Source organism: Larimichthys crocea, chromosome VIII (genome assembly GCF_000972845.2).
Source record: "Larimichthys crocea isolate SSNF chromosome VIII, L_crocea_2.0, whole genome shotgun sequence".
In the NCBI taxonomy this organism is placed as follows: Eukaryota; Metazoa; Chordata; class Actinopteri; family Sciaenidae; genus Larimichthys; species Larimichthys crocea.
This window is the reverse complement of record NC_040018.1, coordinates 5,214,012-5,275,942: the sequence shown is the minus strand read 5'-3', so window position 1 is coordinate 5,275,942 and position 61,931 is coordinate 5,214,012. Positions and strand designations below refer to the sequence as shown.

Here is a 61,931-nt window from a genome sequence, read left to right as displayed (position 1 = left end):
ACACCTTTAAAAAAAAACGCCAGGCAAATGATCGAGACATCGCACATAGCCATTGTTTAGCAATTGGAGTATGGAGTGTGCCTGAAAGAGCGATGTGGTCCTGGTCTGCATGGCCAACCTCAAGCCTGCCTGAAGGAGGAGAGAGGAGAATACCGAGCGGGGCGGCGGCCAGTTTCGTAAGTTTTGGCACGAAATGGGAAACGTGTCTGTACAAATGACACACATGGCTAAAGCTAACATGCTAATGGTAACATGCTAATCTAAAATGGCTAATGGTAACATGCTTAATGTTAACATGCTAAGTTAACATGGCTAATGGTAAATGCTAATGTAATTGCTAAGCGGCAGCACAGTTAAGCGCGAGCCATAGGTTCCCGTCCCCTGCTGTAGTTGGTAGACATACAGCACAAATACTAAATTCAGGATTTTGGCAGTCTGTGTTAACTCTGTTAGAGTTTCCCAAAATGATGCCACAACAGAAAAACTCTTGAATAAATCTATTGTTAATCTCAAGTCAAGTCAAGTGGGTCATTTCAGCCATATACACAGTACACAGTGAAACGAGACACTAAGGACCAAGGTGCTATGTGACACATACAGTAGTTGTTATCACCATCCTCAATGATCTGCTCATTGTTTCCTATTTTATAACAACACTATGTATATATTACTTTCACAAAATAATCATTTGTGAGTTGCCGGACTAAAATTATTCAGTGTTTATTTTAATATTGCCGCAGGTTGATTTGTTTAACTACCATGAACAAATCATATTTTACAAGGTAATTATAAAAGCTAATTATAAGTCAGTAGGTAAATTCAACATAACTAACAAGAAACGAGAACATTTCTAAAGAAATTTTGAGTGTGCCTGACTCTGGCCCCGTCGCCCCCATACATTAGTACTGACACTGCTCAGTAAATTCAGTATTAATACAACAAGCAAAGTTTTTTTCCTTCCTTCCCTCCTTCCTTTTGTTGTTTTTTCCTTCCTTCCTTCCGTAATTTTGTTGTTTTTTCCTTACTTCCTTCCTTCCTTCCTTCGGTAATTTTTTTCCTTCCTTCCCTCCTTCCTTTCGTCGTTTTTTTCTTCCTTCCTGTCGTAGTTTTTTTCTTCCTTCCTTCCTTCCTTCCTTCCTTCCTTCGTCGTTTTTTCCTTCCTTCATTTTGTTGTTTTTTCCTTACTTCCTTCTTGTCTGTCGTTTTTTTCCTTCCTTACTTCCTTCCTTCCTTTCGTCGTTTCTTTCCTTCCTTCCCTTCTTCCCTTGTCGTTTTTTTCCTTCCTTCCTTTCTTCCCTTGTTTTTTTCCTTTCTTCCCTTGTTTTTTTTAATATTTTTAAATAAATAAAGAAGGTAACAGCATCATTACTGTCATTATCTATACATTCAGTTCAATAAGGCATTTCAATAAAATGACAAAAAATAGGATGTAAGCATCAGTCACCTTCCATTTTGGTTAAAGCAGGCATTTATTGAAGTCTCATTGATCCACAAATACCTGGAAAAACTGAAGAACCAAAGTCTGTTAAAGTATCTGTTGAAGTGAGTGAGACGACAAATTTTCCTACTGTACGTTTCTAGCAATAAATGATTTCTGTAGCTTGACATTTGTGGCCACAATCGCAGTTTTACAAATTTATTTTTTTTCTCTTCACTCACTGTAGCTCTTGAAAATTCTCGCAATACACACCCATTCATTTTTTTTTGCGTGGTTTTTGGTGATTTTTGGCAAAACTCTTAGAAAAGTCATAGCCATCGATTCCCGGCCGAGCCGGTCGTTTTGATACCCGTTTTGTGTATGTGCGACAAAAACTCTGGGAGGAGAAGCGAACTGGAAAAAACACGGAAGAAATGGAAGACGAAGAATAAGCCCGAGAGGTTTTAAAGAGTGTGCTCTTTCAGGCACACTCAATTAGATCGTCCATGCCTTCTTAAATAACTGGCAGAAGAGGTGGGGTGTAGATTAATTGAATTAACGCTTAGTTTTGTTACACACTTCATTCAAAGTTGACAGAAACAGAATCTCTTGGTCAGTCTTTCCACTGTTCCAACAATAACCAACTCTGGTTTCATCCAAATAGAGCATAAATGCACAGAGTCTGTGAAAATTATTCTGGCTCTACACTGTATTGCTGCCTCTATGATGCCCCTCTCAGTCCTCACCTACATTGGCCTCTTCTGTCCTGGCTATGTGTTCGTCGTCTCTAGTGTCAGAATCCAGTGGAACCGCCGAAAAATACTCTGGCTCTACACGGTGTTTTTCGAGGACAGATCATTAAATTGGCGAACCAAAGTAAAAACAACTGGCAATGAACCAATCACCCCAGTGGTAATTTGTTGTTATAGTGCACAGGGAATGTAGCAATACTTTATATTACTGTTACTGCTAAAAGTAATACTCTAACACATTACCATATCTGATAGAAGTCCTATTATGAAGATCTTCTGCCCTCTATTGACCAGAAGTCTATAAATGAAGCTTTAAAAGAAAAGTCTGCAGTGCTCAAGATCCAGGGCATGTCAACGAGAGAATTAAACTTTATCATCACTGTATCAACTTTTCATGAGCTATAAAACAGGCCTTGCTTGTGGCAGTTCATTCTTCAGGTAACAGTAGGTAAAGGGTTCACTCGTGTAGGCGAAGAGGTTGGAAAAAATGTCTCAACTCCAGTCTCTACCTGTGTGCTTACAGCTATCAAAACTCCACTCAAAGTAAAATCTTAGGTAATGGAAAAGCAACCTTGGTCATGAAATGGGCTGTGACGATCCTGTCAGCCTCATTGCTCCTGGCTAATCTATGGAGACTGACATCATAAACATTTCATGGGGAGGACATCTGTTGTCTCTCTTCCAAGGAGTTGTGAAACTGTCATGACAGCTGGTGTATGATGAAGTGTCAGTAAACACATTCGGGCTTTATACACCTGCTGATGTGCCTATTTTTTTAAGACTTTTGAAGTATGTTGAAAAAAAAAATAATGATTTTTAATATCTAACTTGCAGCTTCAGAGAGATTCACTTCTGTTGTTTCCTTGACATTTCTCTTTGACAGATGGAAATTTCTTTTCCACTGGACTTCTTTCATCACTCCTCACTGTTTTCCTCATTAGCATGTCTTCATTCCCTCAAATGCACTTTCCACTCTCTTTGCCAGCAACTGTTTTTCCCCTGTTGCCATTCAGCAGTCAGCACTCACTCTGGACTCTTAGCTGCAGCAGAGAAACAGGAACCAGTTGTAGATCTAACACTGATTAGAGCTGAACAAAGCAAATACATGCTTTCACAAAATAACATGGAAGGAATGGGTTAAAGGATCTCTGTCCATTATGCTCAGATGGGAGATCATCATCCATAGCTACGTCATATTTTTCAGCAGACAGGAACATCTGTACATAACACTGGGCTTGCGCTACTTTCTTGGGACTTCTTGGGAACTTGTATTGTTTTGAGGTTTGCAGCCAACATGCTGACTTTTCTCATAAGGAAAGTGCCCATGCCCACTCTTCTGAACCCCAAACTCTACTACCTCCTCCTAAATCTCTCTTTTTGTGCAACAGCTTGGCCACGTGGTAAGTAAAAGACATTTATTGCAGTTTTGATTGACTGTTGTTCGCACTATATGCAGTGCTGGAGGGTCTTTATATCACACAGCCTCTCCTTTGTGAAAGTCTTACAAACTTTAAACAAGAAATAAGAAAATTGACTAACTGTAAAGTTATTTCATGATGATGAGTCACTTCTGCAGCTGGGACTTCTCAATTCGGGCTCCAGACTCTATGTGCCTTGCGGAAATAAAAATAACATAACCTCTCCTGCCATGGCTGCTATAGAGCCTTTTCCTTTACCAATTTCTGTAGACATTGGGCAGAGTAGTGAGGATTTTACATTACATTAGCACAGAATACATTGATGGATGGAATTAAACATGTGATGATGAATTTGGCTGTATCTCCTTGTGAGCTACACCCTGAGTTCACTTCCAGCTGCTCTGCTGTTAGTTCATTGTGTTTGAGAAAACAATTACATAATACAGACTACGACCCTATTTCCAAAAAAAGTTGGGTCAGTGGTAACAGAAGGCTGGAAAAATTGTGAAACACCTGGTGGAACATCTGATATTTAATGAGGTTAACTGGCAACATGTTAGTAAGATGAATCAAAAGAAAATCCCAGAGAAGCTGAACCTTTATGGGGAAGTTTAATGTACAATTAAAAAGTATCTCGAGATTTCTTTGTCTACATTAAGATTCAGAGGATCCGAATAAATCTCTGTACACAAGGGACAAGTCCAAAGACCAAAAATACATACTGGATGACCATGATCTTCAGGCTATCAGACGGCACTGCATTGAAAACCAATATGATTCTTCCTAAAAACATTGTCTGTGAACACAGTAGGCTTTTTATTAATGCTGAACAATATATATACAGGTATTGGAACAACCAATGCTGCAAATGATGTCTTTTTTAGGGAATTATGAAACGTAAAATATGACCAAAGAGAAGCAGCTGAAACCAAGAAAGAATGGGAAGACATCCCGCTTTGAAGATTACAGCAAAATCTCTGCAGTTTCTAGTGTTGTAGAGCGTTACAAGTAGAGGATTCCACAAAGTGGTAAACATGAGACTGTCTCAAGTTTTGTTTAAACGTGTTGCTGGCATCAAATCCAAAATAGGACATATCATTTTTCAAAAGCAAACAAAACAAATTCAGTTTCAACATTTGATATGTTGTCTTTGTGCTATGTTTAATTAATTGTGGAGTTCCGATTTAAATTTAATACAGCATGTCAACTTTTGTACAAACAGGATTGTAATATATCTATACTCCTACTATATCTATATTCAAAATGGGGTTTATAAAAAAAACCCTGATATCTTCAGTGAGGTTTGGAACATATTTCAACCCGTCTCGGCATCCCATGCTGCATCAACATGCTGCATCACTTTGGGTCAAAGCGCTCAGGCAGCTTAAGGTCTCAGATTTGGCTCCCAAACAGTACACAGCCCATCTTGCGCTTGATAGCATCATCTGCCACAAAATCACCTGCCAAGACAGATTTCACACCTCAGCAGGTTGTCCAATCATCAAATGTTGTATGTGTGTTGTACAAGGAAGTATGATCTGCATCATCAGATAACAGGGAAATATGCTAGTGGGAAATATTTGCACCTTGGCCACTGCTCAGTACATTTCTATAACCACATGTAGAACCAGAAACGTACTGTAGGGCTAAATCAGTTGTACATTTTTCTATGGATAGAAATGCATAAATGTAAACTCCTTCACTGTAATCTTTTCTATTTTATCTTATCTACCTTCTTAAAGCCTTTAGAAAAGTCAGATGTTTCAATGGGTGTATATTAAGTTTGATACCATCGTCCTTTGTTTTGGTTCCACGCCTTTTTACAGAGGACGACTGCCCCAGCTCTCAGTGGAGTGTCATGTGTCGTCCATGTTGTGAGTACCAACTGATCCAGTGCCGCTGTCCCTCAAAAGGCTCCAGGGTAGGCTACACCGTTCCCTGCTGCCGCAATGCTCTTGATCAGTGTGACCCCTGTATCATTCACCCAGGTACGCTCTCATTGTCACTTTTAAATGTTCTTTTCTATCTGTACTAATCAGGTACAACCAGCTTATATTGTCTCACTGTCATTGTTACCTGCCTAGTTTTCAGCTGCTGCTCTCAGAGGAATAAAATAGTTCTGATCATGCTGATATTTATGATGATATACAGACACCAAGTCTTAGGATCAAGAAATGTTCAGTATATCCCGAGTCTTTGGTCAGTTGCGAAAGTTTTTGATTATTTTTATGTAACTTATTTATTTTTTTGTCCTTGCCAGGCTGCAGTCTGTTTGAGAACTGCAAAACGTGCCACAATGGAACATGGAAAGCCAATGACGACTTCTTTGTCAATGGAAAGTATTGTACAGAGTGTCGCCAAGGCTGGAGTGGTGGGGACTGTAAAAGTGAGTGAGAATGCAGCATTGCTGTAGGGTCTTATCTCAACACGGAATACAGGCTGAATATCCCATATCCCATTGCTAACATGGGAAATCATGGATCACACAGTGCAGAAGTACTCAGTTATAAAGAATAGAGCAGCCGCACTCCATCATGCCCAAGTACTGATGTCTTCTTATATACCATCTATACAACTCTTTGCTGAACGCTGGAGGGTTTTTACTCACTCCTCACCATTATCTAGTTCAGAATCACATGTAAGGCCTTAAATGCAACTGTGAGTCACTGTGTGACTGACATAGCTCTTAACAACTGACAATATGACTTCATGCATTATAAACCTTTTTTTTTAAATATATAAACACTGCTAGGAATGTTTTTAGTAATTGTAAGGTAAAGAAACATATTCCATCACGACAAATTCATCTCTTTAGTATCTATGCCTATGAGCAAATACACAATTTATGGAACAAAGGATTCACAGACTGCAGCATCTAAACATGTAATACAGCATAAGGACACTTGGTGGCGACAATGCTACAACAAATAACAATACTCTAGTTGTAGATCATGTTCACAAGATATTGAAATATTGATCAGATTTATGATCCCGTTTTTCTTTTCTTTTTTTTGAAACATTATTATAAGCTTTGTGCTCCAGCAGGTACCCTTCCCAAATAATTCCCAGATAATAATAAGAAAATCAAATGTGTACTGGTAAAGCCCCACTAACATGATGCTATTTATAGAGGAAAAGCAAACAAGTTTACCTGCTTGCCACTCCTGTTATTCACTCTCATTATATTTTTCCATTCTTTATTTTTTCCAAAGCCCGAGGGAAATTACCACTTGGATGCTATTCTGTCATTTACTGTCAGTTTGACACGCACAAGGGAAGGCATGGAGCCGTTCAGCCACTTCTGTTGTCCTACATAACCTGTTTAGAGTTTGAATACATCCAAGTGGACGCATTCAAATGAAATAATGCATGATTTTAATAATGCTTAGTATTGCACAGACGTGTTTTTGAATTCCAGTATCGAGAACTGACAGAAATCATTGAAATTGAAATGTGTTTTTTTGTTCCTCTGGAAACATGCCAGTGTGAACATCAGCATGATGTTTATTATCATTGTTTTTGAAGTGGCTGTTTGGATCTCATATTTTTTTGGGAGGGGGTGAAATTATTTGCCCTTTTACACATCAGTGGTCTAGTTTATAATGTTCAGTGCTACTGTGATAAACGTTACAAAACATTACTAAAGATTTGATGAGAATGTGAATTTGCAAAGTGAAAGTAATTACAGTTCTCTTGTGGGTAGCATGCGGAGGCGTCATTCAGAGGACTCAGGGTCACATAGCCCTGGAGAGTTACCCAACAAACGCCCGATGTGAGTGGACAGTGCAAGTGGAGAGGGGTAGGAAGATCGAGCTGAGGTGGGTCAATTATTTCAGAGCTTATAAACAGTTATGTCTAAAACACCATTTTTAAAATGACTGGTCTGATTTTGCGGATTATTTGATCTACACAGATGCTGCTTCTTTCACCTTGTGCTATGTTTGAGGCATCTGTGGCATCTCAAAACACACAACCAAAGAATTCAGCTGTATTTTATTCACTGCGGTTAACTTAGAATATCTGGAATTAGTCTCACTGGGTCAGTTCATGTTCTTGAAGCATACAGTTATGGACATTACAAGAAAATGCACGTAGCCAGAATGCTGGAAAATTGCCCACATACTGACTAAAAACTAGTGCAGAAATTACACTCTTTTGGCATCTGCCTCTATGTGCAAGAAGTGACAGAATGTCAAAAAAAAAATAACATACTACTATTATTAGCACAGCTGGCACAGCGTTGATGTTGAGGTGACAGCACAGAGGCTATTCTGCTCCCTGAAGAGAAATCTAGTCTAATGAATTGGATTGAAGAAAATCCATTAAATGCACCTTCTCTTGGGTTTCACTGCAGGTTTTCAGTGCTCAGTCTAGAGTCTGACCATAACTGTCGTTATGACTATGTCGAGGTGCGTGACGGCGACGGTCTGAGCTCCCCTGTGATTGGGCGGTTTTGTGGGGATCAGCTGCCTCCTCCAATAAAAAGCTCTGGGAACCTGTTGCACATCCTGTTCACCTCAGATGGCTACAACAACTTTGATGGATTTGTTCTTACCTATCAGGAGAGTTCAGGCAGGTATAACCATTGTTAGTAATGTGAATGCTGCTTACACATAAATACACACAATATGGATACAAGATAGACAAAATAAAATAAATACTCAAATACAAGTGCTGCACAGTAAATACTCCCATTTAAAAGCTTAACATTGATTTTTGCTGTGCCTGAGTCCAAAGCAGTATTATTGGAATATATTGCATTATGATGTATGGTGTTCCTCTTATTTTGTCTGCATTGTACAAGATGGAATCCAAAAAACTATTAATCTGATATTCTTATTCATGATACACTGTGTGTATTGACTTCAGATACATTTATCCTGAATGCATGATTTCCCTCTATTTTCCCTGTTTTTTTTTTCTTTGCATGCACCATATTTGACCCTGGACATTAATCTTTTATTCTGCTGGTGTGTGTGCAGCCTCCTATAGTGGGCAACGAAGTGAGACGGACAGTCGGTGACACACATTTGTCATCTCTCTCCATTTGCCCTCTTTGAAGCAAATTATGCATCTAACTTGCCTCCTATTTATCTAGTCTTTTCCCTCCCGGACATTAACTAGCAATATTTATATTCCTAGCAATATTTTAGTCAGAAATGGTTTGAGTATATAACTAATTATTTGAGAGAAGAAACGCTGCAAGATCTACCAAAGAGTTATTAGTATGCTCTACAATAAAAAACCTACAACTTGTGGGGTCCTCCAGGGCAGTGTCCTTGGGCCATTAATCTTTTTACTACATACATAAATGATTTAATAGTAGCCTGCTCATATGATTTATGTCTATTTTGTAATACTAATGCGATACGAAAGACAACATTTCAAACAAAAATATGGAAACTATATAGATTCAAGCTAGTAAAAACTGGACACCATTTGGGAAAGCTATCCTTTGTTGGCACTCAAGGAAGACTCAAGATCTTTAGTTAAGAGAATTTAATATCGGCTAAAGGAATACTTTTTAATACTGAGTAATTATTATAAATTAGTTTCAATAATTTGCTTTCATAACATCTAAAATACCAAGCTAAATTTGTCAGACCAAAGTCAGCTCAATTATTGGCTGCGCTTTAGTGCCAGTTTGACAGTGCTTCCACTTTCTGGCGCAGCAGTTCCCCACAACATATCAAAACCTCCCCACACACGTCTGAACTCTCTGGAAATCTCAGAAAAAAAAAAAAAAAAAAAAAACATAATTAGCAAAATTAAGTTAGGTCTAGAAAACTGTAAATTATGCACTCTCAATCTCATCAGGGGTTGCTATAATTATGCTGCACGGGGTAATTCATCTAGTGCTATTCCTTTTGAGGCAAAAATCTAATTTTACATACCACAATAGGACCACAGCAATCAATAGCACAAACAAAATAAGAGAATATCTCCACAGCCATCAAGAATCCAAGGTGTGCACCCCCAGGAGAACCGGTGAATGGATATTTGCAGCCTGTACGTGGCCCAGAGGGGGAGCTTGTTTCTGTAAACTACCGGTGCCATCCACCTTTCACACTGATCGGCTCCCAGCAGAGGATGTGTCTGACTAATGGCACATGGAGTGGTACAGTACCCACATGTGTGAAAGGTACATTTTCACCAGGTGGCTTCTGCTCCTCATTTTTGCTGTTTGTAAGCCATGTAATGCATTTATTGGAGGGTGAGGAGGGGGGGTGTTCCTTTTCTCTCTCAAGCAGATTCTCATATAGGCCAGACAAGCAGAGTCCGGTGTCCCCCTCCACCCAAACTGCTTAATGGTTACCACAGACCTGCTTCTAACACAGCTGGTGGTGCAAAGACCATTGAGTTTTTCTGCAAGAAGTCCTACATTCTGAGTGGAAACCACTTGAATACCTGCTTCACTAATGGATCCTGGAGTAGCAGGCCACCCAAGTGTGTGAGAGGTAGTTGGTTTGATAAACACATTAGGGCTGGGAACACAGCGTTATACACACAAAATAGCCCATTTTTCTACTGTATTACTGTAAGGACAGAACGAAATGTTTCAGGTAGTCTTGTTATATGCTTAGCTAACACCCCATTGGGAAATTTACATTTACATGTCCTTGCATGTGAAAAAAGTAAGCAAGTAGAGCACTGGGATGAATGTGTAGTACACAAGTTAGTTCATTGTAATAGTTTGTAGTTTGAGAGTTTGAGAGTGGTTCTTGTGCACTAATAGTCGCCTGCTTGATTTACTTCTACAGCATGTCGGGAGCCCAGAGTGTCTGACCTTGTGCGACAAAATGTTGTGAAGCCACACCTGATATCAAGGTAGCCACTAAGACACTGTTTCCAATGTTTGCCATTAAAAAATGGCAACAGTATTCCCACATGAAGTTATTTAAACGCAGATAAAACAAACTTCCTTTTGCTTTCCGCAGAGAGAACCCAAGACTCTCCTCCAGGTTCAACATGCACGATTTGCTGTCGGCTGGTTTCATCCCACTTAAGTTGGACAAACAGTCAAAAAAAGATGAGGAGGAGGACTCCTCCGCGGAGCTTCCACGTGGCTTTCACCAAGTCTACACGAGCATCGAGTACAAATGTGCCTCGGCGCTCTACCACAACACAGGAAGCTCCCGCCGCACCTGTATGAAGAGCGGCAGATGGAGTGGACGCCATGTTTCCTGCTCACCAGGTGAGAGAAGTAGCAATATATATATATATATCTTATCTCTATATATATATCATATATAATATATATAATATCTATATAATATATATTATATTATATATATATATATACAGATAACCGTTACTCAATTCTAATGCTAGCCATTGTTAGTAGATATTGATCTGTAGGTTAACTATTAGTAGTTTTCATGTGCCTTGAGTATATAAAGTTTATTTTGTTCTACCATCACCACAGTGGTGCTGTCCAGCAAAAAGTTTATTTTGTTCTACCATCACCACAGTGGTGCTGTCCAGCAAAAGTTACATAAGCCTACTTTGGGTTATTCTATCCATCAATGATCAGTTCAGTCAGCGAAACAAAAAAAAGTTCCCAGGAGTCCAAGATATCTCATGCTGAAAGGTTTATTGAAGCGTGGCCAAGGAGAATGGAGAATTTATCAATACACTTGTCATGGCATGAAGACGCTGTCCTCACTGGCTCGTGCATATGCCCTCAGCATAGTGCCACTACACTATATATATATCACTAAATGGTCATCATTCTACGAACAAGAAAATACGTTGCTCTGACATTGTTATCTGTTACCTGTAGAGGTTTCTAGCTGATGTGCCTATCTGCTGTGTCGAGGGAGTGAGCCAGCCCTATCCTCTGACCTCGGTTACCATAGTAATGATCAGATTGGCGCCGGCGTTCCAAAATGCAAAACCTACAGCTTCTGCGTCTCAAGGAGGGAAGTCAGTGTCCCCATAACAATTTAAGATTTAACAAAATCCCTACAGTGACCTCAATACATATGCTTGACCCTGTATAACCTCCCATATGAGGCTTGCTAGAATAGAAAACTCTTTCAATCAGTCAGCAGGCGCCTATCTGAGCATAAAGACAGGAAAGAATGAGAAACAGTCAGAGTTACGATGCCTAAAGCTTATCTTCAGTTCAATTTTTTTTAAATTTAGTTTTATTCAAGCAGCACCGAGTTATCTCATGACACAGATAGAGCAAGTTTAGACTGTATTCTTTATAATATTTACAGCGACTCAACAATTCTTCTCATCTAACTCTTTCCCAAAAGGTCAAATTAAAAGTCCTCCATCTTATTGTCTCCTCACACAGGTGTGTGTTTTTTACTTATTTTGCCTCATTAGTCTCAGAACTATGTGGTCACATGCAGTCTTGATTGATAGCTCTCTGACCCGTGTATTAGTTTTGTTGCACCTGTTTGGGATAATGTACAGCTATAATTCATATTGGATAGTGAAGTATGGTGTACTAGTTCAATTGCAGCATCGCTCCAAACAACCTAAACCTGAGAGGAAGTCTAATTATAGCCAGAAGAAGTAGAAACACCTGTGTCTGTGTGTTCAGGGCTTTACGTGTCTCTTTTTCTTTGCTTTACCTTGGATTTACCAAGTTTTTAAGCAATATTGTGCATATCTCTTTACTGCCAGTTTGTCATTGAATGACATATTTTAACACAATATCTCCTCCTCTGATTCTCACCTCCCCACAGTTTGTGGCAAACTGGATACCTTCAGCCTACACAACCTCACAGACACTCAGTGGCCGTGGCACGCAGCCATTTATATCCGCTCGCCTCCTGATCACACTGCCAGCACCCACGGGCCACATGGAGCAACCTTGTCTATCCAGCAGGGGGCCTCAGAGGAGTCCACATTCTGGTACCTGGCCTGCAGCGGCGCTCTGCTCACCCAGCGTAGCGTCCTGGTGGCAGCTCAGTGTGTGGTGGACAAGGACAAGCAGCAGACCCTTCACCCAGCACAAGTGAAGGTTGTCATAGGCGTGCAGACATCCACGGATCGGTTGAAAAGCCTGCACCACCTCAGGGTACAACACAGTCTAGTAGTCAGAGAAAATCCATCAAATGTTTTATATTGTTGCTTTTATGAGGGTTATTATGAGTTTGTTGATAACTGTAATCTTCTCCCATGCTAATGTTTTAAGTGTCCAAACCACAAAGTACCATGGAGTCATATAATTTTTAGCATCTCTATATTTGATATCTAGACTTCAAGACATTTAGATGCCAAGGTTAAAAGGCTGCCACCTGCAAATCACAAAATCCCCACGCTTATTAAAGTCTTGGAATAGTTTTACATCTTTTTTTTTATTTCCAGGTCAGGCCGTGTACGAAAGTTTCCCATGACTGCAAATTCTACCAAACAGCAGATGCAGTGATAAAGTATTGAGGAAGGACTCTTCATTAAATAGATATAATCTCTTGGATAGGTTTTTCTGCGTAAATGCTACAGGAAGAAATCCTTTGGCATTTAACTGTGCACTTAAAGCTTTACCGGGATACAACTATATTTGTTTTTGATTCAAAGCATTTTCATATTTCCATGCATATTATCTGATCTTGACAGATAGTCCAAAGCTTGGCAGATCTTAGTGAACAAAAATCAGGCTTCCTCAGGTATTCTAACTTCCATTTTTCAATTCAGTGCTTTTCTCTTTCTGCACCAACAGGTTTCAGACATTTCAGTCCATCCAAATTTCTACTCTGCTCCAGACTCCGACGTGGCTGTGCTCAAGCTGAAAGACAAGGCCAAGATTAGCGAGCGTGCATTGCCGGCGTGTCTACCCAAAGTGCAAGGAGGAGAGGTGACAGCACAGGAGGCTTACACCGCCAGGTGGATTTTACCAAACGATTACAGGCACCCGAACCGCCACACTCCCCTGAGCCAGACCAAACTTGTTCAGCTGGGTGATGCCGCGCAATGTGAAAGAGAATTTGCTCAAGGAGGAGCACGTACGCCGGTGATCAGTGACAATACACTGTGTGTCATTAGGAAACCATCCAGCCTCCAAAGCCCTTGTCTCAGTGTTGTTCCAGGCATCACAGCCGTGCCAGCTGTGTTTTCATCCACAAGTGGTGTCTTGTCGGGTCACGAAGAGAATGAGGAAGCCTCCAGGACAAGCTGGCAGCTTCTTGGTTTGGAGAGTTTCAGCTATATGGAAAAGAACTGCCACCAACAGACTTACACAGTTCAGACTAGGATAGCCAACTTTCGAGACTGGATAGAGAAAAACATGTAGATTTTTTTTCTTAATATCTCATGTAAAGCTGATTTTCAGCGACCTTAATAGTAAATAAATGTCACAGATGGTGGAAATGGTGGAGCAGGAGTATCTGTGTCAATATCATATGAGGTGAGAGTTGTTTTCCCGGCTCCGTACTGTATCTTTTATGTGTGCATGTTATTGTTCTGTATGTGGGCCACCTCCACTTCAAACAACTCAAAGTGAGCTGGCTATGATTCACACCCACGTACTCATGATCTTTGAGTGTTACATTATGTTGTTAGGTGCATTCATCAGAATTCAAGCGATGATGATAATGACTGCTCTTGATTAAATAAAGAAATCATCCAGATGCCATGTCGAGTCTGTGATGATGAACAAACCAACGGAAATCTGTGTTTTCTTAAATGTACTGATTATCTTCAGCTTGATCTAGTCATGCTTAAAACCAGAAATTATTTGACCATCAGCCATCAGCAGACATATTTCTATAGTTTTTTTGTTATTTTCTGCCATATTACTCATGCTTCATTTTGAGTCTGACCTGATTTTGTTGCATTTCTGTCCATGTCACTACAGTGTTTTGTACCCTTTATTTGAAAACTAGGTTTAAATTGCAGGAAATGTTCATATTTAATATGCTAAAGACTTAAAATTATTCATTCAAAAGCCAGTTTTGAATCCAAAAAAAAGTGCTTAAGAGCTGAGCTCCTGCCTCCACTCTACAGTTGCAATTCTGCATCCTGCTAAGTCACTGAATCTCTGCCAGCTCTAAGTCTATGACCTCTGACTGTCCTGGAGATAAACATTTTCCAAGACGTGGAAGTCATTATCCGCGCAGTGAGCCACATATATATGCGCCTCAAGTATCCATATGTTTATTGTCTGCAAAGTTGATTAAAAATGTGCATATTTTAATTTTCTGTTAAGAGGCACAACTATTCAAACATTCAAAATGCAATGAGCGATAACTTCCCTCATTTGCATGCATTGCCGAGCCGTGCATGTGCACAGTACAGCTTGCAAAGGACTGCATGTTCATCTGTCGCGGGTAAATATGCACAGGGCCTGTGTGTCTGTTGTGTGCTTTTGCATGTGCGTTTGTGTGTTTCTCTGCAGACTCTCCAACGTGTGCTGTCATTGAGAAACACACTGAGAGGATTTGCTAAACTTAGCTCTTACTCCTGAGACGCAGACACCCGCTGCACTCTCTGCGGCTTTATGCAGGACACCTTTTAAGCCTGGCCAATTAAACAATGAGTGGCTCAGTAGTCTGTCTCTGCAACTTGCAAACTGAAATGCCTGGGGGGGGGAGACGGTGATTGTATTTCTGCTACAAATGGCAAAATATAGAAGTCAAGACTAGAAAACACATTAGACTGCAGCCGTGAAACATTAGTGACATTCAAAAATCACAGAAAGAACCACATAAATGCAAAGACACGCAAATATTAATGCAATGCAAGTACAAATGCATTCACTTTTTTTTTTTTTTAACAATTTTTGCATTTGAGTTTGGGCCTTTTTGCACAAGCAGGGGTCTCCGTCTTACGTGGTGATGTCATGTTGCTAAAAAAAAGGGGTGAAAGTCTGCTAATGTATCACTCTTTAACCGAGAGAACACCCCACCCGCACCTGAGAGAAAGGTACTGACCTCTCATCTCAAATCCCCACCCCTGAGTCCATTACGCTCACTGTCTGCCCGCGTAGGGTGTTTGTTTAGGTTGCGTGGGTGGTGCAAGCATTCCTTTTTTAGAGTAGGAGAGGAGGAGGAACCTGCTGCAACATCTGTATGACATCTCTCCGGAAACTCTGCAAATATTAACGCCGCTTCGATTCTACGCACATCTGAAGTTAATTGACTTGATTAATTGAGTTGATTTACTCCAATCATGGAAGCACACATGTTTAGAGAAGACTTCAACAGGTGAGCACTTTTCATTTCTGTTTACATGGATAAATCACACCATGTTTTCCATTTGAGCATGCATTTAACTGGCGGAGAGGTTATTTATAATGTAAAGGAGATCAGTTGCGCCTGCATTACAAACAGGTTAACTCAAGGTGACCCGAGCTTCATCTTCTCTCATGTCATCCAGCATGTTGATGCTGATTGACACTCCTGGCACGGAAGACGGCTGCTAGGTTAGACGTATACTGAATAATATGCAGCTATTAGAATTGTTACTATGTTGTTAGTGCTGTGACCCAGTTCTAAGAATACCTGAATGCTGCTCTTGGTTGTATTCCCACTCCTCCTCCTGAGTGAATGGCTCATTGTAGGTCAACTCAGGATGCTGGCAAAATGCCTACCAGTGGAAAATAATCAGTGTACAAAGTCTTGAAATAATCAGGGTTGGTTGTTATTCACCTACAATGCTACAAAAAAAAAAAAACACATAAGCTTTGCATGGCTTTGCATCTGGGGACAGAAACAAGTCAACTCATGCATTTTATGGAAGATGCTCTTTTTTTCTTTTTTTTTTAAAGCATTGCAAAACTGTTGGCCCTGGGCCACATGTGCATCATTAGAGATACGACGTTCTGTGAGACTCACACCCAGCACACTCCTCAACTAGAGGAAAAAAAAAAAAAAGGCTACAAGAGGATGAAGTTCAAAAGAATAGCCCGGAGGGTTACACTGTAAATTTGGAGTAAAATTAACAAGATGGGTTGCACATCAGACGGTTTGCTACTTCTTATGCACGCTTGTTCAGGGAACGTGACTACAGACATAATCACATCATGTGACCGCAGTCATAATCGTCATCATCTTCTCGGAGATGCTCAAAGATGTACCGCTCTTTTCTGGGTCAATGGTACTGCTGCTTCCCGCTGCTTCAAGTTAAGCTATGCTAAACACTTTCCAGAAGAAGCCATACAATGGGAACTGATATCAGTCGTCTCACCTGATTCCCTCGGCTCTTCTTTTCTACATAGTATGAATAAAACAATACATTTTGCACATTTTAATGTGTGGCATAGTATACAGTGTACTCTTACAGATTGAGGGTTGAACTACACTTACTGCAGAGAGTCGGCGTCTCTGGAGAGCATCAGCATCAAAATGTTTTTTCCTGTCCTCGCTCTTTATTGTATTTTTTTATTTAGTTTTTTTTTGCTATCATAGACGAACTCCTCAAATAATCAAAATTGAATAAAACAAAGTGAGACAGCAAACATCCATCAGCAATAATATACGACTTGCAAAACACTTTTTTTTTTTTTTGAATTATCGAATATCAACAAAATTAGACGCCAGCCTTGTAAAATACTTTTTTTAAAAGGAAAAAGGGCCCCTTCTGCTCACTTGGGCATCAAAGAAACTTTCCAACATTTCATCAGCCAGAGGCCCTGAGGGCTGGCTGGAGGCCCTGAGGAGAAATATCCATGTTCCTTCAATAAAATGACGTGCTGCCCCTGTTAGGCATGATGTCCATAAAGAATCAAGAGCAATTACAAGAAACGTGTTTGAGTCTTGTAAGTCTTAGACTAAGGTTACGTACATAAACTTAAAATTTCAAAGGGGGGTGGTGGTGGTGCAATCATTTTCAGCTATAGATGCCCAGAATATTTTTTATGATTATTTTTAATATGACTTTATATTTCAGACTGTGTACCGTTCAAAAGTTCAAAGGTTCTATTTGTCATTTGACTTGTGTCTCATCCAGCAATAAAGCTGCGTGTTTTCATAAAAAAATAATGACGAGTTACAATCCGACTGAACAGTGCACACTTAAGAGTGATAGCACACTGCATCTCAGAGGTCCTGTCCTCATTGTGAAGTTGCCAGCTTCCCAAACTTTCCAAACTCTAAATAAAACCTAGGCTAAAACTTACATGTCTAGTTAACAAGATGAAACATGCAAACAAGATTTTGGAGGTGTTGAAAAGATGTTTCTCTTCTTTTCTGGGTCAATGGTAATCGGTTCCCACTGCTTCCAGCTAAGCCAGGCTAAACACTCTCCAGAACGAGCTTCTCAATGCACAGAGATTGAAAGTGATACCAGTCTTTCTCACCTATCTCCCAGCAGGTCGGCAAAGAAGCATATAATCCTAGCAGCATGATTAAACCTCAATTTGTCTAACTCTGCGTGAGGAAGTACACAAAAAGACTTTATGAAATGAGCGTTTCCTCCTCAGCTCCATCGTCACGTCGAGGGCATGATGGCAGAGCGAGTCGAGAGGTGCTCATCTGATCTGGAGTTTTTTAATTGTACATCTCCTGCATAAGTAAGAGCAGTTAACTCTCATAATCAGGAGCTGGTGTGGAGCCCTGGCTCAGTTCCAGCTGAAACCCTGCTCTTACAAGACAAGAAGATGTAATTAAAGTCTTCATTGAAACAGGATCATCAGCCGTGCATCATGCCTCTATGATGCAAAACAGGTTTGCTACTAACGCACACACTCACTGTGTAACCCACCCTGATACGAGCATCCTCCGTGTTGCATTTCTACATGCACATTTATATATTTGTTCCAACATATTATTGTTTAAACTTTCATTTACAATCTCCCTATTTTGTTGTTAAGTTGAATGTTTTTTTTCCCCCCTTGACTTATCCTCTTAGCTCAACATGAGAACTCCCATTTTTACAACTTCTTCCCAAAGAGAGCACTTGTGATTCACTGATTGCAAACACTCTCTCGGTTCATTAATAAGGCAGATATAGAGGACTGTATTTGGCAAATATGTGTTCAGGATTATTGTGCTGAAATTCTGAATTCATCTTTCGTGCAACTTTGATGATATCGTAGTGGCATCATTGTTGTTTACTTGAGAATCAGTTCATCAGATGGTATAAACAGCACCGGTCCTGGCCACATTTGCGCCCTGGGCATAGTTATAGTTCTGAGAAGTATCTTGAATGTTGATTTTTTTCTTTCTATCAGATTAAAAACACATGCAAAAGTCAAATAACCAACATTCCACATTTCATACTTAGTATATCTTTGTGATTAAGGCCAATTAATTATTTTGTTGTTAATAAAAACTGCACTAGGCTCCAACCGACACTTAAAGTGTTAAACATCTTAAAACAGTTTTACTGAAGACATTTGAAACTGAATGAAATTATGTTTTTTGATTTCAGTATTGTAATGACACCTCTGTGTGTGGGTTGACTCGGGTGTTTGACAATATCTAAATGGCTGCTAGTTAATCAAATTTTGTTCGACATAAATCATAGACGATTAATGAAAATGAATATAAAAGCTGAGCATAAATGTCGACTTCCATAATTGCCTGAATTGTGAGCGAAGTTATATTTTCAGTCTTCACAGATAACATCTATCTAGTTTTTGAATCTGTGTGTTTTTCTCCTACATGTGATAGAGATATTTAAACCTGTAGTGAAGCATATAATATTTAACTGATGTGAGAGCATGAAATCCCTGAAAGCGTTGACAGTTTGGCATATGGAACAATCAGAAAAGCCCATTAATCCTCATTGTTTCTGGCCCATTGAATTATCACCTCGGGTTGTCGGATCCTTAGACTAAATCTCTGTGCACTTAATGGACTTTCCACAGCCACAGCACGCACGTGTCTCTGTTATGTAACAGGGGTTGGAGCATGCTGGGAATTGTATTTCTTTTGTGTATTTACAGGATGTGGAAGGTGTAAACAGCTGTGAGGTACAGCGGGGGGGAAAAAACAGGTCTTTAGACGTTTTGATTGAGATAAATTGTATTTAAAATAAAAAGCCTTTTATTATATTTGGGACAATTTCATGGCGTATAGGTGTTGCTCAGTAACAGACAATATGCCCCTATGGGTTTGTTGGTTAGCTTAACTAAGATAAATGGCCTGTACATGTGAGAGTCGAGTTTCCTGTTACTGTACCAAAGGGGGCTATTCGAACATACTGAGACCGGTTGTTTAAAAGAAATTGGGCGAGGGCTGTAAAATATCAATATATTGTTTACATCAAGAAGGCATAGCAATACTAAATTCCAGCAGCTTCGGCTTCAGTGTAGTAATTGCTTTTTTAAACATTTCTTACTCTTTCTTGCCAGTGGCAGAAAAGGATTTTGGTCAGTGTGAATATTTACAGTATTTCCTCCGGTCTCTGTCTGGCAGTGCTTGGAGTCATTTACCTCCTCTACATCAGGTTTGATTGTTTTTTATTAATCTGGGATGGTTCACGCTCATACTATTGCTCACAATGGCCACTGATAGTGTGACTCTGACTGTAGGAACTGTCGAGTGTCAGGATGCTTCATCTACTTCCATTAGTACTGTGGTGTTGCATCATGTTCCAGGCATTTTTGTGCTTATGGGAGTTATGTTTCCGCTCTCTGAAAACTCAGTTGAACTTTTTATGTTTAAAAAGAGTTCCACCTGAATTGCTAAAGTATTATTGTCATACAATGCAACATTATGAATTAAGGAAAGAGGAAAGACAAACAATGAGCCCCAAATTTGACATTGTGTTCGCCAAAACCCCTGACAGACTCAACAAAAGGAGAATATTCACATTCACCAAATTGATATTTACTTCAGGGCCATTTTTTTTAAGGTGCCATTGAATTGTAAAGTGTTTTATATTTTCCACCCACTGTTCACTCAAAGATTTTTTATTTTCATTTGTTTTGTTCATTTAAAAGTAGCGGACAATCAAACATGCAGAAGAGTACAATTCAGTGATGATCACAACAACAGACGAGGAGAATATGACATACCTAAGTACATACATAAGTTTTTGATTGCCTTCTCTGTGAATGGATGTCATGTAAGCATGCAGGGCAGGACGACGTCCTTCAAACAGGTAAAAACAGGACACACACAAACCAGTAGGATGTTCTTATTGCATGTTGTTGTTAATATGGTTCATGCTTATCCTCCGATGTGTGGATGTGGAATAACAGTGGGTCATGGAGAGAGGTGTAAGTATTTCACAACAACCAAATGGTTTTACTCATTGCATTTGTTTTAAGTATTTCCGGTCCTTTATTTCATTCCTACCAGCGGGCAACAAAAGTCAGTTGAATTCCCAAATGAGTTGAGCAAGCACACACAATTTCCTTGTTGCATTTTTTCTGTTCTTCTAATTAATAGTAACAGTTAGCGGGTGGGCAGTTTTGTTGTGTGGAGATGTGTGCACCAATGTAAGGGAAAGGTTCACACAAACAATTTCAACAATGTTTGATCTGTAATTCAGGTTGTGACTTTTTTTTCCCTGTTTTGTTTTTTTTTTGTTCAAATTTTAAATTAATATATAATCAGATTGATCCACTACCGGGACCCACTTTGTTCTTTTTTTTTTTAGGATGTGTGGAAATATGTTGTAGGGTATCAGAGCTATAGACTTGTTCTCTAAGTGCGTCTGATCCATCTCAGTTTGTATGTGTGCTGGATTAGGATGGCTCAGGACAGATTAGTTAATTATAGACACCTGCTGTCTAAGCGTGGTGTGTGTTGTCAGGTGTTGCAGCATGAGGTCAACTTGGTGCTGAGGGGAGAAAAGGAGGAGCCAGGTGTGAAATTGCACGGACGAATGCTTTGCCATGTGCTCTTAGATTGTCTCTCCTCTCCCTGTCCAAGCTCTGAGAGCAGCTGGTTAATGGAAATCTTTACAAAGACTTCACAGATATAAAGTGCCATCTACTCAACACACTTGCACACAATAACTATGTAAACTGCAGGGATAATACACCTATTTCCTAAAGTAGATATATGATATTTTAGTAGCTGATTACCCTGCAATCAGACAGCTGGAATTCGACTGATTTTTTAAGCTTTTGATTCCCACGTTATGGTATACATTATTAATTTTAACTGTCAAAATGTTAAAAAATGGCTCCAATGTCATCACGTACACTTTAGTAATCATCGTCCACATAAAAAGCCAGTCACCCCAACAGATCATTAAAGCATAAACGCTGCCATGGCAACACCATCACAATGACTACATGCACAATGGCCATGTCACCTTGTGAAACTAAAAGAAGCCATGGCCACGCGCTCAGTGACTAAGCAGCACCAAACAGCTGCGTCTCTACAAATACTTCAAATCAAAGCCTAACTGGTTGCTGATGTTGCTATGCAGAGTTTGTGCTGCATGATTTTGGAAACAGTACACAAGATCTTGTGCAAAACAGCACAAGAAACATCCTGGGTAATGTTACTGGAAAACAACAAGCATACAAAAATCCTGAAAAGTTCATATTTGTTTTTAATTTGCCTTTATCCAAATTATCAAGTTATCTCAATTAGTCCAATGTTGGTACAAGCTGAGAAACAAAACTGATAGAAGCAGCGTGCATGCCAAAACCTTCATTAAAATCAATGTTGTGTGTAATAATTATGACAAAATCTTACCCAAGTATAAGCCATGATTGATGGCTGATTAGATACTCAAAAGTGTGTCAAGGAACCAGCTGCAATCAGCTTTTTCATTTTGCTCTCATAATCCATTTATCTTATTTTTGTGTGTTTAATTTGGCAGTTACTGTTTACAGTGAACACCACGCCTAATATAACTGACAACCTGACATTAGCCCTTAAACATTATGAGCAGATGAAATTTTTATTTTCATCTTACGGTGAAATTAAAGATGGAAGGGAATATATCTCTCAGAGCTCATCACCCGCAAACAGCAGCCTAGTTTATTATTTAAGACCATTGATCGTTTACTCTAACATGGTTCTCTTGATGTTCCTATTACATCAGGTGCAGACTGTGAAAAGTTTGATTGAGAAGAGACAATCGAAGACTCATCCAGCAACTTCTGTATTTGACTTCTCTTGCCCTAAGCTGGATATTTTGCATGTTGTTAAAGATATTTCTGCCCGTAACAAAATAGAATTGAAACTATTTCACACACAACACTATAATCAAGTCCACTAAAGATAATACCAGATTCTAGATAGTGTTGTCCCTTGCCTGCTTTCAATCATCAATAGTTCTTTCTTTCCTGGATGTGTTCCTGATTATTTTAAGACTGATGGTGTCCAGCCATTTCTCAAAAAACCTGGTTGTGTTCTGTCTGACCATAGCAATAATAGACTAATTTCTCAGCTTTCCTTTCTATCGAACATCCTAGAGAAAATTGCCTGAAATCAATTGTTGGAAGCCTTTATTGATAGTAATATTTTGGAGAGATTTTAATCAGGTTTTCAGACAGAAACACACCACAGAGTCTGCCCTTGTGAGAGTCATGAATGATATCTTGAAGGACGATTCAGGTGAATGCTCCATGTTGGTACTACCTGATGCTAGTGCCACTTTTGACACAGTGGATCATGGCATTATTTTTGACAGGTTAAGAACATGGGTTGGTATTTCTGGGGCTACCCTCCAGTGGTTCTCTCCATACTTTTCTAACAGAAAATCTGTTGTGTCTGTTGATAGCTTCACCTCCTCTTAAGCATTACCTATAAATGGCGTGCCACAGGGTTCCATTTTAGGACCTATTTTCTTTTCTTTTTAGGCTATTTACTCCCTTTGGGCCATATTATCATACAGGATCATATTTATTTCTTGCTATGCTGATGATACTCAGCTGTATTTTTCAAGCAAATCTGAATTACCATCCAAAGTTATCTTCCCTCCATAACTGTTAGTTTATGTAGTGCACTGATGGCCAGGTTCTGCCTGCTCTTTGCACTCTAGCTCGACATGTTGCTCCCACTGTTAAGACATTTGGAGTTATTTTAGATCAAAACCTCACTCTCATGTTCCCATCAGCTCACTTGTGTTGATTCCTCTTCAGAAATATTTCTAGACTGAGAGTTTGTATTGATTTTAATGACCTTAAAGGAATTATTCTTTGTATTTTTACCTTTCATTTAGATTTTTGTACTGCTGTATTAACATTCCTTTTTTAAGGCAATGAGCTACCTGGCTAAGCTTCTAAATTAGACCTCAGAAGCACATAACTTGAAATCCTCTGATAAGGCGCTCTTAAGGCCATTTTTTGCTGAAGACAAAGAATGACAGAGCTTTTACTGTTAGGGCTTCAACCCTTGGGGAACCGTTATCTGTTATGTATTTCATCTGTTGGTCCTGCCATGTTTCTACTGGAGTCTAGAACAGATAAACCAAACACTAGCTCTACATACAGTAGTGATGTTGTTGCTTCCACTCAAATCCAAACCACCATGGTTTCTCCTTCACACTATCACTTAATGCATTAAATTGTTCAGTAGAATCAACAAGCAGCGCACACCGTTGGTAGCGCACGATTTCACACTCTCGCCATCATGACACCAATCTGTGTTAGAAATTAATTATGGGCTGCAGCTACTGACAACGTCCCCAGTGATTGTGTTAAGCCAAGGTGTTTTAAAACTCCTGGCAACTTTTTTTTTGAAAGGCCTGTACAAAATAAAAGCTCTGCAAACGATGCACTTTGTGGCTCTTAGTAAGCATCTGTACTTAAATTCTGCAACTCAGCATGTGGATGCTTAAAGAATAATATAAATATGCATTGTTTTTTTTAATTTATGAAATCTACTACGCTGTTTGAAATGCCCCAACAGGATAAGCCCCAGTCAAAGAACTTAACTCTTACAACTCAACAATTTATTATTATTTTATTATTATTTTCACTCAGTCAGGACCTTCCCCAGAGACTTATGTCTTTGGACATCCAAAGCAATGTAAATCATTCCCTCTGGAAGAAGAAGTAAACAAAGAGCAACAAGGATTTCACTTCTTTGCTAATCTTAGCAGGTTGACTCCACCCTTCATGTCTGGGAGACTCCTGTCAGACCTCCAGGTTAGTCAGTTTACCTTTATGCACCTCCCTACAGCTGAATGAGCAGGCATCTGTGATTGTGGATATACATCTAATGCTGAGGAAGAAGTGATCTAAAGACTGTTTTTTTTTAAGGACTGAAGAGACCTTTCTGAAGGATAAAAGACTCGTTGGAGGTTCTGACTGGATTTACTAATGCATAAGCCATGAATTTGTTACTTTTTTCACTGATGCCGATGGCTGTGTAGTAGCTCTCCAAAAGTACACTTTCAATCCCAAGCAACTTAAAAAAAACAACAACCGGTAAGCATTATTAGTAGCATGAGTGATGTGGTAATGATTTATGAGATGAGTCATGAAAACAATGGCATTGAAGAGATGCCATCAGCATAATGTTAAATAGTTTCTGTTCAGATTTCCCTTGGAACTTCAAAGATGCATCACTGATGCTAAAATACCTCTATAACTGTGTATAATTATTCAGAAATAACTGCTGCAAGGGTAACCTCTATCTGTAGTAATCCTGTGGATGATTAATAGAGTTAATGTGATGTTTTTTTCAGATTATTCAGTTCTCTGTACAGTTCTGTCATTTTATTTTATTTTATTTTTTTGTGCCTTTTTAATGGTAAGAGCTGAAAACTGAAAAAGAATGGGGGTTATGTTTTACAAACATTTTCTTAATTGCCTATTCATAACGAGTTTTGGGCTTTGAATTACTTGTTCAATGCCTTTTGAAGTATTAAAAAGTTCACACCAAAGTTTGGTGTTCAAAGTAATCTCCTGCATAACAGTAGTCAGGCGGGTGATGGTGACACCTTGACTTTTCCTGGGAAGCCCCTTTTCCGTTGCATAACTCAATCACTTGTGCGCTGCAGGTGCTAATTTTATCCTCTTTAAAAGGCTTAAGTCTCATTAATGGTAGCAAGAGAGAATGTATCAGACAGCCCTGATGACTTGGCAGTTGTTCTGTCCTCACCTTGCATGTTCTCTGTCCCATTTCCATGTCTTGTGCAGAAAGTAATTCAAATATTGAACTACCAGACCCATTATTGAACACGAGAAGAAGGGTACATTATGTTTCCACACTGCCTATAATTAGGGCTTTATCTCCTCTCTGCACTGTGAATTAGATTTTTCACTTAATCCAAAACCTTTGCTGAGAGAAACTGTAGCATTTTTCTGCTGCGTTTGCTGACAGCATTAATATTCCCGGTGTTCAATTCATGAAGGTCGAGAGTGTCTAAATGACACGGGCATTTCAGTCTTACATAACCGTACACGTCGGTGCTCTACAGAGGATTTAAAGGCTGCACAGGGGAGAGATGATCTTTAAGTCAAAGAGGCTTTAAGCCAGACCACAACAAACCTGAGCTACTTGTTGCTTCAGTGATATGATGAAGCACTTAGATGAAGGAATGGGTGGTAGACGATCATTATCTAAAATTAACTTCATCTAGCAATGAAAACACCTGGATAATCGTTGAAAACACATCACTGACCACACAATATATATATATATATATATATATATTATTTTATTTTTTTTTTTTCAGAAATAATAATAAGAAATATCTCAGATTATCATAAATGACTTATGCAGGCGCTCAACAGAAGCAGCAGCACAGAGAAGGACATGAGTAACAGCTGGTGTTCTGTTTATTCATATGTGTAGAGTAAAAACTGGAATAATTTGTTTAAAATGCAGATTATAAACAGGCTCTTTATTGATTCTGCGCTAATTGTTCGGGAGTTTGTCGCTAATTATGAGGCCATCTGCAACCCCTTTTTTTTTTTTTTTGGAACAAATTTGCATGCACTAAGAATGCAGCGCATGCAGAATTAATTGTGTTTAATCATGTGTGAATGTGCCCCCATTAATTACTCAATGACACAATGAACACTTACATAGTAATATTGTGAATCTAATTAATATTACAAATCTTTCTAATCGCCTGAAATACATAGCAGTTGTTGCCCCCATTTCTCCCCAGTTTGGAATCACCAATACTGTCCTCTAGGGTACGGACAGACATGTGTTTCTTTCAGTGCTCTCACTACCCAACTAGCTACTGTATTGGGTATAGGGTATGCTGCATGGGAGGTTCACAGTATCCCCCAAGGTCCAACTTCATGTACATGCACCCTGAGCAATCAGTAGGAGATTATATCGCAGTGACAAGAACATGCAATAAACATTGCCAATTATGTATGCTGGAATACACAAACAAGCTGGGAGTGCTGGAATCAAGCCCAAGGAGATTATAGCAATGGGCAAAGGCATGTGGACTTTGTGGCCCCTATATATCTACATCCCACTCTTTTCTAATTTATGCATGTGACTTATAGAGGTTGTCTCAGCAACATGTGGCTATGCATAAACCTTACTATTTGTATCACAATAATGATGACATGCATCTATTAGCAGGTATAGCTCTTTGCAAACAAAAAAAAACCCAGTCCCAGTAATTAATACCAGATTTTCTTCTTTCTGTTGTTCTTTCAGTGCCAACAAAATGCAGAAGCAAGTGGAGGTCAGGATGGATGAGAGTCACCTGGAGCCCAGTGTGGACTTGAATGAGAGCGCATGCAGCACTCTTTGTGATAAAGTCATGAACAACATGGTTCTCACTCTCACGATCCTCGGTACGTTTTTGGTCCTGCCACTTGCATCCAAAAATCGATCTATTTTCTACTCTGCTCTTCCAGGGCTTTCCTAGCATGAATTTGACCACAAAAAAAAAAAAAAAGAAAAGCATGTTACACTCTGGATCTGTCAGCTGCACACACTACAGCACATTCAGGCAGACAGACACATCTTACGGGCAATTAACCTTGCCTGCATGTCTTTGGAAAAAAAAAAAACCTGGAACATCAGGAGAAAATCCATTGAAACATGAGCAAAACATTCAAACCTCAGTCAGGCAGGGCCCACTCTTTCAAATATATATTCCTGCTGAGAGGCAATAAAGCTCACCACTTAGCACGACGTGAAGCCGACACAATTCACAATGTACCATTTTAAACATAGAAAAAGGTTCACAGCTTCTTTCTTGATGATATAATGAAGTGTTTTAGAAAAGAGAAGGAGTTTTATGATATCCATTCTTTTGGTTCATATTCAATTTAAATAACACTGAAAATACTTTACAATAAAGAGAGGAGCAACTGTACTTGTATGTTTAATTTTAATGGACCACAGGCAAACTAAACAAAGAAACTGTGCTGCTTTCAACATTATAAATTTCAACCATGTTTTTCTATATCTATTGATGGATGTGAAGTAGTTGTGAAAACATTCGGACTGTTATATATTTTCTCAGTGTCATGAGTCATCCAGTAAAGTTTTTATTTATCCCACGTGTGCCCAATTATCACGGAATGTATAGTTGACACCATGGCACTGTAACATACAGATGACAGGTGATGATGTGTAATTAAGACAGCTAAACATGAGTTTATTTATCACAGATGTTGGTTCTTGCTCACCATTGGTATGTCGGGGCTCAGAGTCACCAGGCTTTGTGTTTGATTTGTGTTTTCCCGTCGGCTCAGGCGTGTTTCTGGGCTCCATCTCTGGAATGCTGCTGCGGCACATATCTCCTCTCCCTCCTGATGTTATTATGGTCATCGCCTTCCCTGGGGAGATCCTAATGAGGATGCTGAAGATGCTTATTTTGCCTCTTGTGGTTTCCAGTCTGGTCACAGGTGGGTGAGGTACAGTAGCTGCTTGCAAATGTTCTGCTCAATTTGCTGACAACTGTCCTGAAATGAGGTCACATTGGGCAACTTGTTGCTACGTGGAAGCAACAGGAGTGGGCGGGTTTTTTCAGACAATTGTGTTTAGACAAGCTCTGTGTGGAGGCCGGGTGGCACACAGACCCAAGTATACACATGTTCTTGTTTTTCCACATTCCAAACTATTGTTTGTGAAAACATAAGTCTCCTACTAGTTAAAAAAAATAAAACTAGGACCATAAAATTAATCAATATAGGCATAGTTATGTTAGGTTGCCTATATGGGAGATGTGTGAGCCTCAATTTGCAAACCTTCATACTTACACTTGAGCACATATGTGTGTCACACTGTTTATTACGGCAAAATGCAGTGTACTATAAGTACCCAGTGGTGTACTTAACATATAGAAAGTTGCATGTGGAATGCCGGACACTTCGCAATACCGCAGTATTTTGGCAGCCAAATGTTGGTGCTCAATTCCAGTTGCAAATCGGTGAAGAAGAAGCAATGAAATGTTGCAATTGTCATTTCCAATAAGTCCCCAATTGCCGTACTCAAAATAAGGACACTACACTGCTGAAATTAGCACACTACTCCAGTGAAGAAGTGTACTAGCTGAAGTATCCGAATTGAGACACAGCAATAGCTTTGGATACAGTCCCTAACTGTTAATCAGCAATTTTTTGATTAGAAAGTAGAAGCCTTCATGAATATAACGACATTATAACCTGAAGATAATATTAAATCCTAATCATTGCTTATAGCACAGTGTGCAGACATTTCTAATATTGTCTAAACTCAATTACCCTCAGTAAACAATTCACGCATTGAAGACTGCTGTTATTTATCATGTGCTATTCAGGGAAGTCAAGAGATCTAGTCTTTCCACAAGTCAACATATAAACAGTGCTACATTAATTTGCTGTCAGGCTGCATAATAAAAAACTGAATTCAAAAGATACGTTTAATTGTCTAACTAACTACAAATGTGCAATTAAGTTCTCTCAATTTGGAAGCAACTGGTGTGGAATTTATGGGTGCAGAGTTTGTTTTTCCAATATATTTGCACAATATGTCCTCATACTGTAGACAAAACAGTCACAATCACAACACCAGCACCTCTTATCTAAATGAACTAAGCCTTTTGTGTGGAGGCTTCACAGTTGAAATTCTGCAAGTTCTGACTGGAAGCAACTATTTGGAGAGAGGAACTGATCAACCTGATTGTAAAGTTATAGGAGAAATCAGATCTACTTTATAAAATAAATCTTGATGTTCAACACTTATATTTGTTTGCTGTCAAACATACTATGCCAACAGGACTAGCCGGTCTGGATGCCAAATCCAGTGGCCGCTTAGGCACCAGGGCCATGGTGTACTATATGTCAACGACGGTGATCGCAGCTGTCCTGGGAGTGGTGCTGGTGCTGATCATCCATCCCGGTAACCCCAAGCTGAGGGCTAATCTTGGACAGGGAAAGAAGAACGACGAGGTGTCCAGCCTTGATGCTTTCTTTGACCTCATCCGCAATCTTTTCCCAGAGAACTTGGTGCAGGCGTGCTTTCAGCAGGTAGGAGTCTTACAAAAGGTTTTTTAACCCAGAATAAAAAAATGATTCATATGTGGAAGGCGCCAACTGTTTGTTCTTTTCTTTTGCTTCTTTTCCAGATCCAAACAGTAGTTACCAAAGTACCTGTGCCCACTAACAGAACCAAAGCACCTCCACAGTTTACTATCAAAAGGTCACTTGAGTTCAAGGGTGGGATGAATGTCCTGGGTAGGTGAAAAGTTTGGAAACACACCCACTGCAGAACCAAAAAATAAATAACAGTTGTTGAAGAAAAACACAAGTCTTATTTTCAGTTACATAATGACTAGAAAACATACAACCACCAATGCTACACAGCCAGATTTATTAATAGAAAATCTCTGTCCTCTGCACCTGGATCTGTGTCAAAATATATGTAGTAACAGACCTATTAAGTTATGATATAAATGTGGCAGGTGTTTTTAAGTCCAGTGAGTTCATTACTTTATGAGAAAATTACTGTATCCATGCCAAGACTCATCACTTATTACCTCATGGTTCATTTTTGTGACATTCTGCCAATAGACAAACTAACAAACAAAGCCAAAAAAACATGAATGAATTAAAATGTAGTAGTACTTTTACATTCTAACACTTTTCCATCTTACTTTCAATGACTGATTAAGAGTGAGAGTGAACTGGGTATCGTTCTAGTATATTCAGTTTAATAGACAGGCTTATCCAAGACTAAATTAACATCACTGTATTCTTGCAGGTTTGATTGGATTCTTTGTTGCTTTTGGAGTTATAATGGGGAAAATGGGAGAAAAGGCCAAACTGATGGTGGAGTTTTTCAACGTCCTGAATGATATCGTCATGAGGCTTGTTGGCGCAATTATGTGGTAAGTGTTCCACATTTAGTTACATTGCCAAACCATTTCCCTGGCTTGTTCTCTTCATGAAAATGATATTGATTTAGAGGATCCCACAGCTAATATACTACATATTTATATATTGAAAATATTAGTAATATACCTGCTTTTACACATGTGTAAAAGTAATCCTGTGTACAAACATATCCCATGTCTATCTTCAGGTACTCCCCTCTTGGTATTGCCTGCCTCATCTGTGGAAAGATCATCTCCATTGCTGACTTGGAGGTGGTTGCGAGGCAGTTGGGGATGTATATGATCACTGTCATAGTTGGTCTCATCATCCATGGAGGCCTGTTCCTTCCACTGATATATTTTGTGATAGTAAAACAAAATCCCTACAAGTTCTTCATGGGAATATTCCAAGCTTGGGTCACGGCACTTGGAACAGCGTCCAGGTATGAGTGATTTCAGCCTTCGTTATTGTTTTTCTAGGATTATCTGATGCTGGTAAGCACAGTGTGACTGTATCTAATTTGGGTTTCCTCTCTGATATGCCGCATGTTGTTGTGAATACTTAGATTCCCCCTTTTCACTCCTTTGTAACTGTGAAGTACTCCCGCCAGCGATGTCTTCTCACTTTGCCTCAATGTGGGATATCTTTCCTTTTGTTTTATTAATGACATAGACACACTCTTTCTCCTCTTGACTTTGTGACCTTAGTTCTTTCATGCTCTCTCTCCTCCGCCATCTCGGAGTAACACTTATGAATTATTAGACAAAACACACAAAAGAGCCTCTGAGACACAGCTGCTGTTTTCTCTCTGAATTCAAACTAGTTTGTGTTTCTTTGGTGAAGTTAAACTCATCAAAGCCTTAGCCTACACTAGTCTATTTTAAGAAACATGTATGTTTTTGGGTTCAGCGTTTGCAAAGTGACTCACTCATTGCATGCTCACTGAATGCTATTTGTGACTCTAATAATAAAGCATTTCTACCTCTTTTATTTGCCGCAGTGCTGGTACCTTGCCCGTCACGTTCCGATGCTTAGAGGAGAACCTGGGCATCGACAAGAGAGTAACACGTTTTGTCCTCCCAGTGGGCGCCACCATCAACATGGACGGCACAGCGCTTTATGAGGCTGTGGCTGCCATCTTCATTGCTCAGATGAATGGCATTGAGCTCGACTGGGGCCAGATTGTTACTGTCAGGTGAGAACGCGGCTACAGTAAGATATCACAACACATTTGCAAGGTAACATTTTTGTAATAAAGAAGCCAAATTCTTCCCAACAGGGGTTTAAATCTGTCTGAGCAAAAGAATGACTGTCCTTATTTCAAATGAAATTTTTCCACATAAATCCAGTGAAACATGTTTTTAAAACTCAGGGATCTTTCTATTATTTTCAGAACTGAGAGGGTTTTTTATAATAGTACCATTGTGTATATGCCAATTAAAGTTACATTTTAGTTGTCTTGATTATATTTAGTAACTACAGCCTTGTACCCTAGTTTATCAGTAATTTCAAATATTTAATAGACATCATTCCATTGTTATTATTAATACAGTCACTGAATGTTAAAAGTGAATCGTGGCACTGTTATGTTGGAGCCTGTGGTCTGTCTACTGAGAGTTGAACTTTCCTCCTATTCAGTATGACGGCCACCCTGGCCAGTGTTGGAGCAGCCAGTATTCCCAGTGCTGGACTAGTGACCATGCTTCTGATCCTCACGGCTGTGGGGCTGCCCACTCAGGACATCAGCCTCCTGGTCGCTGTCGACTGGTTGCTGTAAGTTCAACATCAACACAAACGCTATCATTCAAAACATATAGAAACATTCCAACACAATTTATAGTTTAAACTTTACAATCTAACATTTTCATTGCTTATCTAAAGTTTGAATCTTCTCAAATCCCTAAAGGCCAAAATCTGCAGTGTTTGTAGGGTCACAATCTAACAAAATTGATATTTTCTTCCTAAAGAATGTCGCACTATCTTAGTCAGACTGGGAAATTAGAGAAAATTACAGACTTATCATGCTCACAAGATTTTTAATTGAATTGCAGATATTCATTGGAGCTTCAAAGCAGAACTCTGCCTACCTTCTTCATTGCCCTCCCAGGATGTACAACTCCAGCTTTCTATTGCTTTACACTCTTAATGATTTCATTTGCATTAACATTCAATCCAACACCCTTTCTCCTTTAACATCTTAAGATCATTTCACTTTCTAATGAGGCACATATGTATTTTATCTTTTTTTCTTTCTTTCCAGGGCAGCACACTGATACGCATAGTTTGTACACTGTAGAGCAGTAGTAGCCAAAGTCCCATGAAAACAGATGCTTGACTTTCATTTAAATCTACATGTTTTTGCTTGTGGATCTCATTATGAAGTGAGAAATGCATGTTCTCTAACATATGTTTTGGGGGTGTAAACATTTCTTGCTGTCTGGCTTTGATAACTTTACTGGAGATGTAGTGTTTTGCTTTGTTGATTCAGATACGTAACTTACAGAACTACAGTACATAATCCACTTCCGAAAAGATTTTTAAAAAGTGCTGGCACTTTCTTGCTTTGTTGGTAGCAAGGCATAAATTAGTCAACTGGGAATGAGTTGCTTGGCCTCTTGTTAACTAATAGATTGAAATGTATTGCAGATAAATATCAGTGAAATTCTCCTCCCCTGGATGTATATTGTCCTTCAATAAGGACATCCAAACCGGTGTTCCTTTAAATTTTTAAAAGAAAAGTGAAAACAAAGACACTTGTCCTGGCTCTTTGCTGTTCTCTTTTTCTTTCATGAATTGACTAAATTCCACTTTTCCTCTTCAACATGCAGGGATCGTTTCCGCACATCAGTCAACGTGGTTGGGGACTCCTATGGAGCCGGTATCGTGTACCATCTTTCCAAGGACGAGCTTGACTCCTACGACTCTACCCAGACCCGGATGGATGACTTCGAGATGGCAAAGACTCAATCCTTCTATGAAAATAACAGCAACCAGAACGTATACACTCACCACAACTCAATCTTGATAGACGACTGCAAGGTACATTTCACGTTAACGGACATAGAGACTTGTATGTAGAGAATCCTTCCCCCGCTCTGTGTTTGTGTTTGTCTTTTGTTTCTTTTCCATGTGACTTCTCATACTGGTGTATGTGTGTCTATGTGGATAGTATCTGACATAATTTAATTGAAGAAAAAGGTTTGTTTTTTTAAAAGTTGCTCTAAAAACTATTCATTTATTCACCTGTTAATGTGATTATGAAAAAGCAGTTTTTGTGATACCAGTTCATAAAAATCAAAGTTTGTTTTTTATATTATCCTTTTTGTTTTTTTATCATCCTCAAAAACTCTGTTTTACTCTCATGAAATCCAAATGAAAGTGTTACTTTTTAAGCACCAACCATTCCTAATGCGTTGTTCTGTACCCAATTATATTTGACTTGTATTTTGTTGTGGTATGTCTTGATTTTATTAAGAACACTGTTTTTTTCTTTGCTCTACTGAATTGGACATGTATTTGTGGCAGGCCTGACCAAATTATAATTTTTAATCATTGGCCATCTTTGCAAAGAGTTTTTTTAGCTGGTGGTATACATAAAGACTGCTGTTTCACCATGTTTCATCCAAAGTGATGCATATATTTATGAAATGCCTATCAAAGATAATTTCCTTTCAATATTGTAGTTAGCTTTCTAAACAAACGAGCGCTACATAGTTTATTTTTTGAAATATCAACAAAATTCTACTTTATAAGTTATAAAGTAGAATTTTGTTGATATTTCATTGTCTGTGTAATGCAACTTTGTATCTGATGCTAAAGTTGCATTCTGGTTATTCTAGCATTGTAATTCGGTTGGGCAGAGAATCCATAAAATACATGGCCAACTTTGAAAAACTATAAATATCCTTGTTTTGATGTAATCATGCAACTGGCAAACCACAATGACGTGCAAACAGCATCACTGTATCAGTGTATAAGATGACATGTATTTCAATGTTGGGGAACCATACATTAACTGTGCCCCAAGGTCAATGGTTTCTCTGCTCCCAACTGTTGACATTTTGTAAATGATGGTGCCTTGGCCCCATAGTTAGATGTTCTTGATAATTACTTACAGGTCACGATGGGCACAAATGGCAAGACTGCAGCGTTCTCTCTTGTTGAGGAGGAACCATGGAAATGCGACTAAAGCAGATCCAGATGCTGCTGCGCCTTACCCTAAGTTCCAACAGCTTTTATTTTCTGCTTACACAACACAACAAAAAAGAACAAAAAAAATCACATACAAAAAGAAGATTTAAAAAAAAAAAGAGAGCGTTAGCAGAGTCAACGTACCGCAAGAACAAACATTCGGCCAATCCTTCAGTTACCCATCCGGGTATCTTCTGGAACTACAGATGGCTCAACAACTTGCATTAGATCTTGCATTTGCACTAACTAGACACAAACTGTAAATAACTGGTGCATTTTATTCACTTTGTACAGAAAAATAAATCATTTGGTTGACAACACTCAGGGCCTTACTTGGTACTGCTGCAAGCTTCCTGTTCTGTTAACTTCCGCAACATCTCATTCTTCTTTTGTATTGAAGCATTTTCTTTGTAACTAAAAGGGCAGAGAAATGATGGTTGGATGATGGCCTTGCCAGTTAAATCTTATAAAAGAACCAAGTGAGAGATGATAGGAATGTTGGAAATCAACTCAGAACATATGAAGGAAATCAGTCATCGGAATTGGCCAGGTATTTCTGAATGGTAGTCCCTATCAGTGGCATGCTCTGTCTTCTTATGAAATGTCTGTAACCACCAAAGGTTCTAAATAATGCAAACTGGATTGATGAAAACGAAACATTAACTCAATGAAACAGTGCTGTTCGTGGTATTATGATCTAAGTACGAGATGGTTAAACAGTCATTACCTTTGACTGCTTGACTTATAGGATTACACCCTGATGTCACACACATGGTTCGAGCCTAAGAAGCAAAGCTTAGGACTTAAGAGCAGCGCATGTGCCATCTAAATGTGGCAACAAACAGTACAGGATGTGTTGCAGAGAGCCGTAAAGCAGAAAATAGAGTAAGTGAAGGGTGCCCTCCCAGTTATTTCTTTATTATTTTTTTTGTATGTTCTCTATGAGTTAAGCATTGTTCGTAGTCAAAAAGTATGCCTGTGTACTGGAATTTATGTGTGTCATGCGTGTTTCTGAGAGCAAGAGAGGAAGATTAACAAAGAAAAAGAAAAGTTGGTGGTTCAACTGGAGAGTTGAACTCTCAGCAGGCCAGCGATTGCTCTGTCTTTTATTTCAAACTGTTTATATCTTTGCTATATGACAACCTTGCCTTGATGATGTCAACTGCAGAGTGCAGTCGGTGTGATGACAAACACATTTCAGGATAAAAGTTTAAACTATAGAATATTGGGACTCACATTTTAGAAGAGGAAGTAAAGTAAGGTATTATTTCCACCTACTTGCTTTACTATGCTCAGAACGGGGACGGCTGGGCCTTCCTCACAAGTCATTACTTAATTACTATGCAGCTTTAGATGTAGTTTCAACACAGTAAATTTAAACATAAATAACAGTGTTAATTAGCAAGGGTAATGTCTGTTTAGCAAGTGCACACTAAATTCTGCCACCAGCTCTCACATAAATTTAAAGCTGTAACAACAAGGTCATTGGATTTAGGTGGAATATGTGCATGTTCAACACTGTGTAGCATCTCTGTTCAAACCTGGGAAACAGGATTATTTATTTCTCTTTTCATATAAGCAACGGCTTATATATTCATGTTTAAAGTGCCTCCTTGCACTTTGTGTATATACTCTCTTTAGATAAAGTGTATAAATCAAATGTATAGAATTTGACATTTTATGTAATCTGTCAGAATTGTTTTTGCTATGCTTAAGGTTTCTATAAAGACTATAACTATATATATGTAACAATGCTAGCACAATGTTAATGTTCATTTTATGGGCCACTAGATGTCTCAATAGGTTGTGAATTTAGAGTTATTTACTTCCAAACAATGGATTACATTTATTTGGTTTTAGGAGAAACTACAGAGCTTCAAACTGTCAGAGAAGAAAGCCCAATATTTTTCACTTGTTTAATGAGTGGATGCTATTTAAGGGTAATGAGCACATTAAAGGAACAGTGTGTAGGATTTAGGCATTGAGTGTTGTAGTTGCTGATTGCAACCCCTTTGCCTTGCCTGTCACATGGAAAAACTACATTGGCCCAATGCGGAGGGCCCTATCTAAAGCCAGTATTGAGTTTGTACATTCTGGGCTAGGTGGGAGTTCGACATGGCGGACTCACAGGAAGAGGAATAGAGTGAATTGAAATTGAAATTGAAATAGTGCATTGAATTTTGGACATATTCTGTAAATAGATGCCACAGAATTTTACACACTGGACCTTTAAGGCATTTCTTATGTGCGTTGAATAATTGTGCTGGCAGCTACAGTACGTCTACATGAGGCCTCGGCGAACCATCTAGTGTTTGGCTCAAGCACGGCCTTCCGTCAAAATGGAAGAGGGTCTTCCACAGTCATTATCAACATTCCCTGATTTATGTCAAAAATCGATCATCTATTTATTCATTACATCATTTTTCCATCTATTTTGTTTGTTATTGGGCCTTGATCTACATACGCATAAGTTTTTAGTCAGCTGGCCACGTGTAGCAAGTGTTTTCTATGAGCATGTGAAATTGTACAATCTCTAGATGATAAAACTTCTATTTTCTATCTTTCTTTTTGATTCTATGCACATATTGGTCCAAGAATGTGTTCAACATTTTTCTTGCGTCTGACATTCTTTGTAATGCAAAACTTCTTTTGACTTTGACTAAATGCAAGCAGAGACGCGAGGACTGAATGCACTTGTACTAAATAAAGTCTTAACAGTGCACGAAGATATTTGTCAGGCAAATGGACTTAATGTGTGTAAATGTTTTAATACTGTGTAAATATGAATGCAAACAAATAAATGTTTATTGATGAGCTGCCGTTGTGTTTATTTCTGAGACAAGGGCAGATGTGATACAGCATGAGCATTCAGTAAGTGCATGTTGAAAGCAGATGAAGTGCAGTGTAGGTCGCCAAGAGAAGCTGATGAGTTAATGGGCTGTGCCCTGTTTACTACAGAGCAGAGAAAAAACACCTTAATATAAGTTACAATCCACGACACCGTCTTCAACAATATTATTTACAAAAAGATTTAAAATAACATCATAATAAAGGTATACATTTTCACTAGCGCAGACATTTTTGTGTCCACAACAAAATGTGTGAGTTAAAAAAGGACATTAATTATTTACAAAAAAAACAGGAAGTAAAACACTGTAAAGAGTTTTCAACTGTGTTTGAAATAAACGGTATTTGTGTATCTTACCCAACAGTTAATAACAGTGTTGATATGGCAATAAATACATCAACCAAATATTGCTGTACTTTTCAAAGTAAAGATATGACAGGAGTTTTTGAAAATCAGAAATGAAAAACCAGGCCATGCTTCTCATTCAGACTTGGCCCAGAGCTGTGAAAGTTCACAGAAACCTTTAGCTCAACAGCCACCGATAGTTTTGTTCCTCTGATGAAATTCATCTGCTTCAAACAGTCGTGTGGTTCAATGGAGAGTCTCAAGCCTCCCAGAGGATCTGTTTCCGAACCTCAGTGTGATGAGTAGCTCTCTGAAAGCTCCTCCAGGGGGATGACTGTGTACTCTGCTGCCTTTCCGTTCTCCCTCGGACTGTCTTTGTACAGGAATGTCTCCAACTCTTGCCCCCTCTGCTGGTTTGTGGAGTTGGTATTGGTCTCCAGTTGAGATGCTTGGCTTGGTCTATTCCACCTTTAAATTAAGGAATGGTGACAATTTAATCCTGTGCTTATAATAGTTATGGTAAAATATTTTTTTATGTATAGTATTCATATTTAATTCTTACTTGTCTCTTGTAGCGATGGCAACACAGAGCATTACTAGCGCTGCAACACCGACGATGAAACCAACAATGATGATCCAACCTGGAGAAATGGGAGAAAAGTTAATGAGATGGACATTTATGCAGAAATCTGGTATATCTCATTTTTGGGGGTTTTGATTATTATTTATTTTTTTAAATTAATTCAACTCACTTGGTGTACCATGTGCTGTGTTTAGCTGCTCTGCCTGATTTGATTCCTTAACTAAAAATAGAAAAACAAATTAATAAAAACACAATAAATAATATATACAATATAACAGCAATTGTAGGTATGACTAATGGGTCGGGCATAAGATATTTACCGTCCACAATGCGTCCTTGCTTGATTATGTCATTATGAGTGCTCGTGGTGGTCATGGCCATGGTTGTGTCCTTACTACCTTCAATAAACCTAGAACGAAGGTTTTGGTTGTTGGATGACTCTAAAATGATCTCATCAATGGGCTGGGCTTCATTTAGCATGAATGAAGAGGTAAAGTCAGACTGGGGGATTTGGGTGGTAGATGAATCTAAACTGCATTCTTCGGTGTCTATTTCCAAGACTGTGGCAGTAGAGCTCTGACCATGTGAAACACTCTGAGTTGTTGTGGCTATGGACATGATCCAGTCTCCACTTCCTTCATTTACCGCTAATAAAGACGTAAAGTCAGACTGAGGGATTTGGGTGGGAGATGAATCTGAATCGGTGTCCCTTGGCAAAACTGCGGGGGTAGTGCTCTGAATATGTGTAACACTCTGAGTTGTGGTTGTATAGTGTTCAACTCCTATCTGGAAGCCCTCGTCCCCACTGCCATCAGGAATGTTACTCTCTTCTGTCTGGGTTTCATTTGCCACTGGTGAAGCAGTAACACCAGACTGAGGAATTTGGGTGGTATATGAATTTGAGCTGGAGTCGTCAGTCGGCTTTTTTGGGAGTGATTCAGTTGTGAGTAAAGTTGGAAGAGACTGATCGATAAGGAACCCATCTGTCATGGCCTCTCGGAAAAAATCATCTTCAGCTTCGGAGGGGTTCTGGGTCACAGCTAGGACAAAGACAGAAACGGAAAAATCCACAGGTCAGGTTAAGTGTTTACCAACCAGCCCTGACTTGAACAGAAAGGAAAGTTACAAAGCTTTAATGGAGTATTACAAAACTACCAGGCATGGTGTACGTACTTCGCCCCAAATTCTTGTATAAACTTGTGTTGTCTTTGATGAGGAGTGGTGAGAAACAGTAATGATTAACCTCGATGACTAATCGTCTATGAGTGGGTTAACAAAAGACAGGCAGCCTCATCAAAGCACAGGTTTTATGAGAGCATACTACGTTTTTGGACACACCTAGTGCAACAGTGTAAACCATGACTGTTCTTTTCCTCTGTTTTAGTTGGAAGGAAGCCATTTCAGGCTATAGTGTCATTCAAGGGGAGGAAGAAAAAGGACAAATAAGGTCATGTGCTTAATGCAAGTATATTGTTTTTTGCTTATCCCCCTGTATTATAGTAATAACTATTATTAGTAGTAATAGTAGTCCTAAAGTTCTGAGGTTTTTGTACTTATGAATATATAAATATTTCCATCTGCATGACTTTATTCCAGTATAAAGTGTTGTGCCTGTTACTGACAGCTGGAGGAAATACTTTCAGAATAAGATTTTCTATCTTAAAAAATATTATATGATAACCCTGCAAAATACAGTATAATGTTAAAGAATAAACCAGCAATTTCCAACCTTTTTAGCTCTCAGATGTTTTCATTTAAATTGGTATGCCAATTAAAATTCTTTATACCACGTTGATTGTCTTGTGACCCCCTCAGATTTAGCTTGTGACCTTCTGGAGGAGCCTGACCTTAACTGCCCTAAGAAAACTGTATATAAAGTTATTAAAAGTAGTCACAGGGATAATTTTTCTTTAGAGTACTTGATCATTTAAAAATCCATTTTGCTGATAAAACACTGACCATAAAGAGCAAAAATCTGTCAAATCTCAAAGTCAAAATAGGATTTAAAAAATGTAATTAAAAAAAAAATAAATGAAAGGCCTAAGAATCAAATCACACTTCTCCACTTTCCATTTCTGCCCGGTCATGTTCAGCTCCGCTGTTCCCTATGAGGTTACCAGTTGCCCAAACTTGTGTAACAGCTCTTTGCTGATCTTTGGTTTCACCTTACACAAGACGTACGCATTAATGCACCTCCTGGAGCAGCTCAGGACATTTTACAATGATCGCTGTGTGTAATCTGGAGGTGCCAGTGAAACCTGTGCACCGGGAATGAAATACTACTCTTGCATTCCTACAAAAAGAGTTGGACCTGAAACATAAAGAGCATCTTAGGTGGCAGTGGGGGGAAGTGCTGACTCATGGGGTAAGAAAAAGGACACCATGGGAATTATTGAAATTTCAGAGGTCTGTACAGAAGAATGACTGTATTTGTCAGACTGCAAAATCCATGGCTATGGCCTCCTGAGCCCTGAGGTGCAAGCACGTCACATTGAATAGTCGAATTTAACTGATCGTCAATGAATATCTTACATGAATATATAAGCAGAAAAAAAGTCGACCTCAATTCTGATCTTAATCTTTTAGTTTAATACTCAAAGACTCCAATTCAATTCACACAGACACTCTAACGTGAGTAAGAAAGTATTCCTTCGAGTGTTTAAAAGAGACGCACCATGAAAAACAGACAAAATAAAAATAAAAGACTGACTTACTATTAACAGGTGTTGAGTGGACAACAGCAAGAAGTCCCAGAATAACCCCAAAAAGAAGATTCCTCATCTTCATACCAGAAACTGATGGAGCCATAGCCACTAGGTCACTGTTTATGAGCCGGAACTATTTGGCACACTTGAACTGTTAATTTGACGCAGATGAATCATGTCGCTGTCTTTTATACACACCCCAGGTAGGTGTTGCATCAGTGCAACAATGACTGGTGACACACAAACACAGAAGGGGGCTGGCATACCTGTGAACACACCCTCTTACAAGCACTCACGCACTTCTCTCACACTTTCTCACGCTTTTGTATCTCCTCTTCATCAGACACAAACAGACACTCATGTGTTTTTTTTTTGTTTGTTTGTTTTTTACCCAGTTGTTCCCGGGAATTTTTTTTTAGATAGCTCTTGCTGGAAGAGGATAAAGAAGAGAAGATGTGGTATCAGTTTCTCCCCTTCTCTGTCAGTAACACAAAATAATATATAATGTATAAAAATATAATGATGAGAGACACCATTTATGATGCTAAATCACACAAAAAAAAAGCACCAGAAAAGCTTCTTCTCCTTTTCTTAGATACATGTTGTAAGTGACCCAGACCCAAAAAATCACAAAGGATCTAAAAGTTGAAGGGTTGATGAAATGTATATGTAAGGAATAACGATACATGAATGTAGATATACATATATATTTGACCTGACAGGACAGTCAGTACAAAGAGGCAGAAACACAATCATTAGTTTCACAAAACGAAACAGGAAAATACACACGAGAAAATGACAAGAAGGTAAATAATAAATATAAGAATCACCGTAGTCTTAACAGAAGTTTTGCATGAAATACTCTTCTCTTTAAGCTTCTTGTGTAACATTTTTAAATAAAGAAGAAGAGAAAGAGATTAATGATCTGCATGTCAGGAAAAAACATGTTACCAACATACAAAATAAGCAAACGCAACGGACTGTGAGGAACATGTTTTGGCATTCAACCATGCAGTTTAATTAAGGATGACATAGCAAACTACTGTGTGAAGCCGCATTCCCAGCAGCATAAAGTATGTTGGCTGACATTCAGGAAAATCCGTTGAAAACTTCTCAGTTAAAGACGTGATAAATTATGTGCGGCTCTGGAGTCGCATGAAACAACACTCCTTTTTTCACCAGTACTTCCTCATCATGCCATCTTCCACCCCTGCTATGTCACAGGAGAAGTGTTTCGACACAACAAGAACACTTTTGATCTTGTTTCAGATTTTTTTTTTCACATGCAAATTCTACACCTTGCCAGACAAACTCAGCTGAGTAACTTCTCCCAGGCAGCGTGTACACTGTATACAATGACTGTTCGATGAAAATCGATGCGTCACTGTGGACTTTCAGCCTCAGGCATTATAAAGATTTTGTGACAGTCTTCATGAATTACTCAGCACGTGTGGGTGAGCGCATGTCCCGTCTTGCACTCCACACCCAGTTAAAGCTTAGTTTTCTGTTACTGTTCAGGACGGACGTTTATCATATATTAGCGATGATGCATAACAGGAATATCCTCAAGGCTCGAGAACAAATCTTGTGCTCACAAGTGTGCATTAGTCAGCTTCGACTGGATAGACGCTGCATCAGATTCACTATTTAAATCTTTCTCACAGTCTGGTGGTCTAGTGCCCCACTTGAGCGCTGCACTCTCAGAATGCAGGGTTCCTTGTGGTTCCTACAGTCTCCTAAAGTAGACCGGGAGTCTTCAGCCATCAAGCCTCCTCTCCTGTGGAACCAGCTCTCAGTTTGGGTTTGGGAGGCAGTCACCATCTCCACATTTAGGAGTATGCTTAAGACGTTCCTTTTTGATAAAGGTTATGGTTAGGACTGGCTCAGGTGAATCCTGAACCGTCCCTTAGGGATGCTGCTATAGGCCTGGTCAGGGGACAACTTATGATGCACTGAGCTCATCGCTTCTTCTCTCCATTTGTACACATCATACTACGAACACTATAATTATATCATCATTATTACAACTATGATAGACGACTGCTATTTAAAATTATAGTTCTAACTTTTATTATTGCTGCTGTGCATCTGTTTCTCTCTCTATTCTCCCCTCTCCCTTCCCCCTTCCTTTCTCCCTCTCCAATCTCATGAACCAGGTTCTGCTTTTTAAAGGAAGTATTCCCTCATCACCTCTCTGTAAATGCTATAGACCTGCTCTATATGGAAAGCGTCATGAGATATCGTCCATTATGATTTGGCGCTATATAAATAGTATTGAAATGAAATAAAACTGAATTTATTAGTGACTGTAACGTCTACACATCTATTATGCGAGAAGTTAGATCCTGTGAGGCTGTGAGGAAGTCATTGCAATAGTCACTGACCTCCTCACAGGAGTCAAATCATTTCAAAAATGTGCATTATAATTCCTTATAGAATTGTGCATTTTTTGTGTGATGTAAGTCGTGATCAGACTTTTGGAGACGCACCATGAAAAACAGTATTTTGATGAAAAAGCTAAGACGGTAACAATGAAGGCTAACTGTCTTTGTGTTTCATCACCCTGCAAACTTCAATGGCTTTTCAACTAACGTGAGGGTGCATCAGTAATGACTGTATCCTCATTTCGGGGGTGAGTTGTTACTTTATATTTTGAGATATTTGGACTTGGAGCAGTATTTCACTTTGGTTCACATTTTCTTTATTTTTCAAAAGCAATTCTTTTTACAAAGCAGTGAATATTTGGCCCCTGGTGCTGTAAGGCTTTTCTTCAAAAATACAAGTGTATTCAAATCTGGAAAAGTGAAACAGAATAAATTAACAACATAAAAATTAAAAACATAGTCTGAACACAAGCTGGCCAAAGGTCTCGTACATGAGGAAGATTTAAGCGGATGCATTTTTGTGCTCGTTTATCAACACACACACAGAGACATCAATCTTAATATTTTAACCCTAGAACATGACACAGGAATTTCTCTGTGTTGGTGTACAGTCAATAAATGAATGGATAAACACTTCTGCAAAGCAGCAGAACACAAGGTCTTTCAAGGGCAGGTCCACAGGGTATGTGCAGGCCAATTAGCAGGCACTGTAACAGACTCCCTCCCTCCACCTCGTTGTTATCTCATGTTTCATGGCAGCCACCATTGTTCCCGTCTCTAAATACTCAAGACAACCAAGCCCAGCGACCTGTGCACCACAGCTCTCACATCTATTAGTACCATGATTAATCCGGAGAAAAGTCAAAACCTTTATCGTCTATAAATCCACTTTAGGTGACACATTTCTGCATCAAATTTATATTTAAAAAAAGAAACCCACAATGGCACTGCTCTTATCGTGAAAGAGAGTTTTTGGGGAGGAAAAAAAAAAAGATTACTTGATGACTATCCAATTTTGACCAGATTAATAAGACATGAAAAGAAAATGCAAATGGGGGGTGTTGTTGGATAAAGTAATGCTTCAACTGAAATGGAAATATTATGCAAAACGCCCTATCCAAAGCCAATGCTTGACCAGTTAGGGCTACTGTAGATTCAGTATGGCGGACTCAGTGAAAGACTATTCATGGAATGGACTACCTAGTAAAAAGAAAATGTATAATGTAATCATAACCTTGAAACATTCAAAGTCTAAAATTATATGGAAAAAAAATAAAAATGGGGGCTTTCCAAAACAGTAGTTAAAGAAAAATATTCTCTTCTTCCCTGTTGCTGTTCTTTGGAAACAAAATCAGTTCTCAGTTAAATAGGTAGTGCATCACAGTCCAGTAAATTCAATCTGTGATGCGCTGGGACATGGTGAGTCAGTGACAAAACTATTCCAAGGAACCACACAAGAATGATGTCATGTAAACATACAGTTTATGTGTACTATTATTTTACTTGTGCGCTGTTGCTTGAAAAATACTTACATGTTGATTCTCTTAGCTGGTCAGGGAAGTGTGGTAGAGTGCACAGTGCTATATAGTACCAGTCAAAAGTTTGGATACACCTCCTCATTGAATTGAAGTTTTCTTTCTTTTTGTTAGATTAACACTGAAGACATCAGAACTATAAAATAACGGAATTATGTGTTAAAAAGCTAAAAAAAAATTGACCGTAGAGGGAAGGAAAAGGAGCCAACGAGTGTTCAGCATATATGGGAACACTTTCAAGACTAGAAAATCACGGCAGGTGACGACCTCATGAAGCTGACTGAGAGAACGCCAAGAGTGTGCGAAGCTGTCATCCAAGCAAAAGGTGGCTACTTTGAAGAATCCAAAATATGAAACACATTTCTCTTTGTTTCCCACATAATTCCATATGATATTTCATAGTTTTGAACTCAAAATCATGTCCAAACTTTTGACTGGCACTGTATATTACTGTTAACTGATAATTAATGCAATAACAGTGAATAACAGGTGATAGTGCGTCAGCACTGGGAAATTTGTCATGGCTTGCAGACTGTCACTAATAAATCAAAGTCAGCTGTTATTAGCTGCTCTACACTTGTGTTAACTTTGGTGGGACCCCATATCGCACGGCAGGAAGAGGACGGAAAACAGTTTAGCTGGAGTCTAGGTGGCAGGTATTAGGTTAAAATTATTAAGCAGGGTTCTATGATGTTCTAGAAAATGGAATATGTCAAACCTGTTAAATTACAGTGTTACAGTGTGCAACTATCATTAAGACCCACGTTCATTCAAAATAATAAATGTTGCAAAACTGGCCAAGTAAAGTCTTTTCATTTGAGTCCAGCAAACTACTGCATTGTTGTTAAATGACTGTTGTTAGTCTACATGTGGTACTTTGTTTTCTTGTTACCAAAGCCACAGGCACAGCATAACAAAAGTGGGACATATCTTTTTAGTGCCTTGAATTTAAACAGAGCCAAGTTTAATGGATTTTGTCACACCCAAGAAAATACTCTACACTCACTGACTTCCTGAGAAAATCCTCACGTACTTGTTCTGGAAACCTGTTGATGACACACCCAATGTTTGTGTCTCCATGGTGTGAAGGTGAGTGAAACACAGATGCCTCTTACCTAAATCTGACTTGGCTGGACTTTGTTACGCATATTTTTGTGACATCATAGATAAAAAGACGTGAAACAAAAAATGGCATACGACCTAAAGATGCAACTCCTTTCCAGTTAATTATGCCCCACAGGTTTGAATAATTGATTTACTGGACGCAATGAACACAAACAGCAACATCTGATCACAGATTTGCATTGGTCATTGTCAAAACGGTCTGAGTTTTGAGGTCAGGTGGTCTCTAATGTTTGAACATGTTTTTGAACCCATGAGGAAATTGAGGATAAATTCTTGACACATTTAGATAAACATCGGATTTTATCGGTAGAGAGATTAATCACATTTCTTTTCCTTGTTAGTTACGTTGGACTTTTCTTTTCCTGGTTGGCAAAATGCAAAATGCAACTGCCATGCTCTCAGGCGTATTACACATAGAGGCTTACAGTAAATAGATATCATTGTAGATAACATAACATAACTTTTTGACATTCATAAATACTTGATTATTAGTCTGTTCCAATGTTTTGTGTTTGAACATCACTTTATTTCATTAACATTTACATTTGTCTCTTTTATAATTAATGCCTGTACCACATTTCATGGCATCCGATCCAAAGTTTGTTTGTTATCAATCTAGTGATGGCCCTATCTGAAAAGTAAAGGAATCAACAAAGTCAGAGCATCATTGTCTCGGAACAAGGAATATTAGAACACTCATAGTTGTTAAGACATTAAAAAATAAGGTTGAATTGCATTTCAGAAAGATAAAAAGCAGAAAATGTATATACAGAGCATATTCTTGAGAAAATCCAGGATATAGCAGTAATATTGAAGCTTGTAGGCCTGTTTCACACACTCCTCACTCACAGTTGACGTCTGTCAGACTCAAGTTTGGCCAATATGGGGACTTCCACGGAGCACTCACAGGGCTCTACACTTTCCCACATGCAATAGGACTTGGAATCTATTCAACAGGAAACAAAGAGCTGTGAGGAGGAGTGGCTCCAGGTACAGATCCAACAGACAGCATGCCCAGGCTAGATGAAACAACAAACATTCCTGACTTGCTTTGAATAAAATCAAATATATTGTCCTCGCATTTGCATTTTATGGATTCCATATGCAGTGTAAGTTCATATGACCATAGGCATAAACAGCATGTTTATACTGTGTTCAACCTCGAGGTGGTTTCGGGAAAAGAAGGGGAACAGGAAGCATCCATGTACTTTTGCACTACTGCAACCACAGCTCTATGTTTGTATACCATAACACTATGACCTGCATGATTTATGCTTGTTATCCAGCTCTTGCCTGTATATAACTGATGTATGTTCCATATGCATATCCTAGTTTTGGGTTGTGTATGAGTATGGTGGGAGCTACAATCAAAGCAAGCTTTCTTGTGTGCGTCGACATACTTGGCAATGAGGATGTGATGGTATCGGTGGAAAGAGATTGTTGATAACATGTGAAGTTGTATTGGAGAGAGCAGCAGTGGAAAAATGATAAGGAATACAAGTTTAATTTGCTTCAGACAATGTATTTCAAACGAAGCATATCATTTCCCTACATTCTGGGACTGTCCCACACTGAGTTTTTTTGAATGGCAGTCATAAAGCGTTACCCACGGTATTTAAGACAAGATCTCCCTGGAACTTTGAGACTCTTAATCTGGGCAACATTCTGTTTTTGAAACAGAGGAGGTATACAAAGCTGCTGCTTGCAGGCCCTTTGTGGCAACAAACAAAAAATCAATCCTCAAAAAGTGGCTAATTCCGGTACCACCTACACCCAAAGACTGGTATTAAACAATTCAGGAAATATCTAAAACAAGAAGTTGAATTATTCTTTGACGATCCAAATAGACACATTTGGAATAAACTGGTTGCATTTATAACTCAATACAAGCACATTTTGTGTGACTGGCATGTCATGCTCTTTCCATCTATTTGATGGGAATAATAGAAATGTAACCTCCCTGTGTTCTAGTTACACTGTTAATAAGATGTGAGAACAGATGGGTATGCAGGTGAATATAGAGGCATATAAGTGAGTTAAATCACTAAGCTATGGCCCATATGCACTGTGTCTTTTAGTAACCTTTGTGCATATGCATATATGGGAAAAAGATTTTGTGTGAAATGTTCTGTACACTCGGTGATTTGCCAAATAAAAATAATCTTGCAATAAAAAAAGAAAACAATAATGGGGTTATTATTTAATAATTATGGTATATATGATGTCATTACTGTGATCACAGTCTTTAAAATATATTGGAGGTTAAAAGCTGACAGGGCCTGATGTAAACAGAAAGTTATCAAACAGAGCAGCAGATGCAGAACAGGTTCATGTGCAAAGAGGGACATGGGTGCTGCTGGAGGAGAGATCTCAAAGTCAAAAGAATAAACTGGTTTAGATTCAATTTTATTATTGTTGCACACATACAATGAAATGTATCATCTAACCATAGATCAAACAGTAGTAAGGTGGAGATGGTGAATGAGCAATGCATAATTAATAAAGCAGGATAAGCAGTGGAAGAACACAATTGCCACTAATGAACGGCTGACATAAGAACAATCCCTGTGCCTCAAACATCCTATAACCTGTACGTTTGTATGAATTCTCACTGTTTGAATTCAGTTTTAAATATGAAAATATTATCACTCATACACGATCTGCATATACTGACATATCCACCTTACTCATGTACATAAAGTAACCTGCTACATGCGTTCATTCATTTATTTAATGGGACCATGTACAGTATTAAACATAAACTACTTTTCATCTGCAGACACAATTCAAACATATTACAGCACAAAAACAAACGGTACAAAGCAAAAAACACACACACAGGACACATAGTTACACACAAATGCACATAACATACACCCACAGTGTCAGTGGCTACAGAGCTGAGACTTTTTCATGTGGTTTTAAATGTACTGATGGAGCTGCAGCTCTTTATATCGTCAGGTAGGGCTTTCCACTGAGCTGTGGCTTTCACAGAGAAGGCTGATCGCCCAAATGCAGAGCGACGAAATGGTATGGTACCATCTCTGGAGGATGTGAGCTGACTGAGCGTAGTGGAGGAAGGGCCAAACCATTTAACATTATATAAACAAGGCACACATAAAATAAAATAATCTAAAATTCTCAAAGCTCAGTAAATCTTCTTTGCTGTTGTTTGTTGGGGCAGCAGCATCAGAGCCAGCGACACCAACAGACTTGAAAAGATCATCAAGAAGGCTGGCTCTGTTCTTGGACTAAGACTTGAGTCTCTCGAGACTGTGGTGGAGAGGAGGACGCTGAATAAACTGTTATCCATCATGGACAATGAGCAGCATCCTCTCCACCACACAGTGGACAGACAGCGGAGCATCTTCTCCCACAGGCTGCTACAGATACAGGAAATCTTTCCTGCCACATGCCATCACACTGTATAACAAAAGCTAAGTCATAATCTACAATCTACAGTCACCTCACATTTCTCCCTACTTTGTACATATCAACACTGCCAACTTGCTGTATATACCTCTGTACAATATATTTTATTTTATCGTATTCACTATTGCTTTTTTGATATTTTATTATGTATAGTTTGCTTTATAGTATATTTTTATTTTTTGTTGTCACTTGTCACTTTGTGTAATCTATCTATCTAAATTGTATTTTTTATATTATATATTTCATATTTATCCAGTTAAGTTTTTTTTTATTATTCAATAGAGTTTATTTATTTTACTTGAGTAAATGTTGTTAATATTTCTAAAATATGTTATAAACTAAAAAATAATACACGTGCACAGCCTTGACGTTTTGCTCGTGTGCACGTCGCACATTGATGACGCGTGTTTACGCGTCGGCAGTAACGTTAGCTCCACGTGTTTGAACTACAGGCTGATTTCACGACACAATAAAGGTAAGGAGTCACGCGGTGTCTGCTCTGTGTGTGTTTTTAATCCACGTAAGGACTCACAGCCTGTGTGAGCAGAGCTAAACGAAGCTGTCTGTGTGTTAACTCTCAAACTTTTAATGTAAACTCAGGTTTTATATTTCAGCTCAAACACACAGCGAGCCACATGTCATCAGCTGATCCATCAGGACGAAATTAATACTTAATTTAGTTAAATATGAATCATATGTCTGTGTTTGCCCCATGTGCCACATTTAACTGTCTGAAGTAGAGTTGTCACGATACTATACCAGACAGAGTTCAGGGTATTATCGCGATAGTGCAGCCTTTTTATTATTATTATTATTATTATTATTATTATTTGTATGAACTGCAATGTATTTGTTTAAGTTATAAATACTTACTTATTATGTTGTTTTGTGCATGATAAACATAATACTGGTGAAGTAAGAATTAGACTAGGGCTGCTCGATTATGGAAAAAAAATCAATATCACGATTATTTTGGTCAATATTGAAATCACGATTATTCAAACGATTAATTTTGAGTTTCACGATGCATTTATTCAGCATTTCTCTCTCTCTCTCAAAAAACACTTTGTTATTGATTCTTTATGCAAAATATTCAAATTGAAAATAAATTTTGGCTACAAATATGTACTTTACAGCTGTTTTGCAATGTATGAAGCATTAAATCAATAAAATAAATATACTTTATGGAACATTAAATAAGGCATAAAAAAACATAAAAGTATCCAAAATAAACTATGGATCCAGCTGCTCTGCAAATTCTCTGTATTTATAGAACAAAATAAATATAATAATAAGCCTCAATAAACAATAAACATCTTCTTGAAACCCTCACTCTCGACTGTATTAATGGGTTGCATATCTTTAGCTAAGAAATATCCAATGGCAGCTGTTAGGCCCCGTTTACACGTACACAGGTATTTTTAAAAAACGGAGACATTTCCCTTAATTTGTACCGATCTTTTACACGCAAACGGTGAATTCGCCTCTGAAAACGAATCGAGTTTTAGGCAGCTGATGCGCCAAAAGTGCGACCAGTGTTTACCTTTTGCTATGACGATGATCATGGAAGCAGCCGCCCATAGGCTTGGCGTAGTTATGATGGCGCTCAATGGCGTATTTATGTGGGCTGATGTAAACGAAAACTTTTTTTGAAAACGATGCTATGTGCACGATGTTATTTTGGAAAACGGAGGGAGGGAAATATTTGTTTCTCATCATACCTCTCCGAACTTGTCGGATAAGGAGTCGCATTAAACAGTGTGTCTGTGATCGATGACTGATTTTGCGTTGACGTCTTGCTGGTTGTGGCACTGGCTTTGTCTTTTTGTTTCTTTATTAATTCGTCGTGAGTGACTTTGTGCTTTTGTTTGAGATGGTTGAATAAATTTGTGGTGTTACCAAGAGGAGCAGCTATTACCTTGTAGCAAATCTTGCACATTATGTGCTGCTGCTTCTCGTCTGATTCTTCTCATTCGGCTTTCAATCTCACTCTCAATCTTTGTCAGCGAGCCGTGTGAAATGGAATGTATTGCGCATGCGCGTCTCTCAGAAATTGTGTAATGAAAAGTGGAAAATAAATCGTTTAAACTCCATTATATGATTTTTGAGATCGTTTGACAACAAAATCGAAATCGTGATCAAAATTTGATTAATTGCACAGCCCTAAATTAGACTGAAACAAGTTTGAAACAACGAGTTTGTTTTTTTTTAGCAAAATCAGTGTTCAACGCCGCCGCGTCAGACGCGCTCAGGCCTGGTGCTTCTGCCACGGTGAGCGTGTTGTTTCGTGTTCGTGACTGTAAGCCGTGCGCGCGTCTGAGCGAGACAGAACTTTAGCTTGTCGTTTGCTCTGAAGCGGAGTTGTCTTCATGGAGTTCGTTCTTGCTGGCAGAAACACACGAACAGACGGGCGGACCCAGTGTGTGGAAACAGCCTATCATATCATCGGACGTCAGCAGTAACAGGCAAACAGCCAATCATTCAGCAGCTGTGTAGTTCGGTTGCAGTAGTTGCCATGTTGGTTTGTTTACAGGGAGTTTACAGGCGGAAACTGGCACCTGTAGTTTAGTAATCCACGGTAGGACCGTCGTGTAGACTACCAATATAGTAGGAACCGTTATGATTTGGCACCGCAGGGTACCGTGGGTATCGTGCAACTCTAGTCTTAAGTTACAGAGGTACATTTAGATACTTCTTTCATTTTCAGAATTAGTTCATCTACTTTTTAAATTCTCAAATAATAGTTTGTTAAAGGATCTAACCAAAAGCTAATCTTGGTTTTGACTTAGTGACAGTGACTGTTTTTGTTCTGTGCAACTGAAACCTGCAGCAGTTTTTTTTTTTTTTTAATCGCAAATGAAAGTGCAAATCACTCCACACCATTTTATTTCACTCAGCCACTCTCGATCTTAAGTTGTGTTTATGTTGGAATGAAAAAACAAGACAGTGTTAGTACTACAGCATGCAACACATCTACAGGAGCCAGACTTCGCATAGCAGGGGTGTGCAGGTTCATTATGTCAATTTATTGTATATAAATACAATAAATGACATATTATGTCAACTGGAGAAGCTTCGGACCGCATGAAATCTGACTGGGACTCGAGTATGATGTAAGGACTGCAACACACAGGTTTGATTTCTTTAGGGTCTGTGTTTGTCTAAATGTTAAATAGTGCATTTATTGTGAACACCACAACCTCATAAGCACTGTTTTAAAAGTTTATGGACCCCCCATCTTGACTTCTTTATGTACAAAGGTGTTTAACACATCTGCACTCACCTGTTTACGACAGGTAAGAATCTGCTTATGGAGGACTAAAAATGCCAAAATTAAATAGATAAATACACCGTTAAATAAATGCTTAAATGTGTCATTAATTCATTAAAATACAGATTCATTTTATGTAAAAAAACAAACAAACATATAGAATCATTTCACTATTTAATTAATTTACATTTACATTTCATGGTCCTGTGTTGCAGTGCTTCATGAATTGACAAACTCGCCCATCAAAGTCAGTGGCTGGGGCTGACGCTAATCTAGTCTGATTCATTGCTTTGGTCTGAAGTAGAGTGCCTGGCTAGAAAAAATGAAGGTTCTTCATGAACTTCCAAGGGAGTTGGTGAGAGACGTTTTAGTCTTAGCAGAGGATGTGGAAGCAGGACCTGCTGACCCAGAGCATGTAGCGAGTAAAGCAGAGGAACTTATTAAAGATATTATAGATAAGGTAAGATATTATAGATATTATATTAGTCACTGTAGAGTGACTGCAAATTTAGAAGAAGTAGTCCACCGCTTCTCTGGTAGATTTCTAAAGAACTTTTGAGTGTGCCTGACTCTGGCCCCATCGTCCCCATGCATTAAATAGCTGTCAATGTAAATATAGATTAATTAAATAGTGAAATGGTTATATATGTTTGTTTGTATTTTACATAAAATCAGTATTTTAATGAATTAATGACACATTTAAGTAATTAATTGTTTAATGGTATATTTATTTATTTCATTTTGGCACTTTTAGTCCTCCATATATGCATGTACCTCTGCTTAAATGTGGCAAATTCTCGACAAGTCACCTGTTTATGGGACTAAATACCAGTTTCACTGTGCAGTAGTGTTGTAATGTAATACGTCAAGTGTTATGTAATAAGTTTTCATTTCCCCCATGATATGCAGAGCAGATGATTTCACCGATAAGCACGTAACAGTGTTGCTCAATTAAGTATGTGTGCTAACATGTCAAGTATTTCCAGGGCAGCAACAACAAAGGCCCTAGCTGGAAACTTATGAGACTTCAGTTTTAAAACAAGACGTGCTCAAACAGCTGGAACAAATCGTGTCTTAAGAATTTTATATAATAATATTTGTTTTACAAAATGCTGAACATATTGGGTAATATACAGGTATGAAAAGTACAAGCATACACATAATGTAACAAACATACATATGCATTATACAGGTTAAGGCATGCAATCAGAGCAAATTTGAAGTCAAACAGAGTGTTTATACAAAGACTAACCTCTGAAATTTGTTTTTTATTACTCGCTTAAAAAAACCCAGATTAAGCAGATCTCACAGAGCGACAAAGGCGATTCGGAGGCCTTGATCAGTTGAGCGGCGAGGCCACGAGCTGGAATAATTGGTCAACAGCTCTAAAATGCAGGGATCACCTAAGGCCTTGTGTGTGCAATTTAAATTGTGGTGGGCGAGAACTGAGGTTAACAAACAGTCTTAGTTAACAGTCTTGCTGCCGTCCACTAATTGAAGGTGAGCTAAAGAGGGCCCGGTGATTCAAATGAAGAAAAGGTTACAGTAATCAAAATAAGAAATAAAAAGGGATTACAGCAGCACTTTGATTTACCTGAATTTTCTAAATGACAGCACAGAAAACAAAGTGAAAAAGATATTTTGCCAGTGAAATAAATAACTTCATGCAAAAGTCTGCTTGTGTTAGCGCTTGTCTTAAGCTATTTTTCTCAGATGTAACACCTCGCCGCGTTGTCGGAATGAAAACGACATTCGATAGCGATAATGTCGTCCTCGTGTTCAGCCCTCCAGGCGATTTTAGCTCACAGACATCTGTTAACATCAGCTCATCATCCATTAAACCGGTTTATGTTTACTGTAAGATAACACAAGCTAAAGGAAACTAATTAGCTGTCAAGCCTTTTGAGGTTTCCATCAAAGAGTCTGTTTGTACGGCGATCTATCCATTCTAACCGCAGACAGCATTACAAACGTAACGTACTGCACAGGTACTGCTCGTTTCCCTTCAGCCCAGCTAGGCCACAGGAAACCTTTTGTTTTGATTCTAGGGTTACGTCCCAGAAGAAAAGTTTGACTGAAAGAACCAAAAAAAGTCCTCAATTTTACAAAAAAGTCTTTTTGGAAAACAGTTCCTGCTCTTGAGCGATGGAAAGTGTTTGAGGTTCTGTGGTATCGCTTATCTCGATCAACCAATTCCTGATAATTGCATAATCGCAGTGCCTGACATGGCTCGTGTGTGTCTCCCTTTCAAACAAGAAAGAAGGAAACAACCATCACCAGGAAACAATTTATTCAGTTATTTAACACTAAAAGTGAAACTATTCTTCTTTTTAATGTAGCCTTCTGTTTTGTCTGAAGCTGTGAGCTGACACTTTATTTCTCTGTTTGATTAGTTTTTCTTCCATTTAGGCATTTTAAATCTTTCGTAGAGTCGTTTAATTCTGTTTGATTGTTCTCAACAAAATCATATGCATACTTGTTACCTTCTTAACTACCTTTATAAAAAAAGAAAAAAAAAGAGAGAATCATCTTTAAGGATTTTCCCTTGTGTAGCTGTTCCAAAGAAAGTCTACCTAACTGATGTGTGGGAGGACACGGAAAGATAAAGAAAGGAATTAGTGAGAACTGTAAATCGGTTCTTTTTTATTTTATTTCAACAGTATCCAGTGTCAGTGAGTAAATCAGAATAAGGAAGTAAGACACTGACAGAATGCGCTTTCATTGTGAGTTAAAAGCACAAAGCTCGTCTCACATGACACCAAAATCAATGTTATTGCAACCATTTCCCAGACATCTTCTCTGGAGCATTGTGAATTGTCTTCTAAATGTGGTCAAATGCGTTTCCTCGCAGGAAATGTCATCTTTGTGCGGAACCAGCGACGGCTGCCAAGAAGCAGGTCAAGAAGCCGCGGAGAAACAGGCAAGCACAACAGACAGACCGACGAACACTTTGAACTTGCATCTGTGTGACATGATGCAATAAAAAGCTCCACATGAACATGACAGGTGTCTGCCAAAGTAAGAAACCTGAAGTTTATTTTCTGGGCTTTCTGAAAGCATTCGACTCGTTCTTCAGTAGCAGTAATCACACGGGTCACCACGTATAATAATATGATGTCTGTGTTACTGTGACACTCTCCTGGTACAGCATGACTGAAAACATAATGCACATTTTAAGTATGTGACTGGTGAAAACAGTATCAGTCATGAGTCCATTAGTTCCTACTGAAGACAGTCGAACAGATAGCAGATTTATAGTGTTTACTTTTTAAAGGCTGAATAATGAATTTCAGCAAACATTACTCAAACCAGAATAAGTAGTGTTCTGTTTGGGACTATTTCCCCCTGTGGATTAATTCACAATTGGTTCCCTAGTTGGTATTTAAAGCAGAAGGAGTGGCTCAGGGATCAGGCCAAGATACATTATATTGTGTGCATTTATGGAAACCAATCAAGCCCATACCTGATGTGTTTTGGACGACAATACAGCCCTGTGGCATAGATGAATAATCAGATTGATTTATTGTTGCCTGATCTTTTCGTGGGAGTTTCCATTACAGTGACACAGTACTGATACAGCAATAACCAACATATATTTTTTATTTTTTATATTCACAGCATGAACTAACAGTATGTGATGGGTTGAGCTGTAATAACTCGATTAACTTGTTTTGGTGTTTGTTCCAGGAGAGGGAGCACCCTCGGGTACTCATCCCCGAGTTATGTCGACTCTTCTACCAGCTGGGATGGGTGACGGGGACAGGCGGCGGGATCAGTCTGCGACGAGGGTTCGTATGTAGATTAATTTCTTGCGGAATACTGTGAAGGATCTGAAAAGGTTTTTTTTTAATTTATACTCCCTCGAGTGTGACTATCTATCCCATTGTGTAATTCATGGCCATGTACTAAAACAGGAGGCATCTTCGTCACCTCCTTCCAGCCTTGATGCAATGAAGCTTTTCAAGATTCTCAATGAAACTGGCAATGTAGCGTTCCAAACTCTCACAGCAAACACAATAACTGATTTAATTGCAACCAACAGATCAAATAACTCCATCGTGATGGTGATTTGTAAACACTGAATGGAGTTCCTATCAATGGGGGCTTTGCTAACCTAGTTCATAGTAAAGTAGGCCTGGAACCAACCCAGGTAATATAATATAAAATAGTATCATAGAGCTCTGGGTGCGCAAAGACGGCTACAATAACAACACTTGACGTGTGCGCGTCCACTGCCACAGACAGGTTGAGAAGCACGAGTGAAGATGGATCTGATTTTAATCCTAAAAGTAAAAAAAAAAAAAAAACTCCGAACAGCTCCAGATCAGAGCAGAAGTCGGCATGAATATTGAGTATTTATTCCTGGAGAAAGCTCTGCCCCTGGGTCTCTTCTCTACAGCTCCCCCGGGGATCCCGGCTGCAGCATCTTTCTGTCCACCGTGCACGCTCCTCTTCGCCTTCGTCTTCGTGTCGGCCTTAGGGCGTTCTGGGTGCTGGTGGTATTACAAGATGGACAGAAACTAGTCGGTTAGCATACTAATTTCAGTAGATACTGTATCTCTGCAACACAATGCATATAGAATACATTTTATAGCTGTTCCCTCTTCACATTCTGTTGGTTATGCAGAGGCTGCAAAACTAATTCACCTTCTTTGAACTTTTCTGTTGCTTGTCTTTGACAATCATGCCAAAAAAAAAATGCAATTCCGTCATGGAGAGTTTTTCGAAACATTCGCATGCTGACAGAAGTTGCGTTTAGGTCGATGTGAGGTCAGTTATATCGGCTTTGACAATGTGTGCAAATCTAGTTTAGAGACAGAAGCCACAGTCGTGCCATAATGAAACAGAATACAAGCTGAAGGCTTTGACAGGTTATTACAGACATCTTTGAACTGTGTTGTTTTGGATGGCAGCTACAAAGAAAACACCATTAGCAAATCCCTGTTTGAAACGGGGGAGGGGCAGACATTTATTTAAGCCAACAGGGGAAGCTGATGGAACCGAACAGGATTTACTGACTGCCGCTGCATGTACTGCGGGTTTTTCATTCAGATAGAAGAAAACAATGTAACTCTAAAATGATCCACGGGAGATTTTCATTTCACCTTGTTAAATTATTATAGCTTCAGATTCAGATAGAAAACAAGCAGTTCTCAGCTCCGCCGTACTAACACACTTACTCACTCCTCAAAATGGATGTGCTATTTACGGAGTAATTACTGTTTTCTAGCTGCCAGTTTCATATTTTTTTAAAATCGAGATTCAAAACAGGAGATATTTAAAGCCCCACTCTGTGGCCTCAACATCGTCTACTAAATATGAACCTTTCAGCTTCATCCTGCTTTAATTGTTCATCTCAGCAACCTAAAAACTGTTTATTGAAACAAAACCGCCAACACGTATTCACTTACAAAATAAATGAATCCAGATAAAAATATGTAATACATGAAGTGTGGGTTGTGTTGTTAGACTGCTGCACAGTTTTGCACATATGTTCTAATGAGAGTATTTTTATTTCCTGTGCGTTCAGGTCTGTATTTTAACTTTTGAAACCTGTTGGGGTTTTCTTCTCCTCACAGCAGCTTTACTTTGACTCAGAAGTGACTCAGAGCCTGAGGCGGTCTCGCCAAACCTTGCACACAAAAAAAAAATCAATAGGCTGCTCCTTTATCTGCTGTGTTTGTTGTTAGATAAAGAGGCGTACAATGGCTTTATCCTCTACATTCTATGGGGAAATGTTCAGGCTCTCAGCATTTAAACAAAAATTATGATCCTTGCGATTCTGCGGGGATCAGCTTGAGGTTGGGTGTTTAACACTGATAACCAGTTGATTTCTTGCTTTCTAGCTCAGACTTTTCATTTCTTATGGTTATGAAAATGACACATCAGATAGTCATAACATTATTTACATTGCACATTTGCAGTTCAAAGTGCATTGCATGACACAAAAAGGATTTTAGATTCAAAATGATGACGACGACTGTTGCAGAAGTATAAAAAATTACTACCAAAAACCACCCGAGGGATTGAGTTCTTCATGGAAGATTTGAAAATCTTTATTGAGTGTTTCTTTTAATGTTGTAGCCATAAAGTTTCTACTCAATACATTTTCTTTGATATAAAGACAAAATAACCTCTGATGAGTCCGGCTCTTTGTATGCCGTGCAAGGCCGTGATCCCCCATTATGGATTTGAAAAAAGGATTCGCTATTTCAAGAAGCACTTCACCGTCCTCGTCCTTCTCTCCGATATTAACACACAGCATGTTGTTTGTTTCGTGTATCACACAGGGAGCAGATCTATATTGCACCGTCAGGCGTCCAGAAAGAGAGGATACAGGTGAGCAGGTTCTGTTCTAATCAAAGATGTGATTAAGCAGTATTCACGTAAGAGTTACATCTTAAATCTGATAATTGTGTCGCTCAGCCGGACGACATGTTTGTGTGCGACGTGGAAGAGAGAGACATCAGCTGTCCACCTGCCTGGAAGAAGCTAAAGAAGAGCCAGTGCACACCGCTTTTTATGAATGCCTACACTATGAGAGGTGAGTCACTCTCATTCACATTCATACACACACCACCAATTACCTTTTTAATTAAGTCAGTGATACACTTGTTTTGTCTGTGTCAGAGTCCAGTCCACGGTGTACTACGGCACAAAGAACGAAATGGGAAAACTGAAAAAAAAACAAACAAACATTTTTTTTTATTTGAATTTAGATGTTCCTCATTTGAAAGGCTGAATGAAATTGGTTATCTCAAGGCGGAACATCATTCTGTCGCTAGAAATGATGTAATAAACAGTCATGGAAACAAAATAGTAAAATCAGTAGGCTCTAAATAATTCCCTTCTGTTCTTCTTTCTCTTGCAAGTTTATTTTATTTATTTTTTTCAGTTTATTCTGAAATAAAAGTTGAGATATTTTTTTTTTCTGTAAAAGTTGTGCTTTGTTAGATTGCAGTTTCACAAAGAAGCAGACTCACAGTCGCCAACTGTGTAATTAAATACCTCCCGCTAAACAAATACTTTTGTATTAATTGCTCATATGCTCCATCCTACAATGTTTTCCATTCTTCACTTATAATCACTGATGAAAGCAGAGCCATTATTAACACAATTTAAAGGACCAGTGTGACAAATTCATGGTCATCTATCAGAATAGTTTTTGATTGCAGCACTCTCGCCTCCTTAGCATGAAGGAGAAAGTATGACGTTCTTGAATCATGCAAAAAAAAAAAAATCACAAGTGTTTAGTTTGTCGTGGCGGACTGCAGCATCTGTAGATATAAAAGGCTCATTTGAAAGTAATTAAAACACAGTTATTCTTATTTTCAGGTGATTATAGATGAATGAAGTCATAGTGCATGTTATATTCCATTTCTGTCATATTCTGAGCCCCCTAAATCTGACACACAGCACCTTTAAATTTGTCCCAAAGAATTTCAAAGGACAGTGCACCTTAAAGTCTGCTCGTCATCTGTGGGCGGTGGCAAGTGTTCTTCCCTTTTCATGGTTACCATTTGGGAAAAACAGTACTAGTAGATGACACTCAAAAATCAAAATCTGCTTTTCCTTTTCTAAAATGCAGGGGCGCAGGCAGTTATACACACCCACTCCAAGGCTGCTGTCATGGCAACACTGCTGTATCCTGGCAAAGAGTTCAGGATAACACACCAGGAAATGATCAAGGGGATTCGTAAGGGCACCTCAGGCACTAACTATCGGTATGTGATCAAGCAGCAACGATTAGTGAAGTATGAGCGTTTTGATTTCTTGGTCAAGCCGAGGTTTGAAAGCATCTCCACATTCCTAGTCGAGATCATAGCTGCAAACTCACTGACTGGGTTTGCCACCTAAACGTCTTTATATTGTAGAATTCCTTTTTTTTCCTGTGATAAAGCTGCTATAGGTGCTCTATACTGTGAAAGTGTCAAAACACTCAATTTACAGAGAAGCGCACAAAGTGCTGTGTTCAGAATCTGTCTTTAGAGGCAACTTGGTAGCTCATATGTTGGAGTGAGTCCTTGAGTCTGCGTCTGAGTAATTAAAAAATAAGAAAGTGCCTTTAAACGAGGTGATAGGACTTCAGTTTGCTCGTTGACTGTATGTCACTACTCTCAGCCATCCATTGGATGTATTGGTGCAATACAAATATCCATCTTCTCTGGCCATCTTTTATTATGTTATTCATTCCTACTTTAGTTCAAATCAAATCAGATTTTATTTGTATAGCACAAAGTACATTTGCCCCTGAGGGCTTCACAATCTGTACAGGGAGTGACACCCTCTGTCCTTAGACCCTCGGTTCGAGTGAGGAAAAACTTGCCCACAAAAAACCTTTAACAGGGAAAAAATGTGGAAGAAACCTCAGGAAGAGCCACAGAGGAGGGATCCCTCTCCCAGGATGGACAGGCGTGCAATGGATGTCACGTGTACAGAACAAATCAACACAAACATATTGTACAAATACAGAGATATTACAAAACAATAAAACACAATACAGTTGTATTCTTATGCAGAAAACGATGAGTGAACCGTAAAACTAAGCTCTGCTAAGACACTGTGAAAGTGTGAAATATGGGACATGAAGCAGGACCCTGCCTGACCTCGTGTTTGTAATGAAACTGATTTTGGTTGTTGTAACTTGAAATCTTGCACTTCAGCTGTGTAATTCTGTAACTTAACTCCCTGTCCTAACCAAAGGGAGCTTAAAGGTTAAACCACACCTTCGAAATCTGCTGGAACATGAGTAATAGACCTCGGAGTCTTATCTGTTTCCTCACAGTTAGGGCATGTCCAGAGAATTCAGCTGAACCAAACTTTCAAATTCA

The 61,931-nt window shown here is 38.8% G+C and overlaps 4 protein-coding genes across 5 annotated transcripts in view; 3 read left to right on the top strand and 1 right to left on the bottom strand.

The window, feature by feature from the left end:
- Window positions 1-3,221: 3,221 nt before the first annotated feature.
- pamr1a (peptidase domain containing associated with muscle regeneration 1a) lies at window positions 3,222-14,207 on the top strand. Its single transcript, XM_019273415.2, has 11 exons — window positions 3,222-3,569; window positions 5,414-5,575; window positions 5,848-5,973; window positions 7,291-7,405; window positions 7,942-8,159; window positions 9,538-9,729; window positions 9,839-10,045; window positions 10,349-10,415; window positions 10,526-10,782; window positions 12,290-12,624; window positions 13,267-14,207. The coding sequence occupies exons 1-11, from the start codon at window positions 3,464-3,466 to the stop codon at window positions 13,834-13,836; spliced, it is 2,355 nt and encodes a 784-aa protein (XP_019128960.1). The 5' UTR covers window positions 3,222-3,463; the 3' UTR covers window positions 13,837-14,207.
- Window positions 14,208-15,702: 1,495 nt separating this feature from the next.
- LOC104925837 (excitatory amino acid transporter 2) lies at window positions 15,703-38,015 on the top strand. Its single transcript, XM_010739555.3, has 11 exons — window positions 15,703-15,748; window positions 27,032-27,171; window positions 28,081-28,233; window positions 29,585-29,835; window positions 29,934-30,042; window positions 30,569-30,695; window positions 30,890-31,123; window positions 31,682-31,876; window positions 32,320-32,454; window positions 33,510-33,720; window positions 34,799-38,015. Exons 1-11 carry the CDS (start codon window positions 15,714-15,716, stop codon window positions 34,868-34,870), a joined length of 1,662 nt encoding a protein of 553 aa, XP_010737857.1. The 5' UTR covers window positions 15,703-15,713; the 3' UTR covers window positions 34,871-38,015.
- Window positions 37,676-41,528, bottom strand: cd44a (CD44 molecule (IN blood group) a). The gene is made up of 5 exons (XM_019273362.2): window positions 41,363-41,528; window positions 38,969-39,688; window positions 38,818-38,868; window positions 38,628-38,706; window positions 37,676-38,533 (listed from the first exon to the last, which is right to left on the bottom strand). Exons 1-5 carry the CDS (start codon window positions 41,454-41,456, stop codon window positions 38,356-38,358), a joined length of 1,122 nt encoding a protein of 373 aa, XP_019128907.2. The 5' UTR covers window positions 41,457-41,528; the 3' UTR covers window positions 37,676-38,355.
- Window positions 41,529-50,197: 8,669 nt separating this feature from the next.
- apip (APAF1 interacting protein) overlaps window positions 50,198-61,931 on the top strand; it is a 14,667-nt gene continuing 2,933 nt past the window's right edge. Inside the window, exons 1-7 of one of the 2 annotated variants that reach the window (XM_019273368.2) lie at window positions 50,213-50,304; window positions 55,761-55,823; window positions 55,952-56,020; window positions 56,788-56,888; window positions 59,391-59,439; window positions 59,527-59,644; window positions 60,689-60,824. In XM_019273368.2, coding sequence (XP_019128913.1) covers window positions 55,955-56,020; window positions 56,788-56,888; window positions 59,391-59,439; window positions 59,527-59,644; window positions 60,689-60,824 — 470 coding nt within the window. In that variant the 5' untranslated portion in view covers window positions 50,213-50,304; window positions 55,761-55,823; window positions 55,952-55,954. Of the gene's footprint in view, window positions 50,305-55,760; window positions 55,824-55,951; window positions 56,021-56,787; window positions 56,889-59,390; window positions 59,440-59,526; window positions 59,645-60,688; window positions 60,825-61,931 lie in introns of both variants that reach the window. The other variant, XM_019273367.2, reaches the window with a different exon arrangement.

What these genes read in the sequence shown, in the direction of transcription:
- pamr1a (XM_019273415.2), top strand. Translation starts at nt 3,464, where the DNA reads ATGCTGACTTTTCTCATAAGGAAAGTGCCCATGCCCACTCTTCTGAAC. An exon ending in CCATGTTTCCTGCTCACCAG is followed by an intron (nt 10,783 to 12,289) that starts GTGAGAGAAGTA and finishes ACCTCCCCACAG; the next exon opens with TTTGTGGCAAACTGGATACC. An exon ending in AAAGCCTGCACCACCTCAGG is followed by an intron (nt 12,625 to 13,266) that starts GTACAACACAGT and finishes CTGCACCAACAG; the next exon opens with GTTTCAGACATTTCAGTCCA.
- cd44a (XM_019273362.2), bottom strand. Translation starts at nt 41,456, where the DNA reads ATGGCTCCATCAGTTTCTGGTATGAAGATGAGGAATCTTCTTTTTGGG. An exon ending in CCACTCAACACCTGTTAATA is followed by an intron (nt 39,689 to 41,362) that starts GTAAGTCAGTCT and finishes TCTTTGTCCTAG; the next exon opens with CTGTGACCCAGAACCCCTCC. An exon ending in CACAGCACATGGTACACCAA is followed by an intron (nt 38,707 to 38,817) that starts GTGAGTTGAATT and finishes CCATTTCTCCAG; the next exon opens with GTTGGATCATCATTGTTGGT.
- LOC104925837 (XM_010739555.3), top strand. Translation starts at nt 15,714, where the DNA reads ATGGAAGCACACATGTTTAGAGAAGACTTCAACAG. An exon ending in TGCAGGCGTGCTTTCAGCAG is followed by an intron (nt 29,836 to 29,933) that starts GTAGGAGTCTTA and finishes CTTCTTTTCCAG; the next exon opens with ATCCAAACAGTAGTTACCAA. An exon ending in TCTTGATAGACGACTGCAAG is followed by an intron (nt 33,721 to 34,798) that starts GTACATTTCACG and finishes AATTACTTACAG; the next exon opens with GTCACGATGGGCACAAATGG.